The 67390-nt window shown below is 42.3% G+C and overlaps 2 protein-coding genes, 1 long non-coding RNA gene and 1 pseudogene across 3 annotated transcripts; 2 read left to right on the forward strand and 2 right to left on the reverse strand.

Annotated features, from left to right (window-relative positions):
• Nucleotides 1-11418: 11418 nt before the first annotated feature.
• LOC106608725 (uncharacterized) lies at nt 11419-23544 on the forward strand. Its single transcript, XR_001329570.3, has 4 exons — nt 11419-11630; nt 20286-21065; nt 21447-21792; nt 22062-23544. It is a non-coding gene; the product is annotated as an uncharacterized LOC106608725 (long non-coding RNA).
• Nucleotides 23545-24886: 1342 nt separating this feature from the next.
• LOC106608724 (claudin-7-A) lies at nt 24887-34162 on the reverse strand. Its single transcript, XM_014206825.3, has 4 exons — nt 33557-34162; nt 30974-31138; nt 26879-26963; nt 24887-25816 (listed from the first exon to the last, which is right to left on the reverse strand). The coding sequence occupies exons 1-4, from the start codon at nt 33777-33779 to the stop codon at nt 25642-25644; spliced, it is 648 nt and encodes a 215-aa protein (XP_014062300.1). The 5' UTR covers nt 33780-34162; the 3' UTR covers nt 24887-25641.
• A 22123-nt stretch (nt 34163-56285) lies between these two features.
• Nucleotides 56286-59036, reverse strand: LOC106608701 (acetylcholine receptor subunit beta-like; annotated as a pseudogene).
• A 448-nt stretch (nt 59037-59484) lies between these two features.
• Nucleotides 59485-62337, forward strand: LOC145879963 (uncharacterized). Its single transcript, XM_082977249.1, has 2 exons — nt 59485-59580; nt 60507-62337. Exon 2 carries the CDS (start codon nt 60587-60589, stop codon nt 61040-61042), a length of 456 nt encoding a protein of 151 aa, XP_082833375.1. The 5' UTR covers nt 59485-59580; nt 60507-60586; the 3' UTR covers nt 61043-62337.
• The last annotated feature ends 5053 nt before the right edge of the window (nt 62338-67390 follow it).

A 67390-nucleotide genomic window follows, 5' to 3' on the forward strand; every position in this document is an offset into this window, starting at 1 on the left:
TTGTTATGTTTTTTGTGAACGTTTATCGTGAGTAATTTAGTAAATTCACCGTAAGTTTGCGGGGGGTATGCTAGTTCTGAACGTCACATGCTAATGTAAAAAGCTGGTTTTTGATATAAATATGAACTTGATTGAACAAAACATGCATGTATTGTATAACATAATGTCCTAGGGTTGTCATCTGATGAAGATCATCAAAGGTTAGTGCTGCATTTAGCTGTGGTTTGGGTTTATGTGACATTATATGCTAGCTTGAAAAATGGGTGTCTGATTATTTCTGGCTGGGTACTCTGCTGACATAATCTAATGTTTTGCTTTCGTTGTAAAGCCTTTTTGAAATCGGACAGTGTGGTTAGATTAACGAGAGTCTTGTCTTTAAAATGGTGTAAAATAGTCATATGTTTGAGAAATTGAAGTAATAGCATTTCTAAGGTATTTGAATAACGCGCCACGGGATTCAACTGGCTGTTGAGTAGGTGGGACGATTTCGTCCCGCCGACCCTAGAGAGGTTAACTCCCGGAGAGGATAACTGATCCTAACTATCGGAGAGGATAACTGATCTTAACTACCGGAGAGGATAACTGATCTTAACTACCGGAGAGGATAACTGATCCTAACTGCCGGAGAGGATAACTGACCTTAACTACCGGAGAGGATAACTGATCCTAACTGCCGGAGAGGATAACTGATCCTAACTACCAGAGAGGATAACTGATCCTAACTGCCGGAGAGGATAACTGATCTTAACTACCGGAGAGGATAACTGATCCTAACTGCCGGAGAGGATAACTGATCCTAACTACCGGAGAGGATAACTGATCCTAACTGCCGGAGAGGATAACTGATCCTAACTGCCGGAGAGGATAATCGCTTCACAGTCACAGTGTACGACAAACATCTGATGCCCATGCAAGCTTGTTTGCAATATGTTGGCTTGTCCTCTGTGCAATGCAACAAACTTCACAAATCTTGCTAAACTAATTACCCATCTAGCGATAATCCACATTGTTATGTTACAAGAACCCTTGCAGTCACATTTTTTAAATTACAAGGATGACATGCTTGCTTCAAGCACAATACAAAGCATCATTGAAAAGTGTAACTCTATTCTTGACGACTCTAATGACCTTCAGTGCAGTGAAGCTGAAATGGTTTGGGGATCACACAGACTGGACAATTCAATCGCAGCTCACATATATGGGACAATTAAACAATGTTTTGTTCGGCATGGATTATCAGCACTGTCCACTCAGAAGAAAAGGGACAAATATTATGAGGCCCATTTTCAATTTTTTTGAAACCCGAACCCGGAAGACGCTGGGCCAAATGTGCGTCGCCCTATGGGACTCCCAATCACGGTCAGTTGTGATACGGCCTGGAATCGAACCAGGGTCTGTAGTGACACCTCTAGCACTGAGATGCAGTGCCTTAGACCGCTGCGCCTCTCGGGAGCCCCATAAACCATTGTATTTAACAAGTAAAAAGAAAACTAGAAAGGCGAAGCCTCGATCCATCCCATTCTAAGCCAATGACCAGTCATTTGTCAACATTCTAACAGTTTAATAAATACTTTTCATATATGGTATCGCAAAACTAATCCTTTGGTTGAGTTTATGAAGGTCTTAGTTAACATTAGAATATATATTTTTTTAATCGAAGACTACGATAGAATTTTCATTTCTTTATGTTGCTGTAGGCCATGTGTAAAAATGGAAAACCACAAAGAATTCAAGTGTTAAATCCTTCACAAAGAAATCCATTATAATTTTGTTTTGGCAGGTCTTAAGAAAAATTATTGAACTAAGAAAATGTATTTCAAAAGAACAGAATAGCATATTTTAAGTTTTATTATGTTGCTAGTATGTGCTTATAGCCTAGGCTACACTGCCGCATGCTGAAGTGTGGAGTGCATAGAACAGCGGTTATTCTTGGAAAAAGTTATATTTTGAAGTAGAGCTCATCCACTCAATTTGTAGTGTTATTTTGCAAATATATGTGTTTTAGAAACTTTAGAATATGCTATTTCTGATAGGTAAATCAAAACGTCTGTCCTGCATGAACCTCTGAAAGATGATTTGGTAAGCTCCATTCCTTCTTTGTCAATTACACTGTTCGTCAGTCCCTTCATTCACAATTTGACAACTGATATATATATAATGTTGTCACCCATCAGACTATTGTCAATGTAGTCTTGTCTTCAGGCTACATTATTATTACATGTGTGAAATTAGTTTCGATATAGTTTAGGGGTAGGCCTAGTTTCAATGGAGCATTATCAGATTGGCAGTCAACTGTCACGTGAAGGAAGGGCAGTAGTCCAGGGGGGTCGGTCAGGCTCAACTGGGGTGACGATGTCTCATAGGGATTTTCGTGAAGGTCTATGTTCATTGTGTGGAAACATGTGTGATAGCAGTGCAGCAATGTGCGCTTTCTCTGTGTTATCGCGCTCTCTTTTGTCCCTCCATCTCAGTCATTTTCTCATAGGAATTTTACCCATGACAAACAATGTCAGTATACAACAAGTTATCTTTAAAGATTAGATTCACAGCTATACATAAGACACATTTTCAGGGAATGTTCAGGTCAACAGAAGTTTGAACTTTGACCTCTATGGAACATTTCAGGATTATATGTATAAATTGCTTAACTGTTGGGGCTCGGGGGCAGTATTGAGAAATTTTGAAAAAAATATGTGCCCATTTTTAACTGCCTCCTACACCAACTCAGAAGCTAGGATATGCATATTATTAACACATTCGGATAGAAAACACTCTGAATTTTCTAAAACAGTTTGAATGGTGTCTGTAAGTATAACAAAACTCATATTGCAGGCAAAAACCTGTGAAAAATAGATCAACAAAAAAAAGTGAATTTTGTGACTGTACTATTTAGTGTCATTGTTTTATAGATACCATAGTGAGAAAGGATTCATTTCGCAACACCTACGGCTTCCACTAGATGTCAACGATCTTTATAAAGTTGTTTGAAGCGTCTATGATAAACAGAGAGCAAATTAGAATGCAAGGAAGTTGACATGTCATCACTTCATTTTTTTGCGCCTGCGCATAAATCTGAGAAGCGTGAGTTTGTCATTATTGTTTATCTAGACATAGGATAGGTTGTGTGAAAATATTACTGATGTTTAACGTTAAAAATGGACCAAAAGATTAATGTTAAACAACGTTTGACATGTTTGAACGAACGTAAATAGATTATTTACTAGGTTTTTTTAGCTTTTCGGCGTGATTTTACAACCCCCCACCACGTTTTGTGGGAGCATAATGAATGCTAACTACTTGGTGTTATTTGGACATAAATTATGAACTTTGTCAAAAGAAACCACATTTGTTCCGGACCTGGGATTCCTGGCAGTGCCTTCTGATGGAGATAATCAAAGGTAAGGGGATATTTACAATGTGATTATCGATATTAGATGATGCTAACTGTATAGCATAGTTTATTGTTCTTAGCATAGCACCCCGTTTATTGCAAAATGTGATTTCCCAGTAAAGTTATTTTGAGATCTGGCCATTCGGTAGCAATTACGAGATGATAATATATTATTCTTTGAATGACAATATTATAATTGACCAATGTTTTCGAATAGTAATTTTGTTATGTTCACCGGAAGCATTTCAGAGAAGAAAAAAATCTGAATTTCACGCTACTGTAAAATGCTGTTTTTGGATATAAATATGAACTTGATGGAACAAAAAATGCATGTATTGTATAACATAATGTCCTAGGAGTGTCATCTGATGGAGATTGACAAAGGTTAGTGCATAATTCTAGCTGGTTTCTGCTTTTGGTGACGCCTGACCTTGAATTGAAAATGGATGTTTGTACTTTTGTGGCTATGTACTGTCCTAACATAATCTAACTCTATGCTTTTGCCGTGAAGCCGCTTTGAAAATCGAACAATGTGGTTAGATTAAGGAGATGTTTATCTTTTAAATTGTGTAAAATAGTTGATTGTTTGAGAAATTGAAATTATTAGATTTTTGATGTTTTGAATTTCCAGCCTTGTTAGCAATCCCGACTCGGGGTTCATTGCTAACCTGTAGCCCCAACAGGTTAAAAAGGAAATCCTAATACATTTTAAACTTTGTTTGACAAGTGATTTGGAAAGGTCTTGAAATGATATAATATAACCAACTTTGAAAGCATTAGCTATAGCTATGGCTTATAGCCATACAATTCCGTGTAGTTGGGCAGCTATGTTTTTGGATTGTAACTTTGGTGATAGAGGCACCAAATGTTACATACACAGCTAGAACAGGGTGTTAAAAAGATTTGTATATTTCAGGGCCATCACAGGATTCACACATTAAGCCCACAGAAGCCTTTTTTTCAATATGGCCGTGTCATATTTGTGTATGTTGGTGGCTGGGAAGTCAGGCGCAGGAGAAACCAAATTGGTTATTCTGGAGTATTTAATAAAAAATAAAAAAACTCCACAACCAAAGTACAAAATAACATGGGTAACATAATACCCGTCACACACCGATACAAAACACACTTAACATAACAAAAACAATCACCGACAAGGACATGAGGGGAAACAGATGGTTAAATACACAACGTGTAATTAATGGGATTGGAAACAGGTGTGTAGGAAAACAAGACAAGACCAATGGAAAATGAGAAACTGATCAATGATGGCTAGAAGGCCGGTGACGTCGACCGCCGAGCACCACCCGAGCAAGGAGGGGCATCGACTTTAGCAGAAGTCGTGACAGGCCGCCAAACAACCCAATTGGGTCTTATTGCATACATTTCGCATGACCATACCTGTATGAAATAGAATTGTAGAATATGCTCAATAATATCTAAAAATGTTCATAGTGATGTAGAATACACAACCAAATAAGCCAGGTGTGCCAGATATATAAAGACGTTAAATTATTCACAGAATTGTGGTACCCAGAAAGCTGAAATATTGCAACTATTGTCATAAGCGTCGTTGTAGGGAGCGGACCAAACTGCAGCAGGTATAGTGAACATCTTCTTTTTATTAGAAGGGAAAAACCAAAATACACTTACACAAAACAAACAACGAAAACAGTCCTGTAAGGTGCTCAGACTATACACGGAAACAAACACAAGAGAAAATTAACCCACTTAAATATGGCCTCCAATTAGAGGCAACGACAACCAGCTGCTTCTAATTGGAGGTCGTTCCAAAACTCCAACATAGAAATAGAAAACCCAGATAAACACATAGAAATAGAAAATATAGAACATACACCAAAAACCCCGAAACACACAAAACAAACACCCTCTGCCACGCCCTGACCACACTACAATAACAAACAACCCCTTTTACTGGTCAGGACGTGACAACTATTGATCTTAACATCTTCAGAAATCAGCTATTCGGACAGTTTTTTGCATCTTAGGCGTCTCGGGCACCGCTCCAGAATCTTCCATTAGTGTTCAATTAGGTTGAGATCTGGTGACTGATACGCACACACACAAACACACACCCTTTAGACCCCCTATGCTCCTTTGAGACCCCTCTTTCAAAGTCACTGAGATCTCTTCTTCTAGCCATGGTAGCCAAAATAATGGGCAACTGGGCATTTTTATACATGACCCTAAGCATTTGAGGTTAATTTCTTAATTAACTTTTGGCAGTTACCTTTATCTGGAAGCATTGAAGATAGGATCCCCCTGTATGTTAGCAACCAAGATTCTGCAAAAAAGCTTGAAGTGCTGCTATTTCTCTAGAATAACCTAAAACAATGTATTATATGCAGACATATCAGTGACAATTAAAATATCAATGACGTGTGAAACACAGAAACAAAAGACGGCCTTTACAACTCCAGTTAATCCCCTCTGATTATTTTCAGGTTCCTTGGAACTTGTTTGGCATGGTTTTGGAATGTTAATAAGGCCCTGAGTCAGTTCCTAGAAGGTTGAATGTCATCTGTTTGGTGGTTGAAGGAGGCCATCGAAACCTCATAAACCATGAAGAGAATAGAATACCGACTGACTGCATTCCACCTCATTCCACCCAAAGTGATAGTAAAAGAGGCCAAGACAATAACAATTGAGAGAGTTCTTGTTGTCGTGTTAGCTTTGGTACTAACTGCAATTTGTGCATGTTGTGTAGAGAAGCAGCAGTGGAAATGCCACTCTGTGTATTTATCAAGACTGGACAGGCTAGTTGCCATTGTCAAGATGATTGACACTAAACTATTTTAAAGCTGAGTCACACACCCACCTTCACTGAGTATCACTCATCATTCCTCTCCTCTCTCATTTCTTCTTTCGCCATTCTCTAAACTCTTGCCTTTTTTCAAGTTTTCCTTGTATAATTGCACCTTGTTCGCCGCTCTGCTAACAACATCACCATTTGCTCTCTACTATCTTCCTTTTTTAAATGAATTATCAGAGGAGACCACAACAAACTTAATTTACAAAAGTATATGAATATTTTTGAACAAGCTGCTTTGTTCATTCTTCATGCAATAGTTTGGCTTGCATGATGCATCAGAAGCTGGAGAGGTGAGGAAGGGATCAGGGAGAGGAAGGACAGAGCCTGCATGTGGTGAAAAGCCCTGAGGGTGTAGTCAGTAGTCAGTGTCAATGATGTCATGGGTTTGTCTCTTGGTGCTATAATATGAAGTTGCCTCAGGAAGAGACTGAACCAATGGCATTTTTCCATTGCTATCTCCAAACTTTATCAAGTGCACCCCCTGCAAGGAGGTGAGAGCGGTGTATCTGGTGGAGAGGTGGGTAGAGGTAAAGGTGGAGGAGGAGGAGAGAGAGGGATCAATAGAGAGCGAGAGAGAGAGAGAGAGAGAGAGGGGGGTAGAGAGAGAGGGGGGGAGTGAGGGAGAGACAGAAGGAGAGGGAGAGAGACGAGTGAGTGAGTGAGTGAGTGAGTGAGTGAGTGAGTGAGTGAGTGAGTGAGTGAGTGAGTGAGTGAGTGAGTGAGTGAGTGAGTGAGTGAGTGAGTGAGTGAGTGAGTGAGTGAGTGAGTGAGTGAGTGAGGAGGAGCGAGCGAGCGAGCAAGTGGGTAGCAGAGAGCTCAAACTGTGTAGGTGGTTATAAACTAACAATAAACAAGGTGTTCACTGAATATCTCTGTGTTGCAGTACTTGATACCACATAAACAATTCACATGCAAAGGAGTGTTCAAACAGGTGCTGGATCAGCTATTAGTCTTCGACACCTGTCCATGTTGCTTCATTTTCTTTTCTTAATCATTAGAGATTGATAGTGAGTCTGACAAGTGCATTGACCAATAGCCTCTGTTTTTGTGTGGAAGAGCTCTCTCTAGAGACATAGATGGTGTACAGCAGTGCCGTCAAAAACTCGACTTTTAAACTGATATTTCCACACCATAAGGTCGAAATAATACTCTGAAATTGTGAAAATTATGGTAATGTCCTTTTTGTGAAAGAGGAAGCAATTGTTATTTTCATGAAATAAACAGTGATTTATTAGGCATACAGTGATGATTTAAAATACAATCAAAAAGTTTGCATGGTGGCTTTAATGTCTTACAGGTACTGGAACATTGACGCCCTGTTTTTCAACTACTTGGAACTAACTACCTTTTAATCTGTGGTTTTGATTTGCTCTGTTGCAGATGCTGGTGAAAGGTGAATGCATCGTACCAGTGTGTATGGAAAGATAGAAGCAGAATGTGAGGGTAACACAGATGTGAGCATTTATCTGTGTGCCTAACCAGAAGAAGAACACACTACAAAATGGTTTGCACCAAAATGTATGTTGCAATGGTTTTAATTGATCTACAAGCTACTTTATGAAAGCAGTGAATTTAAAGATATTTTTAATACATGACAAGAAAATCAGATGCTCGTCCGTCAGATACTAACTGCACATACTGCTTAGCAGAAGGTATGTTATCTATAGCTCACATACTGCAGTAGCAGCAACAGCCCACTCTATCTCAGTGGGCCAAAACCATTCGATTTCTATGGCCTGACTCCAACAACTGGTCCCAGCCCACTGCCCATCAGTTCCTCTCTTATCTCGATTCTCTCGTCTTCCTCTGTAACAGGGATTTTCAGTTCTGTTCTTTTGGTTCATACATGCCCCTTGGCCCAGGCAAGCTCTTTTTGCTGTGTTGTGTTGCCCAAATTTGCCTACCGCCAACCGCACTGTCAGTGACTGAAACTGTGTGAGCTGATGACCTTCAGTTTCAGAGGCCCTGGAGACAAACATGCGCCTTGTCAGGGTGTTGTGTTGACAAACAATACCTACTAGCTACTTGCATCTGTGCACAGTGTCCAGATGCATGCTCATTACACTGTCATTACATTATCATGGTGACCTGGCAGGATATATATTCATATTAGAATAATAATATAATAATATACCATCCTAATAGTAATATATCAATAAAGCAATTGCTAAATGAAAGGGCAATTCCACCCGAAAAAAAAAATATGAAGTTTAAAAGTTCTACACGATGACGTCGTCATAAGTTACATTTTAAAAACAGTGATTTTCAAGCACTATGAAATTCGCGGTGATGTGGGGACCAAGAAAATACCCTCTCTCCGGCTAGAAACTCGTTGCAGGTTTTGAAAATCACCGTTTTTCTTCATTTTAAGCCTACCCTGTCATGTCAAAGAGAAGCATTTTTTAGGACCTTGTCATCTTTTTAACCATATATCATAGAAACTTGCTGTCACGTCCTGGCCAGTATAAGGGTTAATTGTCATTTTAGTTTGGTCAGGACGTGGCAGAGGGTATTTGTTTTATGTGGTTCAGGGTGGTGTGTTAGTCAGGAGGGCGTTTGATTTATTATTTCCGCGTTTTGAGTTATGGTCTATGTTGATGTATTTCTATGTGTAGTCTGGTTGATCTGTTTCTATGTTGAGTTAATTGGGGTGGACTTCCAATTGAAGGCAGCTGTGTGGTGTTGCCTTTGATTGGAAGTCCTATATTAGTTGGGTGTGTTTGTCTGTGTATTGGTGGGAGATTGTTCCGTGTTTAGTGTGTATAAACATAACAGAACTGTCAGTGTATCGTGCGTTCGTTTTTGTTATTTTGTATGTTCGTTTTGGAATTTATTAAAAGTTCAAAATGAACCATCTCAACTCTGCTGCATATTGGTCCTCATTTTCCGATGATGATTTCGCCATATCGTCCTCCGATGAAGAAATCCCTGACACTTGCTGTTTTCATATACAGTATGTAGACACTGGTATGGTGCTGGAGATAATGAACATGAGGTTGAAAAGTGGTGGAATTGCCCTTTAATGTATGACCATTAATCAATTAAGGAGGCCCTTAGTTTACCCTTACCTCTATGCAATATTGTTTCCTGACAGACACTCTCATGGCCAGCGAGGCAGGGGGCACACAACACATCCCCCAAAGCACAAACAACCCTGGGTCGCTTGTCTTTTCAGTTCGCTGCAGCTAGCAATTGGAACGAGCTGCAACAAACACTCAAACTGGACAGTTTTATCTCAATCTCTTCATTCAAAGACTCAATCATGGACACTCTTACTGACAGTTGTGGCCGCTTTGCATGATGTATTGTTGTCTCTACCTTCTTGCCCTTTGTGCTGTTGTCCGTGTCCAATAATGTTTGTACCATGTTGTGCTGCTACCATGTTGTTATGTTATGTTGCTACCATACTGTGTTGTCATGTGTTGCTGACATGCTATGTTGTTGTCTTAGGTCTCTCTTTATGTAGTGTTGTCTCTCTTGTCGTGATGTGTGTTTATTTGTATTTTTAATCCCAGCCCCCTTCCCCGCAGGAGGACTTTTGCATTTTGGTAGGCCGTCATTGTAAATAAGAAGTTGTTCTTAAGTTCTTAACTGACTTGCCTAGTTAAATAACGGTTAAATAAAATAAATAAATAAAACATATCTGATAGAGTCCAGCAGGGGAAGACAGGGGCAAACCCCCCCCCCCCCCACCACACTGGTTGTCTTACACAGGCAGACACTACAGGGCACAGCAACTGGGAGACAGACATTCACATATGTATGTATGTACGCACGCACATACACACAAACACACACGTTCTTGTTTTGGTTTACGACCAGTAGTTTTCCATCAGTTAAAGAAATGACACAGGACAAATTCCATTGGTGAATCTTTCACTTGAGTTGACCCAGCCTAAATACACTATATGTCAATGTCTCAGAGTCTATCGCTGACCAGTGGAGAATGAGTCATACAGTTACAGATGTCTTTAAAATGAGTTCAATTCATTGGAATATGACTGTATGTGTTGCTTACTGTCTTGAAGCTTGTTGCCAAGTCAGACTCACAGACAGGGGTGTTGATGGCTAGTTCCTGATGTGAAGACTGGGTTCCCGTACAGGAGTCTCCTGATCAGTGTTCACCCGTATCTCAGTACTCTCAGATTACAGTCCGTGCTATCATGTTTTACCTCTCTGTTCCTCATCCTTACCAGGGGTTTATAGTGTAAACAGACAGAAACCACATGGAGTAAACAGCAGTGGACTCACGTTCCCACGGAAGCTTACAAGGATGTGCTGACCTGACTGTAGTTTGTATAGCATTTCCTTTCAATTGCTGATATTTTATGCCAAAGACTTTGACATAAAGTAGGACGTTGGCTTAAAGTAAAACTAAAAACCAGATTGAGGTTGAGATCTCCATGATCAATAAAACAACTGAACATCCATTACAGTACTGCGCCATCACTTTAAAACTGTGATTTCACGTTGTTGGTTGATGCTATAACTGATGCCAAAGCCCAGCAGTGTGTGTGTGTGATCTGTCATTGAGATTTCCTCATGACTCTTAAGTCAGCGTTAGATGATAGAGATAGAGTGCAGGTTATTTTGCAGCAAAGGCATTTCATCAACTTCTGCCTCTCCGCGTCAGTTTTGGGAAAGAGTGGTTGACGTCAGATTTCTCTCCCAGCGGGAAGAACTGAAGAGAGAGAGAATGAGATCCACTGTGCCATTCAATTACACATGCGTATGTCTTTAAACACATGACAGATTCATCATAGTTATGCTATGTTTGGATGTTGACGATGACCTTTCCCAGGCCTGTAGGACACTTTGTACAGAAATAAGTTGGAGTTGGAGTTCCAGTTCAAGTTTAAGTTTAACTGGGCAGTGGTGTTACCTTACAGCAACTGCTTTATAGTCAACAAATACAATGAATATGGCTTCATTGGCATTTATAATTTACAGCACTTACTAAATAGGCATGCTCACCTTTGCACCGACACTTACGGACCATGTCCCTCACAGACCATTTGGCAGAAGAGACTATACACAGAACGGAGACGAGTTAACTTAATCATTGTTCCCATTTTGTCATAAATGTTGAAATGCTGCAACAATGCGTTACTGATCAACCCCTGAGAACGCAACAGTCCATTCAAAAGGTGTGAAGTACATTCACTGTTTAACATCGGTTAGTCATTGACCTTGTGATGTTCAGGTGTCATAAATCTACAGAACTGACAACATGCAGGTGTGAATGACTTACCTATGTAATGCAGAAAGTGTATTGTAAACTCACATATAATATACTGCATACTGTCTTGTACCTGTGCTGTCGCATCAAATGGAGACCATGACGACCAGAAGGAGAGACACAGATGATCTTGGACATGATGATGGCAGCCGTGGACACTGGACAAAGTGAGTCTTTACTCTTGGTCTCAGTAGTGTTTCAGTGAAATAGTACATTTCATCCTAAGACCTCCTTTATATAATATTTGGCAATAATCACCAACCCTTTGCCTCTCTGTCAACTCTCCATGGGTCTTATTTGTGTTCTTGCCAGGCAGAGAAAGAGATAGGTCTGCACAGGCTGTCGGGGCTTTTTGTTTTCGTCTGCCACAGGCCTGCCTTCCCAACTGATATGTGAAGATGAAGGGGCAAGAAAAGGCAGGAAAACAGGATGTGAAACACAAAAACCCATGAAGACCCATCTATGGCCAGCCTCAATGCTACAAGAGCTGTTGTGGTGGTGGTGGTTGAGACTGATTGGGGCTGTGTTTATATTAATCTGGTAAATATTCAATCCACTAGGAATCTGTAACTAGGGCTACAATATGCAAGGTGGGTGATCATTGCCCAACCATTAGTTGTTGCATTTTTACCAATGGTTTTCCAATCTGTAACTATTCAAAGAAAAGCCTCCAGATGGAAAATTAACATTTCTTTCTCTGATTATATCTGTTTACCTGGAATTTATCAGTCATTGTGTGTGCTCTCTGCAATCATATCACATTATTCATGATTTATAAACTATTTTTAAAATAAAATGTTAACATTTACGACATAGTCCTACAGACCCTTCACAAACCCTTTACAGAAGGTAAAGGGCTACCATTAAATTCTGCAAAAAAATACACAAAAAGAACTGAAGTTGGCACAAGATGGAGGGAAAGTTGGAACATAACTAACAAAATTACAGTTAACAAAAATGTACTGTATAAACTAATGTATAGAATTTATTATACAAGAGACAAAATTCACAAATTCTACAGCACAACGCCAGAGTCATGTCTTAAGTTTAAACTAATAATGACTCAACAATCCATGCTATCTGGTAAAGCTAGAAAGTCTGGAGGTTGTGGGCGGAGATAGAAAGTTGGTTGTCAGAAGTATTTCAATGTAAACTTACTTTTAATCCATCTGTCTACATATTTCAAGCATGGCATATGGGGGTGTAGTGAGATACTCAATGGGCTGGCGATTCTCTTTTCATCACTTATCTTGAAAAAATGTATACTAAAAACTTGGAAATCAATCTGTCATCATTAACACAGTGGAAAAATCTATGATTTACAGTGCCTTGCAAAAGTATTCATCCCCTTGGCGTTTTTTCTATTTTGATGCATTACAACCTGTAATTTAAATCGATTTTTATTTGGATTTCATGTAATGGACATACACAAAATAGTCCAAATTGGTGAAGTGAAATGAAAAAAAAATACTTGTTTCAAAAAATAAAAATAAAAAACTAACTGAAAAGTGGTGCGTGCATATGTATTCACCCCCTTTGCTATGAAGCCCCTAAATAAGATCTAGTGCAACCAATTACCTTCAGAAGTCACATAATTAGTTAAATAAAGTCCATCTGTGTGCAATCTAAGTGCCACATGATCTGTCATATGATCTCAGTATATACACTGCTCAAAAAAATAAAGGGAACACTTAAACAATACAATGTAACTCCAAGTCAATCACACTTCTGTGAAATCAAACTGTCCACTTAGGAAGCAACACTGATTGACAATACATTTCACATGCTGTTGTGCAAATGGAATAGACAACGGGTGGAAATTATAGGCAATTAGCAAGACACCCCCAATAAAGGAGTGGTTCTGCAGGTGGGGACCACAGACCACTTCTCAGTTCCTATGCTTCCTGGCTGATGTTTTGGTCACTTTTGAATGCTGGCGGTGCTTTCACTCTAGTGGTAGCATGAGACGGAGTCTACAACCCACACAAGTGGCTCAGGTAGTGCAGCTCATCCAGGATGGCACATCAATGCAAGCTGTGGCAAGAAGGTTTGCTGTGTCTGTCAGCGTAGTGTCCAGAGCATGGAGGCGCTACCAGGAGACAGGCCAGTACATCAGGAGACGTGGAGGAGGCCGTAGGAGGGCAACAACCCAGCAGCAGGACCGCTACCTCCGCCTTTGTGCAAGGAGGAGCAGGAGAAGCACTGCCAGAGCCCTGCAAAATGACCTCCAGCAGGCCACAAATGTGCATGTGTCTGCTCAAACGGTCAGAAACAGAGTCCATGAGGGTGGTATGAGAGCCCGACGTCCACAGGTGGGGGTTGTGCTTACAGCCCAACACCGTGCAGGACGTTTGGCATTTGCCAGAGAACACCAAGATTGGCAAATTCGCCACTGGCGCCCTGTGCTCTTCTCAGATGAAAGCAGGTTCACACTGAGCATGTGACAGACGTGACAGAGTCTGGAGACGCCATGGAGAACGTTCTGCTGCCTGCAACATCCTCCAGCATGACCGGTTTGGTGGTGGGTCAGTCATGGTGTGGGGTGGCATTTCTTTGGGGGGCCGCACAGCCTTCCATGTGCTCGCCAGAGGTAGCCTGACTGCCATTAGGTACCGAGATTAGATCCTCAGACCCCTTGTGAGACCATATGCTGGTGCGGTTGGCACTGGGTTCCTCCTAATGCAAGACAATGCTAGACCTCATGTGGCTGGAGTGTGTCAGCAGTTCCTGCAAGAGGAAGGCATTGATGCTATGGACTGCCCCGCCCATTCCCCAGACCTGAATCCAATTGAGCACATCTGGGACATCATGTCTCGCTCCATCCACCAACGCCACATTGCACCACAGACTGTCCAGGAGTTGGCGGATGCTGTAGTCCAGGTCTGGGAGGAGATCCCTCAGGAGACCATCCGCCACCTCATCAGGAGCATTCCCAGGCGTTGTAGGGAAGTCATACAGGCACGTGGAGGCCACACACACTACTGAGCCTCATTTTGACTTGTTTTAAGGACATTACATCAAAGTTGGATCAGCCTGTAGTGTGGTTTTCCACTTTAATTTTGAGTGTGACTCTAAATCCAGACCTCCATGGGTTGATAAATTGGAATTCCATTGATTATTTTTGTGTGATTTTGTTGTCAGCACATTCAACTTTGTAAAGAAAAAAGTATTTAATAAGATTATTTCTTTCATTCAGATCTAGGATGTGTTGTTTAAGTGTTCCCTTTATTTTTTTGAGCAGTATATATACCTGTTCTGAAAGGCCCCAGAGTCTGCAACACCACTAAGCAAGCAGCACCATGAAGACCAAGGAGCTCTCCAAACAGGTCAGGGACAAAGTTGTGGAGAAGTACAGATCAGGGTTCGGTTATAAAAAAATATCTGAAACTTTGAACATCCCACAGAGCTCCATTAAATCCATTATTAAAAAATGGAAAGAATATGGCACCACAACAAACCTGCCAAGAGAGGGCGGCCCACCAAAACTCACAGACCAGGCAAGGAGGGCATTAATCAGAGAGGCAACAAAGAGACCAAAGATAACCTTGAAGGAGCTGCAAAGCTCCACAGCAGAGATCGGAGTATCTGTCCATAGGACCACCTTAAGCCATACACTCCACAGAGCTGGGCTTTACAGAAGAGTGGCCAGAAAAATCCATTGCTTAAAAAAAAAAATGGTGTTCGCCAAAAGGCATGTGGGATACTCCCCAAACATATGGAAGAAGGTACTCTGGTCAGATGAGACTACAATTTAGTTTTTTGGCCATCAAGGAAAACGCTATGTCTGGCGCAAACCCAACATCTCCCATCACCCCGAGAACACCATCCCCACAGTGAAGCATGGTGGTGGCAGCATCATGCTGTGTGGATGTTTTTCATTAGCAGGGACTGGGAAACTGGTCAGAATTTAAGGAATGATGGATGGCACTAAATACAGGGAAATTCTTGAGGGAAACCTTTTTCAGTCTTCCAGAGGTTTGAGACTGGGACGGAGGTTCACCTTCCAGCAGGACCCTAAGCATACTGCTAAAGCAACATTCGAGTGGTTTAACGGGAAACATTTAAATGTCTTGGAATGGCCTAGTCAAAGCTCAGACCTCAATCCAATTGAGAATCTGTGGTATGACTTAAAGATTGCTGTACACCAGCGGAGCTGGAGGAGCTAGAGCTGGAGCAGTCTTGCCTTGAAGAATGGTCAAAAATCCCAGTGGCTAGATGTGCCAAGCTTATAGAGACATACCCCATGAAACTTGCAGCTGTAATTGCTGCAAAAGGTGGCTATACAAAGTATTGACTTTGGGGGGTGAATAGTTATGCATGCTCAAGATTTCAGTTTTTTGGTTTTATTCCTTGTTTGTTTCACAGTAAAAAAATATTTTACATCTTCAAAGTGATAGGCATGTTGTGTAAATCAAATGATACAAACCCCCCAAAAATCTATTTTAATTCCAGGTTGTAAGGCAACAAAATAGGAAAAATGCCAAGGGGGGGTGAATACTTTTGCAAGCCACTGTAATATTGAAATATTGAAATAGCATGGGTGACCGAGAAAAACTAATTGGTACAATTTAAGACTAAGTGGCAAACAACAACACAGGCACTAGGGATAGGGGTGTGAGCGTGCGGGGGTAGATGACATGTAGTCATTGTTTGTGTGTGTCTCTGTACGTTTTTGTTCGTGTAAATGTGTATCTGGAGTAGGTGGAAAAAAATGAACAAAAAATTGGGAAAAATATATTATATACAGTACCAGTCACACTAACTCATTCCAGGGTTTTTCTTAATTTTGACTATTTTCTATATTGTAGAATAATAGCTAAGAAATCCAAACTATGAAATAGCACATATTTATTTAACTAGGCAAATCAGTTAAGAACAACTTCTTATTTACAATGTCGGCCTACCGGGGAACAGTGGGTTAACTGGCAAAAGGCCTCCTGCGGGGATGGGGGCTGGGATTCCAAATATTAAAAAGAATATATATATATACTGTATAGGACAAAACACACGTGACAAGAGAGACAACACAACACTACATAAAGAGAGACCTAAGACAACAACATAGCAACAGATGACAACACAGAATGGTAGCAGCACAACATGGTAGCAGAATAAAACATGGTACAAAGATTATTGGGCACAGACAACAGCACAAAGGGCAAGAAAGTAGAGACAACAATACATCACACAAAGCAGCCATAACTGTGAGGAAGAGTGTCCATGATTGAGTCTTCGAATGAAGAGATTGAGATAAAACTGTCCAGTTTGAGTGTTTGTTGCAGCTCGTTCCAGTCGCTAGCTGCAGCGAACTGAAAAGACGAGCAACCCAGGGATGTGTGTGCTTTGTTTTTTTTTTTATAGAATGTGACTGGCAAAACGGGTGTTGTATGTGGAGGATGGGCTGCAGTAGATATCTCAGATAGGAGGGAGTGAGGGTTTTATAAATAAGCATCAACCAGTGGGTCTTGCGATGGGTATACAGAGTTGACCAGTTTACAGAAGAGTATAGAGTGCAGTGATGTGTCCTATAAGGAGCATTGGTGGCACCCTTACCTGCCGATCTATAAATTACGTCTCCGTAATCTAGCAGGGGTAGGATGGTCATCTGAACCAGGTTTAGTTTGGTAGCTGGGGTGAATAAGGAGCGATTACGATAGAAGAAACCAAGTCTAGATTTAACTTTAGCCTACAGCATTGATATGTGCTGAGAGAAGGACGGTGTACCGTCTAGCCATACTCCCATGTACTTGTATGAGGTGACTACCTCTAGCTTTGAACCCTCAGAGGTAGTAATCACACCTGTAGGGAGAAGGGAATTCTTCTTACCAAACCACATGACCTTTGTTTTGGAGGTGTTCAGAACAAGGTTAAGGGTAGAGAAAGCTTGTTTGGCACTAAGAAAGCTTTGTTGTAGAGCGTTTAACACAAAATCTTGGGAAGGGCCAGCTGAGTATAAGACTGTATCATCTGCATATAAATGAATAAGAGAGCTTCCTACTGCCTGAGCTACGTTGTTTATGTAAATTGAGAAGAGCGTGGGGCCAAGGATCGAGCCTTGGGATACTCCCTTGGTGACATGCAGTGGCTGAGACAGCAGATGGTCTGACTTTATACACTGCACTCTTTAAGAGAGGTAGTTAGCAAACCAGGTCAAAGACCCCTCAGAGACACCAATACTCCTTAGCCGGCCCACAAGAACGGAATGGTCTACCGTATCAAAAGCTTTGGCTGAGTCAATAAAAATAACAGCACAACATTGCTTAGAATCAAGGGAAATGGTGACATCATTGAGGACCTTTAAGGTTGCAGTGACACATCCATAACCTGAGCAGAAACCAGATTGCATACCAGAGAGAATACTATAGACATCAAGAAAGCCAGTCATTTGATTATTGAGAAGTTTTTCCAACACTTTTGATAAACAGGGCAAAATAGAAATAGGCAGTTAAGATCAGCTTGATCTCCCCCTTTAAATAAATGATTAACCGTGGCTGCCTTTGAAGCAATGGGAACCTCCCCAGAGAGGAGAGACAGGTTAAAAAGGTCAGAGAAAGGCTTGGCAATGATAGGGGAAGCAACCTTAAAGAACCAAGGGTCTAAACCATCTGATGGTTTTTGGGGGTTAAGTTTAAGGAGCTCTTTTAGCACCTCAGACTCAGTAACCGCCAGCAGGGAGAAATTTTGTAGCGGGGCAGGGGAAAAAGAGGGAGAAGCGTCGGGGCTAGTTGCGTTAGAAGGGGTGGGAGATGAGGAAATGTTGGACAGGCAAGGAGGCATGGCTGAGTCAAATAGGATTCCTGACTTAATGAAGTGGTGATTAAAGAGCTCAGCCATGTGCTTCTCATCAGTAACAACCACATCATCAACATTAAGGGACATGGGCAGCTGTGAGGAGGAGGGTTTATTCTCCAGGTCTTTAACCGTTATTCAGAACTTCTTGGGGTTAGACCCACAGAGAGAGAGAACTGCTTCTTAAAGTAACTAACTTTGGCCTTCCGGATAGCCTGAGTGCACTTATTTCTCATTTGCCTGAACAAGAGCCAGTCAGCCTGAGTATGCTGGTGCCGAGCTTTTCGCCAAATGGAATTCTTGAGGTGGAGCAACTCTGCAAATCACGGTAGAACCAGGGTCTGAACCTGTTTTTAATTCTCATTTTCTTTATGGGGGCGTGTTTGTTAACAATACCACTGAAAATATCAAAAAAGAAGGCCCAAGCGCCTTTGACAGAGGGGATCAAGCTGATTCTATACCATTTTACAGAGGCCAGTTCATGAAGGAAGGCTTGCTCATTAAAGCTTTTTTAGCAAGCGTCTATGAAAAATCAGGACAGGTTGTTTCACTGAGCAGCCATTATGAACACAGGCTGTAAAACAGTGATCACTAAGGTCATTACAGAAAACATCAGGATTATTTGTGAGGATAACATCAAGGAGAGTAGCCTTTTCTGGGTGTTTGGAGTCATACCTTGTGGGATTGGTAATAATCTGAGAAAGATTTAGGGAGTCCCATTGCTTTAGGAGTCCCAGTTTAGGTCACCTAGCAGGACAAATTCAGACTTAGTGTAAGGGGCCAGGAGAGAGCTCAGGGCAGGTAGGGTACAGGCCGGTGCAGATGGAGGACGATAGCACAAAGCAACAGTCAACAAAGAGCTATTTGAAAGTTTAATGCTTAAAACCAGAAAATCAAATTGTTTGAGGACAGACTTGGTGGAGACAACCGAGCACTGAAGGTGTTCCTTGGTAAAGATTTCCACTACCCCACCTTTGGAAGATCTGTCTTGCCGAAAAAGGTTATAATCAGAAAGGTTAACTCCAGTATTCACAACACTCTTGGAATCATGTAGTAACCAAAAATGTTAAAGAAATCAAAATACATTTTACATTTGAGATTCTTCCAAGTAGCCACCCTTTGCATTGATGACAGCTTTGCACACTCTTGGCATTCTCTCATCCAGCTTTATAAGGTAGTCACCTGGGATGCATTTCAATGAACAGGTGTGCCTCGTTTAAAGTTAATTTGTTGAATTTCCTTCCTTCCTTGTGTTGTGACAAGGTAGGGGTGGTACACAGAAGATAGCCCTATTTGGTAAAAGACTAAGTCCATATTATGTCAAGAACAGCTCAAATAAGCAGAGAGAAACAACAGTCCATCATTACATTAAGACATGAAGGTCAGTCAATATGGAACATTTAAAGAACTTTGAAAGTTTCTTCAAGTGCAGTCGCAAAAACTATCAAGCGCTATGATGAAATTGGCTCTCATGAGGACCGCCACAGGAAAGGAAGACCCAGAGTTACCTCTGCTGCAGAGGACAAGTTCAGTATAGTTAACTGCACCTCAGATTGCAGCACAAATAAATGCTTCACAGAGTTTAAGTAACAGATACATCTCAACATCAACTGTTCAGAGGAGACTGCGTGAATCAGGCCTTCGTGGTTGAATTGCTGCAAAGAAACCACTACTAAAGGACACCAATAATAAGAAGAGACTTGCTTGGGCCAAGAAACACGAGAAATTAACATTAGACCGGTGAAAATCTGTCCTTTGGTCATGATGTGTCCAAATTTGAGATTTTTGATTGCAACCGCCATGTCTTTGTGAGACGCAGAGTAGGTGAACAGATGATCTCTGCACGTGTGGTTCCCACTATGAGGCTTGGAGGAGGAGGTGTGATGGTGTGGGGGTGCTTTTCTGGTGAAACTGTCTGTAATTTATTTAGACTTCAAGGCACACTTAACTAGCATGCCTACCACAGCATTCTGCAGTGATACGCCATTCCATCTGGTTTGTGCTTAGTGGGAATATCATTTGTTTTTCAACAGGAATATGACCCAAAACACACCTCCAGGCTGTGTAAGGGCTATTTAACCAAGAAGGAGAGTGATGAAGTGCTGCATCAGATGACCTGGCCTCAACCCAATTGAAATGGTTTGGGATGAGTTGGACTGCAGAGTGAAGGAAAAGTAGCCAACAAGTGCTCAGCATATGTTGGAACTCCTTCAAGAATGTTGGAAAAGCATTCCTCATAAAGCTGCTTGAGAGAATGCCAAAAGTGTGCAAAGGTGGCTACTTTGAAGAATCTAAAATCTAAAATCTATTTTGATTTGTTTAACACTTTTTTTGGCTACTACATGTTTCCATGTGTTTTGTCATAGCTTTGATGTCTTCATTATTATTCTAGAAAATAGTAAAAATAAAGAAAACCCTTTAATGAGTAGGTGTGTCCAAACTTTTTTATCTGCCATTTGACCTCAATGCATCTGGAAGAAACCAGCTACTGCAGATGCGTCACCTATTTTGTGTGGTTGGTGCGTTATAGGTTATGTATATATTGCGTGGATGGCGCGGGTAGGTTCTATTACACCCACGTTTCAATACAGTCCCTCGCAGTGACGTAGAAAGAGCAATGTGTGTGAGTCAGAACAACTAGGAAATCCCCCAGTGAGAGTTACGATAGAAGGTGCTGTTCCTTTAAGCGGAGACTTCCTAAAACAAGCACGACACGAAAGGAGCAAATAAACAACAACTGCCGGGGGTAGAATAACATCGAATATACCGTTTACCGGGATTAATCTTGTTCATACAAACGACGGATCTTTAAGGTAAGAGTGTTGTTTATAGTTAGACTATTATACACAAAACGTCTGTTATTTATTAGTTATAAGGAAAAGGGTACATGTTACGCTTTCTTATAGCCCAGGCCGGCTTGGCAAATATGGACATTGACATGACACACACCACACTTTACACTTAAGTCCAGAAATGAAACCATATTGTATAGGCTATTGGAACACAATGTTTATGTGTACAGGTAGGCCACTATATAATTCATAGGCTCAATGCTGTGAGTAATTATGTAGCTAAGAGACTTAATTCGTCAATATTGTTTCATCGGCAAACGAGATTCTCCCGTTATGCGCACTTTATTTGGTTAATACTCAGGAACGCAACTAATTTCATGGAAACTATTTCCCCATCCGTAGGTGTGTCAAAGCACTATTTCTGCTGATTTCGCTTATCAAAAATCCCAGAACACTGTTGAAAGCCATTGCGGAAGTAAACCCAACCTCGACGTGAGAAGAGAGAATAGGAGGACACCAAGTGGACTCAACGGAGAAATACTGCGCGCGACCTTCTGTATGGGAGAGATGTACGGATCGTCAGGAATGCCAGATCTGATTCCATCGAATGGCCCGCGACAGCCCGGTCCGGCCGGCCAGTTCAACCCGGGACATAGGCCGGTAGCACAGAATGGGCATGAGAGGCCCAACCCCCAGAGACTAGGGCAGCGGGCGCCCAAGCTCGGACAAATTGGTCGTTCCAAGAAAGGTGAGTAAAGTGGAAATATTCCTCTCCCTATACACCCACATATTTTGAGAAAGAGATGTATGCCTACTGTATTGTGATTTTGTGGTTATGTCAGGATTTATGAGTATAGACCAAGATAGGGAGACATTTAAAACCAGAATCTGTCATCTTTCCAGCTTCCCCACCACTATATAATCGTATCAAAATAGGAATAAAATATGATTATTCTCAACCTTATTGACACTTGTATGAGTAGATATTCAACTAATTGTTACCTTTACCTTTTCCAGTGGACCTAGGGGATGAGGACGTGGATGACATCATGAATAATAATGGCCAATAATAATATTCTGTGTCTCTCACCCATCTCCTAAACCACACCACATGTGCCAATGAAGATCTTTGAAGCCAAACTCAACTGAATCAATTTGACCTTGATCAATCAACTTTACAAGTGACCTCCCCTGAAGCTTGGCCTAGAATATCATAGCTGAAAAGCTCATCGTGGCACATTGAGGGACAGTTCTATTGCCGGAATTCTAGACATTAGTTCTAGACATTAATTTTAGGATTCTATAGACCTTTGCATCAAAAGCTTGTATATTGCGGTTAACTTGTCTGTTGTTATACTGTGAATGAATTGTACTGAAACTTGTTCTACTCGTATTACCTCTGTAGTGGACTATCTGCACTTGGGAAAGTACAGTGTGGCTCGTCTTTAAAGCTTCTAAAGGGCTACATTTGAAAAAAAGTTGCACTCTTTAAATGATAATGTAAAATGAAATGGAGTAGGAGTGCTGATCTAGGATCAGGTCCCCACTTGTCTATAGAATCTTATTTAATATCATCTAAAAGGCATGTCTGATCTTAGATCAGCACACAGAGGCTATGAATACAGTTTTCTTCTTGGTTACTGATTTTACAAGGTGGATGTTGTGTAGAAGAAGGCAGGACGGAAGCCTGTTAACATGTAACGTACAGGTGGAACATTGAGCTACTGTCCGTTGTGATTTAACCTAAATCTGTGGTTCTCTCACCTTGTGGAGTATCAGGTTACTGCTGAATAATCACTGTTTTGGAAAGCAGGGACAGTTGGAAAAGGTCACTCTGATCATTTCTATTTACAAAAAAAACATTTTTGGTTTATTACCTTGTTTTAAATCAATTATGGATGGCTATTATTTCCCCGCACATTTCTTTTAAAGAGTTGATATAATATATGGTTTATGTTGTTTTTTCTTATGTTATTGCGTAATGGTGCACTTTGTGGGAATGACTGTTAAATATGTGACGATGAAACTTTACATATTTCTATGCACGGATTCTAATTTAAGCATCAAGTCAGGGCATAATTCCTGTCCAGAAGGGCTACTTTCTTCTTCGTTGTTTAAAGGTTTTTTTTTTTTTTTTTACCATAAAGTGTGAGTCCCAAACGGGACCCTATTCCCTACATAGGTCCTATGGGCCATAGTCAAAAGTAGTGCACTATATAGGGAATAGGGTGCCGTTTGGGACACATCCGATATTTCGTGTGGACTATAAGGACAATGTTGACCTAACTAATGCCTGTAACTTTCTTGTACACTGGTCACTACTTTCATTGAAACATTGCATTTCACAGCATAGCTAATAGTGGCGCTGTCATGATCACATGGCTTAAATGGATGGACTATTTATGTGCATTGGGAATGTTTGCATGAAAATGTGATGATTTTTGCATAATAATTCATGATTGGTAATAAAGGAGGGAAGAGCTTTTCTTTTTTAATGGAACATTTATTATATCATTATGATTGAAATGCAACCTCCAGAATTACACTCGCCCATGTCGTACTTCTAAACAGCCAAATACGAGCCCCCATGTCGAACCAAATACGACAAAGAACACAAATCACCCGTTGTATAATATTCCTGTTGTGTATTTTATTATCAGAGATGTTCCATATTGGGATATTGATAGTTATAATATTGCATTTTAACTGTTGTTATGAGAAAACAAGAACCATTGGATCAACTTTCAATAAAAGAAAGACGGGCTAGATATACAAATTGTACAAGAACATGTATTATATTGTAAGCTACATGGCCATTTATTAAAATAAAAATTTCTAGAAACCTTTTGGACATCTTACAACCATAGAAATATAATTACTATTTAGTAATCTAGTTACCATTACAATCTAATAATTGTATTTCTATGCTTACAACATCACCTAATACAAAAGCACCCAGGGTTAAAATTCTGCTGAGCATCTTTTCAGTCAAAGGCAGGATGGTTGAGCTTTCTCGGTGATCACAAATATCAAACATAAAATATGATTTATGCCATCTAAAGCTAAAAGCAAAAACACAAGACTGAACTGGAGACACAAGACTACACTAGCACTTGGGAATGGTACTACCATATTCTGCTACATTTAAAACACAAACAGAGGCTACAATCAGAACTCAACTCTAGCATACTATATAGAATGCATTCCAAACATATTGCTCCGTCCTAGGTAGACTGCTAGTGTGGACATCAGAACAGAGCAAGACTTCATACAGAGTAATTAACAAATGGTCAAACACATAAATAAAAACCTGTTTGATGATGATAATAATATATATAGTGTATTACAATAATAAAAACAAACTCCTTAGTAATAGTGAAGGCACCTGTTAAGAATGACTGTGGTGAAAGATATTTTATAATGGGATAGAGTATATTGCAGGCCTGTGTGAAAAGCCCTCTCCCTTTTGGAGTGCAGTAGTGAATTGCTTGGGGATTCACCATAGTGTATGCAGTCACTCACAACTAGTGTGAAGTCAACACTTGGCTTGAACGCCATTGGAGACAGTCATGTCTACAGAAAACTCCATTGTAAAAGAACTGGTGGCGCGCTAGTCCCTTTTGCTATTATACATACATAGCCATCCCCTGAGTATGCCAAAAGTATGCCCTTAGCACCACACCGAGTTTAATTTATTACCTTCAATTACAATGGAAATGCTAAATTAAATACACAGTGTTTCTTACAGGGGGGTGAGAGTGTTTGCCATGATGCTGCATCTTGGCTGTAATACGAGAAGGTGTGTGTGTGTGTGTGTGTGTGTGTGTGTGTGTGTGTGTGTGTGTGTGTGTGTGTGTGTGTGTGTGTGTGTGTGTGTGTGTGTGTGTGTGTGTGTGTGTGTGTGTGTGTGTGTGTGTGTGTGTGTGCGTGTGTGTGTGTGTGTGTGTAATACGAGAACATACACCCTAAGACACGGTCTGTTAATATAAGGCGCATCCAATAACCAATTACAGTGTATTTGTGAGGCCCACTCATAAATTCAGAAACATTTGTGGAATGTTGGGAGGGGGTGAGAGACGTCACTCAAAAACAAACTACTGCATGATAGTCTTGTTGGGGTGGGGGGTCGGGCTGTCTACTCTGTAAAACTATATTCACATCCAGTAATTCTTTCTTTTTTTGTCATCCTGTCATGCTATCCCGATATGCCCCCCAAATGCAAACTTCATGGGCAACATTTACGCTGTCCAAAAGAGCACAGATCTGTGCAAAAAAAAAAAAAAAAAATGTAAATCTCATTGTAATCTGGCAGCTGGTTTAATTTGAAACTCATGCGTTACTCTTTATGCATTGCTCAGTTTACTAAACTCTAGTTAAATAACCGCATCCTTACTACACATTGTTGAAGAAAAGATTCAGATTAAATCACGGTGCCAGAATATAATGAAGTTTACGGTATTTCTTATACATATCTGTGCTCTTTTGCGCGACAAACATTTCGCCCCATAAGTACAACAGACTAGTCACGTTCGACTCCATGTACAAACTCTTTCATGTTCAAGCTTCTGTTATTCCGGTTATCGGCAGTAGAGGGCACTCACACATACTCCTTGGTGCTGCTGGGGGGTGAGCGGGCGCTCACGCCACTCATGGCGGGGTATTTGGGCACCGGCTTTTTACTCCTGGGGCAGGAAGATGCCAGCATGGCTCCCCCCAGCACGTCCAGGAAAGAACCTCCCCAGGCAATGAAGATGGCTGCTCCAAACTCAAACCTGTGAGTGTGGAGAGGGAGAGAAGAGTAAGACAGGGTTTTAGAGCAGTGTTCTTACATTCTTCGGTAACACATTACCTTAAGTTGCCCCTATAGCCTTACAATAATAAAACATAGTTTTGTCCATTATCGCCCTTACGAAAAAAGATTGCAGTCATAGTGCAGTATAACTGCAGTACAATGCAGTATAACTGCAGTTAAAGTGCAGTTTAACTGCAGTATGCTGCAATTACTGCGTCCGAAATACCAGTCGACTGCAGTTACTTTACTGCAGTTTAAAAACTGCAATCTTTTTTTGTAAGGCCGCAAACAGGTTAATGTAGCCCTAAAAAAATATTCAGGAATTGTGTAGGCAGCCAGAGCTGTCTCAGCCTCCAGTATTTATGCTGCAATAGTTTATGTGTCGGAGGGCTAGGGTCAGTCTGTTATATCTGGAGTATTTCTCCTGTCTTATCCAGTGTCCTGTGTGAATTTAACTATGCTCTCTCTAATTCTCTTTCTTTTGGAGGAGGACCTGAGCCCTAGGACCATGCCTCAGGACTACCTGGCCTGATGACTCCTTGCTGTCCCCAGTCCACCTGGTTGTGCTGCTGTTTCCAGTTTCAACTGTTCTGCCTGCGGCTATGGAACCCTGACCTGTTCACCAGACGTGCTACCTTGTCCCAGACCTGTTGTTTTCAACTCTCTAGAGACAGCAAGAGCGGTAGAGATATTCTGAATGATCAGCTATGAAAAGCCAACTGACATTTACTCCTGAGTTACTGACCTGTTGCACCCTCTACAACCACTGTGATTATTATTATTTGTATGAACATTTGAACATCTTGGCCTTGTTCTGTTATAATCCTCCACCCGGCACAGCCAGAAGAGGACTGGCCACCCCTCATAGCCTGGTTCCTCTCTAGGTTTCTTCCTAGGTTCCGGCCTTTCTAGGGAGTTTTTCCTAGCCACCGTGCTTCTACATCTGCATTGCTTGCTGTTTGGGGTTTTAGGCTGGGTTTCTGTACAGCACTTTGTGACATCATCTGATGTAAGAAGGGTTTTATAAATACATTTGACTTACTTGGTGTTGACAGGAGTATAAGGGTTATAGAAGGCCCGGATGACATTGTGAGCGAACCATGAACAGGCCACTACTGCACACAGAGCTGAATGAGAAAGAAAAAACATTCACGTACAAAAAAAGAGGGATCAGATGGATCAGCATTGTTTTACGTCAGATGGTGTCAGTCCTAAGCGACGCTCATCCCTCAACCGATCAGTTTTGTAGGATGTGTAACTCATATTAACATTTTAATATTCCAGAGCATCCGCCATTCAAATATGAAAACATATTTCCTAATTTATGATGTCACTGCGCTTTCATTGATCCCCTATGAAATAGGCAGAATAGATAGCTAAATTATCAATTGCAATGGGAGAAAATAAAAACAAAATGGTCGCGTCCTCCTAGTAAAATGATGTGCAAGCACATTAGACGCAAGTGACTTGATCAGCTGCTTAACGTTAGCTAACTTGTAGGTAGTTTACTGACATAGCTACCTAGCTGACTCTACCTTACTGACAATCGGATTGCTTGGCTTGTTTAATTGCCCTCAAGTTGTAGACATGCTGCCCCAAAAGTAAGAGGGAATGTTATCTGATTCTGGGCACAGACAGAACAGGCAGCGCATCTTCTTCATGAAAACAGCTAGCTTTTGGTGGAAGCATTCAGCATTGCGTGTGCAGCACAAGGTAGCTGGTTGGTTAGCAGCATCCCATTATTCGTTTTATATGAAGTGACTGGCTCAGCTAGCAAGCTAATGTTGGACAAATTTAAGCTAGCTTTCGTGCACATTGTCAATTTCAGAAATACTGCTTGTGAAAGCACAAACTCCTTTGCTAGATGTAAAATGGTGCGACTAAGACTTCCTCACCAAAAAACGTAAAAATAATTGACTAGGGCTGTTATGGTGGCCGTATTACCACCACACCGGCAGGAATGACCGTAGTTAAATTCCATGTGAACGTTTACTCACGGTAACTAGGCTTCTCCAAGCTCTGATGCTGCTGCTGGTCATTAGTAGCCTACCAAACTTGCTAACTGCCTGGTACTCAGCACTCTATTGTCCATCTAATCTCTCTAACATCAATGCAAATGTATCGAAAATCTAATTAAAACACTTCATGAGAGCCCATCAGCTCATGTGACGAAATATTTCAATAGGCTATGCAATTGCGTGAGAAACCAGAGTTTTGATGGCCTATATTAAAAAGAGGAGGAGCCCATCAGCTTTCTTCTATAGGCTAGGCCAACTATATTTATATTTACTCAACTTTCCTAATATTAAGCACATTGCTTATCTTTACGACAGGTGTAGCCTACCTGGCTGGTATGAAAATGAACCACAGGAAAAGCATCCCCCATTTGCTATTTAAGTGCATAGATGACATTTATTTTTCCCCCTGCACCTGTTCCGAGACAGGTGCATGATAACGGTCCATGCGTAATCGCACTTGCGGTCAATTTTGAGAAGAGTGTTTTCCCGCTAATTGATTGCATTTTGGAACATTTGCGTGTGTGCATTGCTGCGCTTATAATGTGAAGAAATAGCCTAATAGTTTATCAACATTTTAAGCTCAACGTTCTGATCTGTTGCGTCAGACTCATTGCTTTTAAAAGGTTTTTGATGCGAGTGGTTGTATTAATTTGGGATCTATTGCATCCCACAACTGTCCAAGAGTATGTTTTGGAATATTAATTTCTCATACAGAACCAACAGAATAGGTCAACTTTTGTACTGTGGGGGATAGTAGATTGACATAGGTTAGTGCTTTTGCTGTTCGTTAGGCCTACTCATCTTGTTGGCTGATGAAAAGTAAATTTGGACAGTTCTTCTAACATCTTGAATATGCTCCTTGGAATGAGATAAGAAGGACACGCGCAGTTATATCCCTGATGTGTCTGTCTCCACTTGTACCCTACTTCGAAGCTAAGATGCCTGTGAGATGGACCCGATCACGTGACGGGCATTGGCTAATAAGAATTGAGATCTCTGAGAGACCCATGTGAGTGAGAGGTGCTTAGGAGCACAGCGATTAGCAGCCGGGAGAAGGGAATTATAATTATTATATTCAGCCCAAGGGCAAAACGGCCACACAAGGAGGATGCCGCCGGGAAATTTGAGGCTTGGTGAGAATATTATCAAGTGCTTGTCAAATTGTGAATGAGAGACTGATGAAGTGTGTGCAGCCTGTGCAAGAAACACAGCAGAGCTCATGCTTTTCATGAGACTTTTTTCAAATCATCATTAGAGTCACATCATGCAGCCTTGGAATGTATTAAAAATCAAAACATAGAGCCCAACGTTTGTATCACAATTAAAGGTGCATAATAACTCGAAATTAAGTATTTGGAGAACCTGTTTCTTTGTTACCTGCTCAATAAAGAATAGCCACATGTGCGCACTCCCTCTGAAATCATTTGGAGAAAATATCCTTTCTATTTTATTCAGCTATTTTCAATTGTATTCTTCATACTATATTGCCACGGAATTCTCTGCCAATCTTGTCTGCTAAATGAACTAGTGTAGCCCACAGCCATATGGCATAGCCAGATCAGGGCCGAACATAACGTCGGGGCATGCTATTCTGTTCTTCTGAAATAGACTACATTTTCTTCATATCATGTTTCTTTAGACCTGTCTGAAATAAATAATGGTTTTATTGTGATGGTGTAGGCTATATTAAATGTATGTATTATACTTAATGTTAATGTAGACATTCCAAAGGTCTGCATCAGTGGTTTATAGGCTATGCGTGGAAGCCAGCAGATGCTAAACGTGTTTATGTTAATTAACAGGCAATTACCATGAGACCGGCAGTTATTTGCTTGACAATCAACGGCTGACAAAATGTCATGACCGCCACAGCCCTATTACTGACAGATTTATTGTTTTAGCTTAGATTAATTGAGATGGTTTTAAGGCATAAATGGGGTTCGGCAGACAATGTTACCTAGGTAATGTTATGATAGCACATTGTAGCCAGACTACTTTCGAGCTATCCCATTACGAGACAGATCAGTGCAGGCGGAATTGAAGCATTATCTGACGTAAGACAATGGCAGATCAGTACATCCAGGCATCATCAATAGGTATTTGAGAGAGGGGAGCCAAACACTTCTCAAGAAGTCAATGGGTGGCTAGCTATTAAACCCCCCCCCCCCCCTCCCCCCCAAACCATACTGCCATTGTCCTATAAGAGTTTTCACATGATCCAAGATTGCATGCTGGTTCGTTCATTATAATCTAAAAGGCAAAACTGATCCTAGATCAGCACTCCTACTCTGAGACACTTTAGACCTGTAACATTGCAGGTAGTCTAGTGGTTAAGAGCACTGGGCCAGTAACCGGAACGTAGCTGGTTCAAATCCCTGAGATGACTAGTTGAAAAACCTGTCAATGTGCCCTTGAGCAAGGCACTTAACCCTAATTGCTCTGGATCAGAGTGTCTACTAAAATTAAAAACAACACATTTCAGTGCACCTATCTGGTGTATGTGCCAATAAAACATACATATTGTTTTCTACTCTGAGACCCATTAGCTTTTTACTGGCATTGTTCTATGAGAGTTTCTAATGACCTCTTATATAACAGTAACAAGCTGTGTCCCAAATGACACCCTATTCCCTATATAGTGCCCTACATTTGACCACCAGTGACATTTGACTAGTGAAAAGTAGCGCACTAAATAGGGAATAGTGTCAGAATAATAGCCACAGTCAGTAAAACGTGCCCATTCTCTCCCTCTGTGATCTCCAGGGGAACCTGGGTAGAAGAGTGGGACTTTTATTGTGCAACATTTCGACCCGAAGGCCTTCGCCAGGTTTAGATGAGTGGGAGAGCAGCTGGTAGCCAGACAGAGGAACAAACCCCTCATTTATAATGGTGACCAACTGACTGTGGTGATTCTCTTGATCTCTTTCTATAGCTCCTGGTATGGACCAGAATGACCAAGTCATCTAATGAGCATGGATCTCAGACCAGCTTAGAAAATAATGTTACAAAAGTAGGGCCCTGAGATTTTCATGACCAAGTCATTTAATCATGTAGGGAAAACTCTGGACCCTAAGAAAATACATGTGTTTGTGGGGATTCTCCTGATCTCCCTCTCTCACCTCCAATCAGTAGGATGATGCCTCCAGTCATGGCGGTCCGAGACTTGCGCACTTTGTTGTTCCCTCCGCAGGTGGTACACTTCATGCCCATGGTGGCCACGCCCAGCCCAGCGATGGATACGATGATGCCAACGATCATCAGGGCACGGGTGGCCTGGAGAGCACCTGAGACACACACACACACACACACACACACACACACACACACACACACACACACACACACACACACACACACACACACCACACACACACACACACACACACACACCAAGGAGGGGAGCGAGAGCGGGATAAGGGAGAGGAGGGAAAGGAGTAGCAAGATAGTGAGAGAATGAGGGAGGGTGTGTGTGAGAGAGAGAGATAGATAGATATGGTACAGTTATAGAAGGATATTGTATAGAAAGCTTTCATTTATAGGCATGTGGGATATATTGCAAAAGTCAATTAATAAACGTTCGTTTTTTATCAGCAAGTAAGCAAAAGGTGTGAACAAATATAAAATATGCATTATCAACACAATCCAACCCCAACAGTGGATCATATACAGTATGGTGTTCACAAAGTATTGGATTTCAAAAAGTGACTGTATGAACACAGCTCTATGTATCACTGGGGTTTAATGTGCGCTGACAGGATACTTTAATGTGTGTTTTTCCTGGATGAGAAACCCTGAGATACACCCTCCCTCTCCCTCCCCCTCTCTCTCCCTTTCTCTCTCTGTCTCGCTCTCTCTCTTTCACGCTCTCTCTCTTCCATCTGCTTTTGTTGAGAGGAAGGGGGCAGTGAAAGCTACTGTCAGGACACCCTAATCTGTCACCTCCCTCATAAAACTGACAGAGGGTGGGAGACAGAGAGGGAGAGTACCTCCTTGGTCCACCCTGAACCAGTCTGTGCCAGTCCAGGCCATCCCTGAGCTCACAAACACAACCCTCCATCCCTGAGAAAGGGAGGGAGGGAAGGAGAGGGGGGGAGAGTACCTTTCTTTTACTTTTAGATTGGTGTGTATTGATGTGAATTGTTAGATGCTACTGCACTGTTGGAGCTAGGAACACATGTGATCAATAAAATTTGATTTTTGGATGGGGGTGGGAGAGGGAGGAGAGGTGAAGAGGGTGAAGAGCGTGATAAGGAGGAGAGAGGAAGGAAGGAAGGAAGGAAGAAATACTAATCTTCTGCTGTACTTTAAACCCACAATGAGGGTCCTTTCACCAACATGCAAATTGGGGCTACCATGGAATATCACCCCATCACCTCTGTACCCCATCCCCCTGTACTCCACTGTAACACCCTGACCCCCCTTGTACCCTTCCAATAACCCCCAAACCTGCTCTCTGTCAGCAGGTGCAGTTACAACAAGTTAAAACTGGGACCCCCCCAAGTGTTCTGAATCTGAACAAGCCTCTCTGTTCAATGGAACCCCTCACACCAACAACTATGAACAGACAAACCAACAAGAGTAGATGGGGAGTTATATTAAATCACACCCTGGTTCTCCTCATCATGGTGCCCTAAGGGTTTGGGGCGAACCGAAGTGGGAGGAGGAGGTCAAATTCCTGTACAGGGTACTGTGCTGCTGTCGCCATGGCTACTCCTGTGTTCTGTATTCTTCTGGTTGTTTACCGTTAGGTCGTTAGGACCAAGTCGTCTCTGGCATCTGGAGCCCCAGCCAGCCCCCAGTCCCCTCTCTATGCCAGGGAACAGTTGGTGATGAATGGGCAGGGGCCTGCAAGTAGGGGCCTTACCACTTAGGGGGTGTAGCGGCCCAGCCATGTGAGAATATACAGCAGAGAGGGGTGGAGGAGGGTGGGGAGGTTGGTGAGAGGGTGCCAGAAGTTAACAATATCCCACTGTATGTTAACACGAAGGGTGCTACTAAAGGATAACCATGAGGGGCAATGACTGACTAACAGCTCTGAGCCTGTTAGTCAGTGGCACCAATGTGCTGTATTGAGGATGCACTGCTCCACAAAGGGGAGTGTGGGGAACCTCAGCCGACCATCTCAGGTGTCTGCTCACCTGTATCTCCCGTCAATCAATCCTATTTACTGGTACAACATGAGACTTCCTGACACAAGTGAAGTCACCATCTTCATGGAAATCCTCCTTTGATAATTAGATAATACTGGATATACAATAAAGTGCTGCACAGGATGCGCATATAGTCACAGACAGTGAAAGAAAAAATAAGCATGGCATAAATTAAATATTTTGCTTAAAGGGGCAATCTGCAGTTGCTACATCCCTTTTTGGAATGTATAAATTAATGATATATACCCATTGATTCTTGAAGAATATAACTTATAACTGCCTCATGAGCTTACTTCAACTGTCCTACCCCATCAGAACCCAAAATATAACAAAAGTAAACGTAAACAAACACTATATAACCTTGAAACATGGTTAAAACTATCATTTTCATATTATGGATGGTCAGTTCTTGTATCCATAGCTCTGTCTATACATTGAGCGTGGGTGTATTTCTCCAGACACAGCCATCACGTTTTTTTAACAAAACAGGGGCGGGGATCGCTTTCTTATTGTTTCAACTTCTGATTGCCGCTTTAAAGCATCTATACTTACTGTCGAGCTGCAGGATCGAGTCGTATATTTTACATTGGAGCTGCCCTGTGCTCTGAAAAGCGCATGACATCCATAATCCTTGGTACATGGCAACCGCCGTTATGATGTTGTCTCCTATGTACGCAGACATCTTCCACTGTGGCAGAATGGTCCCCACAATGAGTGCAATAACACCGACGAGTGACAGGGCGAATCCTAAAAGTTGAATTCCCGAGTTTGCCATCTTGAAAAAAAAAGATTTCGTAGATTATTTGGATTCCTAAATAAATACGTTTCTGTTGACGAAAAAACGAAGAATCCTTTGGGTGCGTGTGTCCAAAGGCTAAGGTTCTCTTGCAGCCTCCCCTTTCTCACTACACCTGCTGTAGTTATCCTTCCAATTAGGTCTATCTACCTATGTTCCTTTTACGCGGCAGAATAGCGGAGTCAGTAAACACAATCTCTGAGTTGTGAAAAAGTTTTGCTTGTCTATCTCCTTTCCACCTGTTGTCTGTTATAGTTCGAGCCGCGCCTTGAATACTGTAGTAGTGAGAGTGCGGACGGAATATTTCAATTCTGGATGGTGTGCGCGCGAGAGGTGTCCGGTGCCCGGTGATGCGTAGGTCTCTTCTCTCATCCCCTCCTCCCGTGGCAGTTACCGTTATGTCACGCCCATTGATTTGGCTACTCCTGCATTCCGAGGAAGAGGTTGTTGCTCTAGCTCTAGTGGGTCGGTAGTCGGTACTGTAAAAACCACGGTACAGTTCATATCGGGCTGACCCCGATATGAAAAGCAAGCAATTACTAAATGTACTGAATAACAACCACATTCCTTTCAATCTTTTACCCAGATTTTAGCAGCGATACAGATAAGCATTTTTAGTTTCTTATAAAAAATGACCTCCAGTCAGGAGGAAACAGACAGATCAAGAGGTATGCTTACATATGCAGAAAAATACTTGGTTTAAATGTAATCTGGTACCTTATGATAATATCCTGATATTTGTGTATTAATTATAATGCCAGGATATGTGCCTGTATTGATGATGCTGTGTGTTATGATCCCATGTGCTGTGTTATAAATTGGATGTAATATCCTAAGCATGTTAGTGCAGTGCATTGAGATGTGTGATTACAACAGTCAGAATGACACCCTCATTAAAATGACAATTGGACAGGTAAAGTGGTATGCTTAGATGACCTAAGCAGACAAATGGACATATTTTTTTTACACAGAATTAGGCATAATGATTATGCTCTAGATTGCAGGACAAAGCTGTTTCAGGTATTTGAAAAAGGCTAAATTCCAGTCAATTCAGTACACTGAAATTACACAATTCGAATTCTCTTCAATGAGGAACATTTGGAATTGGGTTTACTTTCTGAATTGACTGCAACTGAAATGGAAGCGACTCCAACCCCGGTAGGGCCAGTTGGAATCTGATGGTTTTCAGCATTTTTTCTAAAGGAATCATTTCATCTTTTGCGGCCAAATTAGTCTTGATTTGAATCAATTGCAAACACATTTGAGTTCATATTTTATATATTTTGTCATGGGCTACAGTAAAGGAATCATTGCCAATTCTGTTTGGCACTACTTGTTAGAGTAGGCCTATAGTTGAATCAACTGACCCCGAATCTGATCCCTTACCCATCTAGTCCGCATATAATGATCTCCCTACAGTATTTAATATGCATAATTCAGCAGACACTCTTGTCCAGAGCAAGTTACAATTGTGAGTGCATACATTTTCATACTAGTTCCCCATGGGAATCGAATCCACAACCCTGGCAGTGCAAGTGCCATGCTCTACCAACTGAGCTACACGGGACTACTCCCAGAGCTGTCATGCTGGCTGAATCAATCAATCATCCAATGAGCACTTCACTTCACTTCCTGGTTGTGATTGGGCTGTAATCGTAAAACAATGACCGCCATTGTCCCGAGAGCAACATGACTGGCGCCACAGTGTGTGTGACTTCACACAGCTAGGAAACGCCGATCCACAGCCAGACACTGGGAGGAAGCTATGATCATAGACGCTCGGGAGGAAATCATATCTGCAGTGCCAGAAAACTGGGATTTTTGCAAGCTACCAGCAGATTAAAGGTAAAATAATACATAGTTAGAGCTTGATGGGTGTTTCTCACAGAGCATGGTAGGCTACAGGATGTCCCAAGGGCAGGGCTGAGCCCCCTCCTCAATCCCCCCTCCTCCATCCCTTGAATCTCCGCCCTCCCCTGCTCCACCAGCACCCTTCATCTCCCCACCCTGCAGCCAGTAGCCCTGTTTATACCTGATTCTAACATGCATCCGTTGTCCTGATCTTCTCCACATTCTGATTGTTTTCAGACAGGTGTAGACAACAAAAGATGCATTGTGATCTGCTTGTGATCAGATCTTCCCGACCACCTCCTAAGCTAGTAGGCACCCCTTGTGTCTGGATATCTTACAAGTGCAGAGAGATATGGACAGTGAAACCATTAAATCATCATTATCCCATCTTCTTAAATCATTGACAGGTTACACCATTGACTTATGTCATCACCATTTGACTTAAAATGAATAAATAAATATTATAGCTGTCAAAACATTTGCCTAGCCTACAGGGAGTCACAAGGAAAACTGGTCACAATGCAGACACAGTGGACAGATATGAGACACATCTTAATACCATGTGTTGACATATTTCCTAAAATGTGGGCACAATCAGAATGTGGACAAGATCAGGACAAAGGACCCATGTTAGCGCCACGTATAAACGAGGCTAGTGTTCAGCCTCTTCCTAGCTAGGCCCGGAGCCTCGATGCTGGGCTCAGAGGACCAACAAATGGCCCATTGTCGCTGGGGAGAAGGTCCATGTAACTTAAGGAATGTCCTCTAGTCCTATAGCTTGACTCTGAGAAAACACGGAGGTAGAGGAGGAGAGTGGGGTAAAGGAGAGGGGGTATGTAACTTCTCCTCAGGGTAACCCCTATAGCTATCTCAGTGCTGATCACCGTGCCGTTGCTCCTGGTTACAGCATGTGATTTATCTATCGTCCTATTGGCCGGTATTGGAACCAGGGCACCAGAGTCGCCAGGACACACAAAAGAAACTGTTGTCTCCCTCCGACTCTCCTTTCCGTTCTCTTTTACCACCTTTACCACCTTTCCCCCCCGGAAAACTCACATTTGTCTTTTTTTTTGCCGTTTCACTGCTCGATGGGAGAGCAAAAACAGCTAAATCAGCCCTTAAGAAGGGCAAGGCTAACATCTCTGCCTTTCTCCTGTGGGCCCCCTGCCCTCCTTTGCTGTTGGAGAAAGTGGAGCCCAGTGAAAAGCAGTGATTTAAGTCCTGCAAGCTCCCTTGGAAGCCACTGAACCGTTAACAATAAAACATGCTGGGTCCTACGGCTTTCCCTGAAAAGCCAACAGTCCACAACAGGGTAATGGGAAAGACTGACTCCCTCCTCCACTTTTCTTTTCTCCCTCTCTCTTTCTATCACCCTAATTTCTCTCTGTATTGCTCAGTTACATTCTCTCTCTATTTCTCCCTTAGTCTTCTTATGCAACAAGGTAAGCCTTTACTCCATAGATAGCAGGATAGTCCAGGGGACATTGTCTTGATCTTTTGGGTTCATTTCTCATGTCAAACTACATTAAGAGAGGTAATGTTCTTTCCATTTAGTATGTGTGTACTCAACTTTATGGCCAATTGACCATCTAACCTGTATGGGAGTGAAAACATGTTTTGATGACTGGTTAAACAGAAGAATACAGTATGTAGCGAATGTCATCGTAGTTTGTACTCATACCTCAGTTGGTGGTTTGTATTGAACCTTTCCTTTACCAGGTTGTCCCATTGAGATCAAAACACCTCTCTTTCAAAGGAGACCTGGCAATGAAAAAACATTACCACCAATTGATCTACATCACCCGGTGTCAAGGACCTTATTAATGTTTACGTAATGTTTTTCCCACTTCATATGTACAGTTGAAGTCGGAAGTTTACATAGACTTAGGTTGGAGTCATTAAAACTCGTTTTTCAACCACTCCACAAATGTCTTGTTAACAAACTATAGTTTGGACAAGTCGGTTACGACATCTACTTTGTGCATGACACAAGTCATTTTTCCAACAATTGTTTATAGACATAATCTTTTACTTATAATTCACTGTATCACAATTCCAGCGGGTCAGAAGTTTACATAACCTAAGTTAAACAGCTTGGAAAATGTCAGAAAAATGTCATGGCTTTAGAAGCTTCTGATAGCCTAATTGACATTATTTGAGTCCATTGGAGGTGTACCTGTGGATATATTTCAAGGCCTACCTTCAAACTCAGTGCCTCTTTGCTTGACATCATGGGAAAATCAAAAGAAATCAGCCAATACCTCAGAAAACAAATTGTAGACCTCCACAAGTCTGGTTCATCCATGGGAGCAATTTCCAAACGCCTGAAGGTACCACGTTCATCTGTACAAACAATAGTACGCAAGTATAAACACCATGGGACCACGCAGCCGTCATACCGCTCAGGAAGGAGATGCGTTCTGTCTCCTAGAGATGAACGTACTTTGGTGCGAAAAGTGCAAATCAATCCCAGAACAACAGCAAAGGACCTTGTGAAGATGCTGGAGGAAACAGGTACAAAAGTATCTATATCCACAGTAAAACAAGTCCTATATCGACATAACCTGAAAGGCTGCTCAGCAAGGAAGAAGCCACTGCTCCTAAACCACCAGACTACGGTTTGCAACAAAGATCGTACTTTTTGGAGAAATGTCCTCTGGTCTGATGAAACAAAAATAGATCTGTTTGGCCATAATGACCATTGTTATGTTTGGAGGAAAAAGGGGGAGGCTTGCAAGCTGAAGAACACCATCCCAACCGTGAAACACGGGGGTGGCAGCATCATGTTGTGGGGGTGCTTTGCTGCAGGAGGGACAGGTGCACTTCACAAAATAGATGGCATCATGAGGGAGGAAAAGTACGTGGATATATTGAAGCAACATCTCAAGACATCAGTCAGGAAGTTAAAGCTTGGTCGCAAATGGGTCTTCCAAATGGACAATGACCCCAAGCATACTTCCAAAGTTGTGGCAAAATGGCTTAAGGACAACAAAGGCAAGGTATTGGAGTGGCCATCACAAAGCCCTGACCTCAATCCTATAGAAAAGTTGTGGGCAGAACTGAAAAAGTGTGTGTGAGCAAGGAAGCCTACAAACCTGACTCAGTTACACCAGCTCTGTCAGGAGGAATGGGCCCAAATTCACCCAACTTATTGTGAGAAGCTTGTAGAAGGCTACCCGAAACATTTGACCCAAGTTAAACAATTTAAAGGCAATGCTACCAAATACTAATTGAGTGTATGTAAACTTCTGAACCACTGGGAATGTGATGAAAGAAATTAAAGCTGAAATAAATCATTCTCTGTACTATTATTCTGACATTTCACATTCTTAAAATAAAGTGGTGATCCTAACTGACCTAAAACAGGGATTTTTTACTAGGATTAAACATCAGGAATTGTGAAAAACTGAGTTTAAATGTATTTGGCTAAGGTGTATGTAAACTTCCAACTTCAACTGTAAGTGAATAGCCTGTTTACAACTCTAAGCATTTACCTGCTGCCGCCCCCAAGGTTACATAGCACATAGTGTAGTCCTGTGTTTGCTAGGTAGCTGTGCACTTCGAAGTAATCAAGGGGCAGGGTTAGAGATGAGGAGAAGGAGGAAAGAAGGGGGAGCGTTCAATTAGAAGACAATGTTATGTAACAGTTTGAGAGTGTTGTTGAGGACAGTTATCTTTCAACATGGACAACTCTTTTGGAATTCTTAACAATAGGTTGAAGATTATATGTGAAAATGAAACAAAGAAATCCTACATAAATAGTTGAAGTGTGAACCATAGAAGTAGTTCATAAATAATCTATTAATTTACAGTATCTCTAGAGCAGGCATATTTAACCATTATCATTGTGAAAAGAAAACAAACAGTACCAGTAAAAAGTTTGGACACACCTACTCATTCAATGTTTTTTCATTATTTTTTACTATTTTCTACATTGTAGAATAATAGTGAAAACATCACAACTATGAACTAACACATATGGAATCATGTAGTAACCAAAAAAGTGTTAAACAAATCAAAATAGATTTTATATTTGAGATTCTTCAAAGTAGCGACCATTTGCCTTGATGACAGCTTTGCACACTCTTGGCATTCTATCAACCAGCTTCACCTGGAATGCTTTTCCAACAGTCTTGAAAGAGTTCCCACATATGCTGAGCACTTGTTGGCTGCTTTTCCTTCACTCTGCGGTCCAACTCATCTCAAACCATCTAAATTGGGTTGAGGTCGGGTGATTGTGGAGGCCAGGTCATCTGATGCAGCACTCCATCACTCTCCTTCTTGGTCAAATAGCCCTTACACAGCCTGGAGGTGTGTTGGGTCGTTGAAAGAATGCTGTGGTAGCCATGCTGGTTAAGTGTGCCTTGAATTCTAAATAAATCACTGACCGTGTCACCAGCAAAGCGCCCCCACACCATCACACCTCCTCCTCCATGCTTCATGGTGGGAACCACACATGCAGAGATCATCCGTTCACTTACTCTGTGTCTCACAAAGACACAGCGGTTGGAAACCAAAATCTCAAATTCGGACTAGGTTAGGGTTAGACTTGGACTTTTACCAAGTAGGGCTATCTTCTGTATACCACCCCTACCTTGTCACAACACAACTGATTGGCTCAAACGCATTAAGAAGGAAAGAAATTCCACAAATAAACTTTATCAAGGCACACCTGTAAACTGAAATGCATTCCAGGTGACTACCTCATGAAGCTATTTGAGAGAATGCCAAGGGTGTGCAAAGCTGTCATCAAGGCAAATGGTCGCTACTTTGAAGAATCTCAAATATAAAATCTATTTTGATTTGTTTAACCTCTATGGGACCGGCGGGACGAATTCGTCCCACCTACGTAACAGCCACTGCCAGCCTGTGGCGCGATTTTCAAAATCTTCAAAATCCTATTACTTCAATTTCTCAAACATATGACTATTTTACAGCCATTTAAAGATAAGACTCTCGTTAATCTAACCACACTGTCCGATTTCAAAAAGGCTTTACAACGAAAGCAAAACATTAGATTATGTCAGCAGAGTACCAAGCCAGAAATAATCAGACACCCATTTTTCAAGCCAGCATATAATGTCACCAAAACCCAGAAGACAGCTAAATGCAGCACTCACCTTTGATGATCTTCATCAGATGACAACCCTAGGACATTATGTTATACAATACATGCATGTTTTGTTCAATCAAGTTCATATTTATATCAAAAACCAGCTTTTTACATTAGCATGTGACGTTCAGAACTAGCATACCCCCCGCAAACTTACGGGGAATTCGCTAACATTTTACTAAATTACTCACGATAAACGTTCACAAAAAGCATAACAATTATTTTAAGAATTATAGATACAGACCTCCTCTATGCACTCGATATGTCCGATTTTAAAATAGCTTTTTGGTGAAAGCACATTTTGCAATATTCTAAGTACATAGCCCAGGCATCACGGGCTCGCTATTTAGACACCCGGCAAGTTTAGCACTCACCATAATCATATTTACTATTATAAAAATGTCATTACCTTTTGTTGTCTTCGTCAGAATGCACACCCAGGACGTCTACTTCAATAACAAATGTTGGTTTGGTCCAAAATAATCCATCGTTATATCCGAATAGCGGCGTTTTGTTCGTGCGTTCCAGACACTATCCGAAATAGTAAAGAAGTGTCGCGCGCTTGGCGCAATTCCTGACAATAAAATTCAAAGTATTCCATTGCCGTGCATCGAAGCATGTCAACCGCTGTTTAAAATCAATTTTTACGTCATTTTTCTCGTAGAAAAGCGATAATATTCCGACAGGGAATCTCCTTTTCGGCAAACAGAGGAAAAAATCCCAAAGGCGGGGGCGGTCGGGGTCATGCGCATAAGCTAGTGTCTCTTGATGGGCCACTTGAGAAAGGCGATAATGTGTTTCAGCCTGGGGCTGGAATGACGACATTCTCTTTTTTCCCGGGCTCTGAGAGCCTATGGAAGACGTGGGAAGTGTCACGTTAGAGCAGAGATCCTTAGTAAATGATAGAGATGGCAAAGAAGTTCCAGAAATGGTCAGACAGGCCACTTCCTGTAAAGGAATCTCTCAGGTTTTGACCTGCCATTTGAGTTCTGTTATACTCACAGACACCATTCAAACAGTTTTAGAAAATTTAGGGTGTTTTCTATCCATATGTAATAAGTATATGCATATTCTAGTTACTGAGTAGGAGTGGTAACCAGATTAAATCGGGTATGTTTTTTATCCAGCCGTGTCAATGCTGCCCCCTAGCCCTAACAGGTTAACACTTTTTTGGTTACTACATGATTCCATATGTGTTAGTTCATAGTTGTGATGTTTTCACTATTATTCTACAATGTTGAAAATAGTAAAAATAAAGAAAAACCCTTGAATGAGTTGGTGTGTCCAAACTTTTGACTGGTACTGTACATATTACATGATGTAAGTAATTACCTGGGATAGGATAAAGTAATCCTTCTAACCCCCCCCCTTAAAAGATTTAGATGCACTATTGTAAAGTGGTTGTTCCACTGGATATTATAAGCTGAATGCACCAATTTGTAAGTCGCTCTGGATAAGAGCGTCTGCTAAATGACTAAAATGTAATGTAAATGTAATAAAGAAAAATGTGTTCTACAAAAACTCCTGTTGTGAGGTGTTGTGTATCTACTCAAGACTGGAAATAGCTCAAACTCAAAGTGAAAGCAACAGTAATGCAGTCACGTGCTCACAGACCCAGCAGAGTGGAGCTAATAACAGTAGCAGGTGAATATACAGTGCAGTCTGCTGCCCCCCTCTGTCTAAATGACCAACTGCAGGCGATGAGAGGTTAATCACCATTATTTCGCACTCCCAAAACATCAGTTACTTTTTCATTTCAACCTCTATAAATCATTCTAGGGATGCACCCTAAACAGAACCCTATTCCCTACATAGTGCACTACTTTTGTCCACAGGCTTATCACTATATACTGAATAAGGTGTTTTTATTGATGCAGACTGTTTGAATGGGTCATTAGTATAGCTTGGTATAAGAGGATGTTGAGTTTAATAATGAGGCCAACAATTGAGGAAAGTAATGAGGCCAACAATTGAGTCAATCTGCCAATACAAGCATGGGACCTTTACACTCAGACTAGACAAACAACTATACCCTTCTACTATAGCCTGGTCCCAGATCTGTTTGTGATCTTGCCAACTCCCTTTCTGTCATTGCCGAGCCAAACATGGCACAAAAATTCCATAAGGAGTAAGCAAGAGAGCAGATACAGACTGGCACCAAGCAGACTGGCACCCAGGCTAACCTCTCTACAGAGAATAATTATTCGACAATGGTTGGTACATCGATTCAGTCTTTAAATATCACAAGAGGTCAAACCATAGATTAAATATATTACATTCATAACTTATATAAATAGTATATTTGTACTATATAAATAGATGTTAATCTATAAACCGTATATATTAGATTAGAATTGGAGAAGGGGACTATTCATATAAAAGTACATGGTACCGTGTCATCCCAAACAATGCAACAGTGACAATTCTACATTGGGCCCTGAGTTTTACCAGGGAATACCTCTGGCCCTATTCATACAAAACAAGTTGGCACTCAGTTATGAAATTATGGGAAGTGTAGTTCTTGTAATCCCTTGTGGGCAACAGAGTGGGTGTACTGGGGTGTGTGAATGGACTACAGCCCCAGGGGGAAGGGTTCTTCTGGGGTGTAGTTGAGTCTGGCGTACATAAACATGATTCCCCAGAGTAGAGATGATGACAAACAGCCACAGGAACAGCCTGTCCACCACAATGGCTATGTTCTGCCAGTCCTGTCTCCTGTAGGGGAAACACACGCAGGCACACACACAAAGAGGAGGAGACATACAGTGTCTTCGGAAAGTATTCAGATCCCTTGACTTTTCCCCAATTTCTTTTAGGGTACAACATTATTCTAAAATGGATTAAATTGTTTTTTTCCTCATCAATCTACACACAATAGCCCATAATGACAAAGCAAATACTGATCTTTAGAAATGCAAATGTATATATATATATATATATATATATATATATATATATATATATATATAAACTGAAATAGCACATTTACATAAGTATTCAGACCCTTTACTCAGTACTTTGTTGAAGCACCTTTGGCAGTGATTACAGCCTTGAGTGTTATTGGGTATGACGCTACAAGCTTGGCACACTTGTATTTGGGAAGTTTCTCCCATTTTTCTCAGCAGATCCTTTCATGCTCTGTCAGGTTGGATGTGTAGTGTTGCTGCACAGCTATTTTCAGGTCTCTCCAGAGATGTTCGATCGGGTTCAAGTTCGGGCTCTGGATGGGCCACTCAAGGACATTCAGAGACTTGTCCCGAAGCCACTCCTGCATTGTCTTGGCTGTGTGCTAAGGGTCGTTGTCCTGTTGTTCTCTTGTTCTCCCATCTCCACGGGGGAAGTCTGGAGCTCTGTCAGAGTGACCATCGGGTTTTTGGTCACCTCCGTGACCATGGCCCTTCTCACCTGATTGCTCAGTTTGGCCGGGCAGACAGCTCTAGGAAGAGTCTTGGTGGTTCCAAACTTCTTCCATTTAAGAATGATGGAGCCCACTGTGTTCTTGGGGACCATCAATGCTGCAGAAATGTTTTAGTACCCTTCCCCAGATCTGTGCCTCGACACAATCCTGTCTCGGAGCTCTATGGACAATTCCTTTGACCACATTGCTTAGTTTTTGTTCTGACATGCACTGTCAACTGTGGGACCTTATATAGACAGGTGTGTGCCTTTCCAAATCATGAACAATCAATTGAATTTACCACAGGTGGACTCCAATAAAGTTGTAGAAACATCTCAAGGATGATCAATGGAAACAGGATTCACCTGAGCTCAATTTTGAGTCTCACAGCAAAGGGTCTGAATACTTATGTTAATAAGGTATTTCTGTTTTTTATCTTTAAAACATTTGCAAAAATTTCTAAAAACCTTTTTCCAGCTTTGGCATTATGGGGTATTTTGTGTAGATTGCTGAGGAAATTGTTTTATTTAATCCATTTTAGAATAAGGCTGTAACGTAACAAAATGTAGAAAAAGTCAAGGGGTCTGAATACTTTCTGAAGGCACTGTACGTAAGCATGTAAGCATTGAAGAATGAAGTGCAGTATGTCTGCAGTGACACATGGACATCACCAGAGCATGCTAGGAACACTGACTGTGCTCTGGGCCTAGAGAATGGAGATGAATGTAATGAGAAGCGAGGGGGAGGTGGTGTGTGTGTGTGTGTGTGTGGTGCCCATCGAGGCGGTGCCATCCTGCTTCTTCAGCTGCTCAGCCATGTATGTGACGGCAGCGATGGCTGACTTGAGGTCCGGGGGGAGGATCAGACAGTAGTTGTCACTGTCAAAGAACCTCTGGAGCTGCACTGTACTCTCACTCCTGAGAGGGGGGGAGAGAGAGAGAGAGAGAGAGAGAGAGAGAGAGAGAGAGAGAGAGAGAGAGAGAGAGAGAGAGAGAGAGAGAGAGAGAGAGAGAGAGAGAGAGAGAGAGAGAGGGGTGGGGGGGGGGTGTGTATGGAAAGGAGGAGAGAGAGAGCAACAGCATATGAACACACAAACAAACAAATGCACACACAAGTATTACGTATTTAGGTCCCCCCGCCCATCCCCGGTCCGGAGTGACACACTCCGGACACAGAGGTAACATTGGGACAACCATGGAGCAAAGTATTGTGGTGCTGGTATGACTTCTGACCCCTATAGGTATTCCTGCCTCACACAGCTGTTCCATAGCAGCAGTGTTGTCAGAGAATCCATCCCGAACACTACTTTACGCTACGATATATCTTTATGTGAGAGCTCGACAAAGGCACTGACTATCACTGTGTGTAACGTGGGGAACTACTGTGCATCTAAGTTGACTATTATGTACTCATATAGCATTTAAGTGATCAGTATTTTATATAAACTCTACACTGCGTTGTCCAATAGCACAAAGTGTACAAACCACACCAGAATATCCACTAATTCACATAGAGAACAGCCAATGAATGTGACATTTCTTTTATAGCTCATATGAAACTACTCAGCCTGGTCTCATAAAATAGACGTAAGATAGTAAATGTAAATCCGGGACACTCAAATTAGTTTGATATGTTACGTTTGGTATGGTTACATAAGACAGAAGGTTACTTAATAAGGCAAATATGAAAGTAGGGTAGTTGGTCGGAGTGGATGGGTGGGCGTATAGTGCAAACATCTAGCAACCCGAAGGTTGCGCATTTGAATCGCATCACAGACAACTATACCATTTTAGCTAATTATCAACTTTGCAACTACTTAACATGTTAGCTAAACCTTCGTCTAACCCTAAACTTAACCCTTTAACCTAACTCCTAACCCTTTACCTTAGAATTTAACAGTAACCCTAACCTCTAACCCAGCTAACGTTAGCCACCTAGCTAGTGTTAGTGTTAGCCACCGTTAGCCACCGCAACAAATTCGTAGCGTTTAGCAAATTTGTAAGATATTGTACGTATTGCAATATGTAAGATGTCGTACGAATTGTAAATTGTAGCGTATCATACGAAATGGATAATGGATATCCACAAATTAATACATACCCTACGAAACGTAACATTTCATACTAATTGGAGTGACACAGATTTACATTTACTATGTTACGTCTACCCCCGAGTCCTTGTTGAACTATTGTATATCCCTTGGTTAACAAAGGACCGTAAAACAGTCACCACTAGCTGGCATCCGCCCAGTACTCTGCCCTGAACCTTAGTCACTGTTACTAGCCAGCTACCACCCGTTACTCTACCCTGCACCTTAGAGACTGCTTTGAACCTTGGTCACTTTACTAATGTTAACGTACTGTTTTACCCACTATATATGTATATACTGTATTCTAGTCAAGACTCATCCAATTTAACCTGTTAGGGCTAGGGGGCAGTATTGACACGGCTGGATAAAAAACATACCCGATTTAATCTGGTTACCACTCCTACCCAGTAACTAGAATATGCATATACTTATTACATATGGATAGAAAACACCCTACATTTTCTAAAACTGTTTGAATGGTGTCTGTGAGTATAACAGAACTCAAATGGCAGGTCAAAACCTGAGAGATTCCTTTACAGGAAGTGGCCTGTCTGACCATTTCTTGAACTTCTTTTCCATCTCTATCATTTACTAAGGATCTCTGCTCTAACGTGACACTTCCCACGTCGTCCATAGGCGCTCAGAGCCCGGGAAAAAACAGAATTTCGTCATTCCAGCCCCAGGCTGAAACACATTATCGCCTTTCTCAAGTGGCCGATCAAGGGACACTGGCCTTATGCGCGTGACCCCGACCGCCCCCGCCTTTGGGATTTTTTCCTCTGTTTGCCGAAAAGGAGATTCCCTGTCGGAATATTATCGCTTTTCTACGAGAAAAGTGTCGTAAAAATTGATTTTAAACAGCGGTTGACATGCTTCGATGTACGGTAATGGAATATTTAGAATTTTATTGTCACGAATTGCGCCATGCGCGCGACACTTCTTTACTATTTCGGATAGTGTCTGGAACGCACGAACAAAACGCCGCTATTCGGATATAACGATGGATTATTTTGGACCAAACCAACATTTGTTATTGAAGTAGCAGTCCTGGGTGTGCATTCTGACGAAGACAACAAAAGGTAATCAAACTTTTATAATAGTAAATATGATTATGGTGAGTGCTAAACTTGCCGGGTGTCTAAATAGCGAGCCCGTGATGCCTGGGCTATGTACTTAGAATATTGCAAAATGTGCTTTCACCAAAAAGCTATTTTAAAATCGGACATATCGAGTGCATAGAGGAGGTCTGTATCTATAATTCTTAAAATAATTGTTATGCTTTTTGTGAACGTTTATCGTGAGTAATTTAGTAAAATGTTAGCGAATTCCCCGGAAGTGCGGGGGATGCTAGTTCTGAACGTCACATGCTAATGTAAAAAGCTGGTTTTTGATATAAATATGAACTTGATTGAACAAAACATGCATGTATTGTATAACATAATGTCCTAGGGTTGTCATCTGATGAAGATCATCAAAGGTGAGTGCTGCATTTAGCTGTCTTCTGGGTTTTGGTGACATTATATGCTGGCTTGAAAAATGGGTGTCTGATTATTTCTGGCTTGGTACTCTGCTGACATAATCTAATGATTTGCTTTCGTTGTAAAGCCTTTTTGAAATCGGACAGTGTGGTTAGATTAACGAGAGTCTTGTCTTTAAATGGCTGTAAAATAGTCATATGTTTGAGAAATTGAAGTAATAGGATTTTTAAGGTTTTGAAAATCGCGCCACAGGCTGGCAGTGGCTGTTACGTAGGTGGGACGAATTCGTCCCACCTAGCCCATAGAGGATAACTACAGCTGTACACACCTTTTTTCTATTCATCAAATCAAATCAAATTTAATTGGTCACATACACATGGATAGCAGATGTTATTGCAAGTGTAGCGAAATGCTTATGCTTCCAGATCCGACAGTGCAGCAGTACTCATATACTGTCCATAATGTCTATACACACCATCACATACAGTTGAAGTTGGAAGTTTACATACACTTAGGTTGGAGCCATTAAAACTCGTTTTTCAACCACTCCACAAATTTCTTGTTAACAAACTATAGTTTTGGCAAGTCAGTTAGGACATCTACTTTGTGCATGACACAAGACATTTTTCCAACAATTGTTTACAGACAGATTATTTTACTTATAATTCACTGTATCACAATTCCACTGGGTCAGAAGTTTATATACACTAAGTTGACTGTGCCTTTAAACAGCTTGGAAAATTCCAGAAAATGATGTCATGGCTTTAGAAGCTTCTGATCGCCTAATTGACATAATTTGAGTCAATTGAAGGTGTACCTGTGGATGTATTTCAAAGCCTAACTTCAAACTCAGTGCCTCTTTGCTTGACATCATGGGAAAATCAAAAGAAATCCGCCAAGACCTCAGAAAAAAATGTGTATACCTCCACAAGTCTGGTTCATCCTTGGGAGCAATTTCCAAATGCCTGAAAGTACCACGTTCATCTGTACAAACAACAGTACGCAAGTATAAACACCATGGGATCACGCAACCGTCATACCGCTCAGGAAGGAGACGCGTTCTGTCTCCTAGAGATGAACATACTTTGGTGCGAAAAGTGCAAATGAATCCCAGAACAACAGCAAAGGACCTTGTGAAGATGCTGGAGGAAACAGGTACAAAAGTATCTATATCCACAGTAAAATGAGTCCTATATCGACATAACCTGAAAGGCAGCTCAGCAAGGAAGAAGCCACTGCTCCAAAACCGCCATAAAAAAGATAGACTACGGTTTGCAACAAAGATCGTACTTTTTGGAGAAATGTCCTCTGGTCTGATGAACCAAAAATAGAACTGTTTGGCCATAATGACCATTGTTATGCTTGGAGGAAAAAGGGGGATGCTTGCAAGCTGAAGAACACCATCCCATCCGTGAAGCACAGGGGTGGCAGCATCATGTTTTGGGGGTACTTTGCTGCAGGAGGGACTGGTGCACTTCACAAAATAGATGGCATCATGAGGGAGGAAATGTATGTGGATTTATTGAAGCAACATCTGAAGACAGCAGTCAGGAAGTTAAAGCTTGGTCACAAATGGGTCTTCCAAATGGACAATGACCCCAAGCATACTTCCAAAGTTGTGGCAAAATGGCCAAAGGACAACAAAGTTAAGGTATTGGAGTGGCCATCACAAAGCCCTGACCTCAATCCTATAGAAAATTTGTGGCCAGAACTGAAAAAGCGTGTGCGAGCAAGGATGCCTACAAACCTGACTCAGTTACACCAGCTCTGTCAGGAGGAATGGGCCAATATTCACCCAACTTATTGTGGGAAGCTTGTAGAAGGCTACCCGAAACATTTGACCCAAGTTAAACAATTTAAAGGCAATGCTACCAAATACTAATTGAGTGTATGTAAACTTCTGACCCACTGGGAATGTGATGAAAGAAATTAAAGCTGAAATAAATCATTCTCTGTACTATTATTCTGACATTTCACATTCTTAAAATAAAGTGGTGATCCTAACTGACCTAAGACAGGGAATTTTTACTAGGCTTAAATGTCAGGAATTGTGAAAAACTGAGTTTAAATGTATTTGGCTAAGGTGTATGTAAACTTCCGACTTCAACTGTACATATACTGTATATTTATATTCCGGACTCTGACATGGATCATTCTGATATTTCAAAAGGTCTTTGTTTTAACTTTTTTGATTATGTGCGTATTTGTTTTGTATTGCTAGGTATTATTACTGCACTGTTGGAGACAGAAACACAAGCATCCTACTGCACCTGCGATAACATCTGTAAATCTGTGTATGCGACCAATAAACTTAGATTTTATTTTGATTTGATGTGAGCAATTGTTTGATTGATCTGGAAACATAGACCATCTCTCTTTCAAGGACGTTTGTTTCCTATCAGGATCATTGCAGTGACCTGACCTTTCACACATCCGGGCCCAACACTCTGGCCCAGGCATCAACATAGCAGAAGTAATATAATATATACCCATTATACTGTGCATATTTTATATACTGTAGCTCACCTCACACACAGCCATACATACTGTAGAACCCTACAGACCTGCCTCCCTGTGGTAGTAGCACAACTATGTTGGGTCAACCTGCTCCACAAACGTGGCTTTAACAGGTGCCTGCCACGCACCCCTGTTCTCTGTCCCCTCAATATGCCTGAAACACCCAGGTACAGTAACAGGGTTGTCTATCAATATATAACTATATCAATCTGTCACTATATCAATCTATCACTATATCAATATCAATCTATCACTATATTAATCTATCACTACATCAATATCAGTCTATCACTACATCAGTCTATCACTATATAAATATCAATATATCACTCTATCACTATATCAATCTATCACTATATCATTAGCATTGTATCACTATATCAATCTTTCACTATAACAATAGCAATATATCATGATATCAATAGCAATCACTATATCAATCTATCACTATATCAATATCAATCTATCACTATATCAATCTATTACTATATCAATGTCCATCTATCACATCAATATCAATCTATCACTATATCAATCTATCACTACATCAATCTATCACCATATCAATATCAATCTATCACTATATCAATCTATCACCATAGAAATATAAATCTATCACTATATCATTAGCAATATATCAATCTATCACTATATCATTAGCACTATATTACTTTATCAATCTATCATTATAGCAATAACAATATATCACTATATCAATATATAATTCGCAATATATCACTATATCAATAGCAATATATCACTATATCAATAGCAATATATCATTATATCAATAGCAGTCACTATATCAATCTGTCACTATATCAATATCAATCTGTCACTATATCAATATTATTCTCTCACTATATCAATATCAATACATCACTATATCAATCTATCACTATATCAATATATCACTATATCAATCGATCACTACATCAATCTATCACTATATCATTAGTATTATATCACTATATCAATCTATCACTAGCAATAGCAATATAACACTATATCAATATATCATTAGCAATATATAAATAGCAATATATCACTATATCACTAGGAATATATCACTAGCAATACATCAATATATCACTATATCATTAGCAATGTATCACCATATAACTATATCAAAAGCAATATATCACTAAATCATTAGCAATATTTCACTATATTATTAACAATATATCAATATATCACTATATCAATAGCAATATATCACTATATCAACCGCAATATATCACTATATCAATAGGAATATATCACTATATCATTAGCAATGTATCACCATATCAATATATCATTAGCAATATATCACTATCTCAAATGCTATACATCACTATATCACTATCAATATATCACTATATCATTAGCAATACATCACTATATCAATAGCAATATATCACTATATCAATCACTATATCAATATATCCCTAGCACTATATCACTGTATCATTAGCAATATATCAATATATCAATAGCAATATTGATATATTCAATCCAAAATGGCGTTTGTTTTTGTCCCGTTTTTGTCCGTGTAAATATTACGTTTTTTGTATACATTTCATTATATTTCAATCTCTTTTTTCCATTTTTGAATTAAATATACCTTCCTGCAACCCGCCTCATCCAATGTGTTATGGATCTGCTATTTTTTAGACCCTATAACTGGAACCTCCATCAGCAGCTAGCCAACTAATTATCTACTAGCTATTTAGTCATTGTTAGCCACTGCTAGCGGTTTTTATCTACAGCTCAGACACCAGCCGCTTTAGCCCGGATAGCCCGGATAATACCTGCCAGTCTGCACTGCGCGATATTACCCTGAGCATATCCAACTGATTTTCTCTCCGACTACATCACCTGATTCCTGTCGCAAGCTCTGGACCATTACACCGGATCATCGCAGCTAGCTAGCTGCTACCGAGTGGCTATTGTCCAGAAGCATGCACCAGTTAGCCGAGCTAGGCCCGTCTCCCGGCAAGAAAACGAAGTACTCCAACTACAATATCTCTCTTGCCAATTGGCCTGGACCCTTTGTCGACACGGAGCCCCACCGATCCATCACGACTGGTCTGCTGACGTAATTCGGCCGATGTGCTCTCAACCGGCCTCTGCATCGTAGATGTTGGTGAAGATCTATCTGCCTTCCCCGGCCCGCTACCTTCCTGAACGCCATGTCTCCCGCTCGCCTAGCGTAGAAATCGACTACCGAACGGCTCCCTGTTTCATCTATTGCTGCTCATTGAACTCTATGATCACTTGGCTACGCAGCTGATGCCTGCTGGACTGTTCATTAACACAGTACTTAATTTAGTTTATCCGTCGGCCCCAGCCTCGAACTCAGGCCCTGTGTGTAGCTAACTGACCCTCTCTGCCCATTCATCGCCATTTACTCATTGTTGTCTTAGCTGTTTACCCGTTGTTGTCTCACCCGTTGTTGTCTTAGCTCTCCCAATCAACACCTGTGATTGCATTATGCCCCTCTCTAATTTCAATATGCTTTGTATACTGTTGTTTAGGGCAGCTTTCATTGTTTTATTTTACTGCGGAGCCCCTAGTCCCGCTCAACATTCCTCAGATGGCCCCTTTGTCCCACCCCCCACACATGCGGAAACCGCACCTAGCTTAATTGGCGCCTCCAGAGATGAAACCTCTCATTGTCACTCAATGCCTAGGTTTACCTCCACTGTACTCGAACCCTACCATACCCGTGTCTGTACACTATGCCCTGAATCTATCCTACCACGCCCAGAAATCTGTTCCTTATATTCTCTGTTCCCAAAGCACTAGACGACCAGTTCTTATAGCCTTTAGCCGTACCCTCATCCTACTCCTCCTCTGTTCTTCTGGTGATGTAGAGGTTAACCCAGGCCCTTTGTGTCCCCAGGCGCTCTCATTTGTCGATTTCTGTAACTATAAAAGCCTTGCGTTTATGCATGTTAACATCAGAAGCCTCCTCCCTAAAGACTCTTTTCTCTGTATATATCAATGATGTTGGTCTTGCTGCGGGTGATTCTTTGATCCACCTCTACGGAGACAACACCATTCTGTATACATCTGGCCTTTCTTTGGACACTGTGTTAACAAACCTCCAAACGAGCTTCAATGCCATACAACACTCCAACCGTGACTTCAAACTGCTCTTAAATACTAGTAAAACGAAATGCATGCTCTTCAACCGATTGCTGTCCGCACCCACCCGCCCAACTAGCATCACTACTCTGGACGGTTCTGACTTAGAATATGTGGACAACTATAAATAGACTGTAAACTCTCCTTCCAGACTCACATTAAGCATCTCCAATCCAAAATTAAATCTAGAATCGGCTTCCTATTTCGCAACAAAGCCTCCTTCACTCATACTGCCAAACATACCCTCGTAAAACTGACTATCCTACCGATCCTTGACTTTGGCGATGTCATTTTTCAAAATAGCCCCCAACACTCTACTCAGCAAACGAGATGTAGTCTATCACAGTGCCATCCGTTTTGTCACCGAAGCCCCATATACTACCCACCACTGCAACCTGTATGCTCTCGTTGGCTGGTCCTCGCTACATATTCATTGCCATACCCACTGGCTCCAGGTCATCTATAAGTCTTTGCTAGGTAATGCCCCGCCTTATCTCAGCTCACTGGTCACCATAGCAACACCCACCCATAGCATGCGCTCCAGCAGGTATATTTCACTGGTCATCCCCAAAGCCAATACCTACCTTGGGCCGCCTTTCCTTCCAGTTCTCTGCTGCCAATGACTGGAACAAATTGCAAAAATCACTGAAGTTGGAGACTTATATCTCCCTCTCTAACTTTAAGCATCAGCTGTCGGAGCAGCTTACCGACCGCTGCAGCTGTACACAGCCCATCTGTAAATAACTACCTACCTCATCCCCATATTTTTTAAAGTTTTTCTGCTCTTTTGCACACCAGTATTTCTACTTGCACATCCTCATCTGCACATATATCACTCCAGTGTAAAATGCTATATTGTAGTTACTCCGCCACTATGGCCTATTTATTGCCTTAACTCCTTACTTCATTTGCACACACTGTGTACACATTTGTTTATTCCATGTGTAACTCTGTGTTGTTGTTTTTGTTGCACTGCTTTGCTTTATCTTGGCCAGGTCGAGGTTGTAATTGAGAACTTGTTCTCAACTGGCCTACCTTGTTAAATGAAGGTGCAAAAAAAAAATATCAATATATCAGTATATCAATATTGATGCTCACCGAATTTTTTGAATATTTATTACACCATACATGCACAGTTGGTTTTATGGAGATACATGTAGAAATATTTCAAATGATGTTCTTTCTTTGGCACTGTTTTATAGTCACACAGCCGATGAGAGATGTGTGTGTTCATTAGCCAGGCCCAGGGCCATTGAGTATTTATCAGCCATCACCTCTTTAGGGAGGCCAGACTGGCACCAGAGCCCACCTATTAGTCATCACCTCCACCATCATGTGGGCATCACAACCTCCTGGCAACACAAAGGCTAAGGGAGTGTGTGTGTGAGCTAGGGTGTCACTGAGGGGAGCATGATGTCACCAGGGACACAGGGCGACACCAGATATCTCCCCTTAGACTGGGGAAGTAGGAAACCAGACCAGTTCCGGTAAAGAAAGGGGGATTAAGTGTGTGTATGTACGTATGTGTGTGTGGTATAAAGGGTATAGAGATAGGAGGAATAGAACTGCAATGCCAGACTCATATTTTATGGGGGCTGTATATCCCTGAGATGAGACATCAATTGGTCTAGTGACGATTATACTACTGCCAAGAATGGACACACAGAGGACCTAACTGTAACAGCAAGGGTGGCACTGGAGAAAAAAGGCTAAATAAAGTAGCTGTGATCTACTGGTGTGTCTCTGTTCTGTCTGTTCTGTCTGTTCTGTCTGGTGTGTCGGTGTGTCAGTGTGTCTGTGTGAGAGGGTGTGCGAGTTCATGAGTATGTGTGCCTCTATTTGTTTACTCTCTAAGTGTGGGTGTCTGTGTGTGTTTGTAAACTATATCTGTCTGTTTATGTGACTGTGTATGAGAAAGAATGAGTGACGGAGCGAGGCAGGCTCCATCTGTCTGTGGTAATGAATAGAAGCCCTGGAAAGCTGCTGTCACGCAGTAGGCAGGACGGAGCATAACTGGGCCCTGAGGTGGAAAGATCTCGCACGCACACGCACACACACACACACACACACACACACACACACAGGCACTCGTTTAATGTGAGCGAGACGCAATCTGAGGGCTACCAATCCCATCTTTGAGCAGTCCCAGACATCCTGTTTGATTTTATGCCTCCCGAGTGGAGTTATGGTCTAAGGCACTGCATTGCAGTGCTTGAGGCATCACTACCGACCCAGGTCCGATCCCGTGTTGTGTTACAGCTGGACGTTACCAGGAGACCCATGAGGCGGCTCACAATTGGCCCAGCGCCGTCCGGGGTAGGGGACGGTTTGGCCGGTCAGGTTGTCCTTGTCCCATCGTGCTCTAGCAACTCCTTGTGGCAGGCAGGGTGCCTGCAAGTTGACTTTGGTCAGTAAAAGTTAAAAAAAAAAGAAAACAACTTTTGATTTTTACAGCACAAAGTCTGCAATGCTCTTGTAGTGTAAGACGTGCAACATCAAGTTTTGAGAACAGTTATCAGCAGTAGCCAATGAGATCTCGCCAGAGAAGAAGCCAGTGAGATGAGGATGTTGTTTCGCGTCACCCAAGATGTGTAGACTCTCGAGCAGGAGCGATGACTACAACTAAATTAGTATGCGTTTGTACCTGCCTTTAACCAAAGCCAAAGTTCACCACCAATGTTATTCAATTCAAAATGATGGCTAGACATTTGAACTCTGTATGGCAAGAGTGAATTTCTGACTGAAAACGTTTATGAGCCCGCTTTGAGGCCCAGCTCATTCTAGCTACATTAACATTCGAATCACATCATTGCATAATTGTTTTCGCGAGACAGCATGGTATCGGGAATCCTCACGACCAAGTGCAGAATCTTGTAGTGTGACCACCGTGTGGGCACCGATACGTTGGCTAGACAAACAACTACAGGAAAGATGGTCGTTTAATGTGAGAGGCTAAGCAACTAGGATTTTGAACATCGTGCATTAGACTGTTGTCCTATGTACACACTGACTGAACACTGGTCACTTGTTCCAGTACCCTGCCCTTAACCTAAGCAGAAGCAGAGGAAGCAGAAAAAGAAGAAGCAGCAGCAGAAGAAGAAGCAGAAGAAAGAAAAAGCTGAATCCTAGAGTCTAAATCTCATACAGACTCCAAAGCGCCGACATGTAGGCTACAGCTCACCTTGTGCGTGGAGGGGGGGACCAGTGGTGCAGGTTGAGGACCACCACACTGAGGATGACTGAGAAGGTGACCACAATCATGGTGAACATGACATAGTTAACTACAAGAGGGATAGCCAGGGATGTCTCAGGGACCTTGTCAGTCAGCAGCTGCATGGACACAGTGTCAGCGATGAGGACAGTGATGGTCAGGGTCATCTTCTCAGCTAAGAGAGAAAGGGAAACACAGGGTTAAAACATGGCGACTATTGATCTACTGTTGTCTGGCAAGTGATAAAGACTGGGCTTAAACAGTATGAACCAGCTAAAGACATAACCATCTTCCTCAGAGAACAACATATATTGTTAATGATACTTCCTTGCTTTGCAATAAATAATGGCAAACTACGAATGCTTTGTGGCAAGTGTGCCCTGTATCCATCTCTATGCAATTTACTCATGCCAATGAGACAATGTGCATGTGTGGCATGGTGTGCCTGCATGGGACGGACATGCATCAGGTGGTAGATAGAAGACGAAGATGCCCAGGACCATGGTGAGGATGTAGGGCACGATGATGAGGGGGGAGTGTGAAGTTAAAGAGGAAGGAGAAGGTGACAGGGAACAGGGGCGTAAAAAAGGGCATTGTGGTGCTAGAAGAGGAAAGCAGAGCCGAGAAGAGCGAGATTAGACAAGACACTAACCAATGAAGGCGTTCTCATCTATCTCCTGTATCTCCTCTCCATTGTCATCCAGGGCATAATGGAGGTCCACCTCTGATGAGTTGTAGGTGTAGGAGCGAAACACCACAATGCAGCTTTGCCAGTCAAATGGGAAGTACGCCACCTACAGGCAAGGAGGAGTTATTACAGAACCCCCTCACCCATCTGGCACTCCAGGCAGGCTACTGCAAACGTACAAAGTATATGGGCCTCCCAAGTGTTGCAGGGCCAAACGATTTTTTCCTGACCATGTGGACTTCAAAATTCAACTGAGTGGCTGCGGATCCGACTTCTCTGGACCCCTCTTCCAAAGCTTCTACGCATGTGCAGGATTTTCTACTTCAGTCTCTGCTCTACTTGTTCAGCTGCTCAGAGAACAGGCCACTGAAGAAATTAAAGAGATGGAGGGGGGTGAATACCTGCCTGTAATTGATTTACGTTTTTATTGTAATACTGTGAAACTTGTAGTAGTCTTAAACTTGAAAATGCATTGAAATACTGATTGGTCATTGGCATGCCACTTTTGATGTGTATATCGAATGACCAAAACGGGGATGGAAATATTTAAGATGATGATGAATATTCAGTTGAGTGATTGATACAATTTTTAGCATATTTATATGTTTTCCCTTTCTGTAGTGCACATGATTTCCAGTGCTCCATTTGTGTACGGGTTGATGGTCACTATACTTGTTACTGAATGTTATGGATTGTTCTCATATCGTTTGATAGTGCTTGAGGCCATAAGCTACTGAAGGCACAAGGACTGAGGACACACTGACTATCATTGTATTGATGACATTATGAACACTTTGATTCTGTAGCAGCTGGCAAAGTCGCAATCTTTTATTTTGACTAGAAAGGGCCTGTCTCCAAGAGGCCTGTTAGACATTTTCTTTGCTTCTGTTCAGGAGGTGTTCTCCCTGAATTATTGTAATAGACCGGATAGATTTTTTTTATTGATATCAACAACTGCTCTCCTTTTGGTTCACCTGAAAATTCTCTTTACACCAGGATTACTCATAACAATTGAGAGGCAGAGGCTATGCGAAGTGTTCAAATGATCACAGTATTACGTGGATTGCTAGATTTTTCTTGTCATTGTAAAACAATTCTTAATTTTGAATTGAGTCAAAGGCAGCCCTGTCACTTGGTTTGCAATTAAGCTGAGGGATGGGGCTGAAGGAATTCAATCATATCAGGAATAGCGGAAAAATCTGAGATCAAAATAGATTGTAAATAGAATGATCAGACAATGGAGTGTTAATGACCTTTAAATGTTTACATTTGAAAAAAATCTATTTAACCAGCAAACCATGTATATCGCTCTCAATCGCTCTCCCCCATCCCAGCTAGCACATTTGGTTCCTTGGAAGTTGTGGGAACATACGTTTTTGGTTTCCCATTGGTTCTGGGAACAGGTAAACTGGTAAAACTGAACATTTGTCTCCCAGCTAGCACATAACATTCTGAGAACCAGATGTTTCTTAGAGCTTGGTGAAAGCGTGGTTGTCCTATGGCTATTTTGGATAAAACCTTCCCACAACTTGCTGGGAATGGTGCAGGATAGTTGATTGGCTTTTGAACATTCTAAGGAACTTGACAAAATATATATTTTTTTCATTACTTTAATAAAAATGTTGGTAATGTTCTAGGAATGTTCTCCAACTGGTTTGACATAGGGAATGTTCTGAAATAGTTCAGAGCACATTAAGAAACAAAGTTCTTCTGTTGTAATTTCAGTACTACAGCATAATGTTTCCTACAGGGGTACTCATGGTTCTATTTAAAGTCATGTTCTCAAATTGCTCCAAGAATGTTAGGAAACAACGTTCTTCTGTTGGAATTTCAGTATTTCCACAGAACCTTCCACACAAGTTCCCATGTGATTCTATTTAATTGTCATATTTGTACTACATTCTGGGAATGTTGCTGTGACTTAAGCGATGTTCTCAGAATGTTCAGAGAACATATGGTTCTCTTTTATGTCAGTTCTTGGCAATATTCTGGGAATGTTCAAAAAATATATATTGTACACGTTAACACCAATAAGCTCTAAATTCTGCTCTAAGTAAATGAAGAAAACGTTAAAAAAAAAAAAAAGAAAATATATACATTCTGTTCTCAGCATCAACAAAACTCTCTATCCTCTATCAAGTTAAGTGTGTTAAGGTGTGTTGGTCGTGCCCACTAATTAGCGACACCTGATCTTAATGAGTGCTTGTTTCCTTTGAAATGGGGCATGCTAGCTCCATCCTGGTGGCACAGTGGAATTTTGGTTCCTATATCGTTTGATAGTGATTGATGCCAGAACTACTGAAGGTACAAGGACACACTGATTACTTAGCATTGTATTGATGACATTATGAACACTGTGATTTTGTATCCTTCATACAAGCTTCTAGGGCTGATGTTTAGAAAACATTTGGTACTGTCTGATTAGAATATTAAGGGCCCGTTAGACATGTTCTTTGCCTCTGCTCTGAAGGTGTTCTCCCTGACTTCTTGTAATATACCAGATTTTCTTATTGATAAACTGCTCTTCTTTTGGTTCACCTGAAAATACTGTCTACACCAGGATTACCCACAACAATTGAGAGGTATAGCCTAAATGTGAAGTGTTCAGATGATCACAGTCTTACAAGGATCAATAGCTTTTTTCATGTTGTTGTGAAACAATTCTTAATTTGAAATAAAGTCAAAGGCAGCCCAGTCACTTGGTTTGCAGGTAAGCTGAGGGATGGGGCTGAAGGAATCCAATCATGCTCAAATTCATAGTGGAGCTCTGGATGTAAGGACAAGCAGTCCGTGAGATCAGCATGATAGTTTTTGACGCTTTGACGATTCCCGTTACTGTATGTGGAACATATCTGGGTTAGGCAATTGCATCATCTCAGAATGCATGCATTTCCTCCAACACTGGAAAACGTGTTTTCTATAGCTGAAAATATAGTCATTGGATTGCTATACCCGGAAATGTTAGCCTTTGACTAGCTTCAGCCTGTCACTAGTTAAATGTATGAGGCTACTGTATTTAACACTTGGTTTGTGGAATCCAAACTAAGGGATACTAAATCCATTGAAAGGAAGAGTTGAAGTGTTTTTTTATTTTTGACTTCCCTAAGGTCTTGTTTCTGTATACGTGTCACAAGAGGCCAGGCAATACTGATAACACTAGAAAAAACATCTCCTGCTTGTTAGAAGCTCTCTGTAGAGTACTGCTAACTGTTCCACTCTCTCTTCAACAGATTCTTCTGGTGACATCGATCTGAACGTACAGACTCATTATATCAAGTCTGGGCTTAGTCTTAAAGGCAAAAGCTTCAGCATGCTGGCCATCATTGAGTCCTGGGAAGAGGACGGGAGCTGCCACGAGGACAACACCAGCCAGTTTCTGTTAATCTTCCTGTTAAATGTGGGCCTGGACTGCCTGGTCCTGTCCATGTGTCTGCAGATGGACAGAACCATGCGTCTGCACACCTTCATGGGCGTCTGTGGCCTCTCAGTATTCCTGGTCGATGTGGTGTTGGCGTGCACCGTGTCGACTGTGTGGTTCCTCGGACCCGCCCGCTCCCCATTGTCCATGTGCTTCCTCTTGGCGCATGCCTCGGCCGTCTTCAACACGCTGCCTCTGCCCGTGCTAGGCCTGGGGCTGCTGGACTACGCCTCCAAGCCACACCACCACCTGCAGGGCCCTGTGGAACTGCACCCTGATGCTGCTGGTATGGGTGCTGGCCGGCGTACACTCCTGCTACTCAGCTGTCACCAATCTCATAGAGGTTGAATACGAGCGAGGGAGGAATGCTTTAGGGTGCGCGGTGCAGGAGTCTGTGTTTATGGTACATTTCTCAGTGGGGATCTGCGTAGCCATCGCCTGTGTGCTGCTGCCCCACTACAAACAACTGTCCTCGTGGCTGAAGGAGGCTAACAGGCTGTCAGAGCAGAGGGACGACGTCAACCCAACGGTGCAGAGCGACTTGAGCTTCAGGTATGCCAAGTTGGGGCAGCTAGGGGCTGACGAGGTGAAAGCACTGTCAGTGGAGGCCGAATGGCAGAAGCCCCCCCTTTACCTCAGCCTGACTTTGAGCTTCAGCACAACGTGGGCGTCTTACCTGGTCATGTGTATTGCCTGTGAGCTCTTAAACCCTGGGATCCCCGCATACATCGGCATCAACCTCCTGTGCTTTGAGTGCGCAAACAGCTTATTGGTGGGGCTGGTGTTCTGGCTCAAGAGCGATTGGCTGGGGCCGTACAGCGATCTCCCTGATGAAATCTGCCAGTGGCAGGTTTACTGGCACTTAAGTAGAGGAGACGTTACAGACTCTGAGAAACATCCCAAGGCTGTGTTCAGCCTGTCAGGCAGGGACAGAAACCCACTCCTGCATGTCTGAATCAGGCCAAATGACAAGCGGACGTGACTCATGGGAGATAAGGCAATTATGCTGTTAGACAACCTAGTTAGCAGGCCAGCCTCTGATTGCCAATAGTTCTTGCCCTTGACATAGCCCTTAGTTTAGGCTACCTCATTATAACCACACACGCAAGGACATGGGCATAAAAAGGACCTGCAACAGTTTATGTAGTCTACTTTTTACGCTTCCAAGTTTGATCAATAAACTCTGACACTCACTACTCGAGTTTCATGTTTCTGTGCAACAGTAGGTAGGTCCAGGGTTAGGTTTCTGTGCAACAGTAGGTAGGTCCAGGGTTAGGTTTCTGTGCAACAGTAGGTAGGTCCAGGGTTAGGTTTCTGTGCAACAGTAGGTAGGTCCAGGGTTAGGTTTCTGTGCAACAGTAGGTAGGTACACACAACACATGGTTTTTCAATATGCTTTAGGAAAAACTAGAGTACTGATGGATTTTTTTACCTTTTGCGATGTACACTGACTCGCACTGAATACACCTGAAATGTTATGCAAATGAAATGGTACATGACCGTTAACGCTATGCTACGTCAACTTGAATCTTTCTATAGAGATTAAGCCTATTGCGTGGGAATAAGATGAACTCTGCTATAGCCACAATCATGGCCGCGGGAAGATGTGGTGGGGGTGCTGTCGACGGGGGTATTCACTGCTAACTCACGAGTAATTCGGTGGGATTTCTTATGTCAAATTACTCAAGCTGACTTTGTTCACAAATACAGCTTCATCTTTTTTACTGAATCCTAATGTATGTGGAATAAATGTTTTATGGCCTTGTCATCTAGACTGTGCCTGTTGCCAAGTGTCTAACCGTCACCTGAACTGGCCAATCCTGTTGGTGTAGGCTACATTCTAAATCAACCAATGAGGGGAGACCACTGGTACATCACTCTGGCTTGTAAAATCATTGTGATTTTAACTGACCACGAGAAAAGACAGCTACTGTACGACAGAGTGAATTGAGCCCCTAGTGTAGGCATACACTGCCCTACACACAATTATAAATCAACTTTGTCATCAAATGTGATGGCAGCCCTTTTGCTGCCAACTATGCTGCCTGTGTGTGTCACACTGCCCAAACCAAATTCACAATAAAAGTTAAGACTCCACCTGCTAGTAATGTCAAACGGGGAATATCCTAATCATAGATGGGTTAGCTGAGAACATCACGAAAACGATGTGCGCGCTTCAGTGGGGCAGAAGTCCGTGTGGTGTCCGAAAGATAGCAACAATGACAAACTGCCATGTGGGAATCATAAGTGTCTCGTTTCAGAAGGTTTTACCTTGTTCTTGATACCGTGTCCTGTTTTGACTGATGTCACGTACATGCTAATATACAGTTGAAGTCAGAAGTTTACATACACTTAGCTTGGAGTCAATAAAACGTGTTTTTCAACCACTCCACAAATTTCTCGTTAAGAAATATAATTCACGATTGACAGTGAGAAATGTGAAGGGAGGGTTGAAGTAGATGTACAGAAACACATGCGCGGAACGTGATTTGAATCCTCAGCACTGAGGGAAAGGGGATAAGGTTGAACGGGACAGGGCGGTTACCTCCCGTTCCGCAAGGCCCCAGTTTTAGGGACATCTAAGGAGTGCAGAGTTTTTCCAGTTCAGTGTCACATAGTCAGGAAAAACTGTTGGTCGTGGAACAGGGATGGCGTTCTATGCTATTCTAAACTCTTGGTCGTGTTCTATGCTGTTCTATTTCGGAGCGGGACAGGAGTCTGCCACACCTTGTTGGGAGGAATCCTGAGGACTTCTATATTATTCTAATCTTCTGGATCCCATGATAGCCTGTAGTCTGTCCACGCCTAGAGAAAGAGGGATGGAGGGGGGAGAGAGAGCGATTATGTCGCGAAACGAGGAGATAAAAGAGGAAGGACAGAATGGGAACAGACAGATGAAATCATTATTACAGTTCTCTGATGTTGCTGTCATTTCTAACGCTGCTGTGGCGGTCTCATTTACAAAGACACTGCACTGTCACACACACTCGGGCCTTCTCCAATAACAATTTGCACTGCAGACCAAGGGAAGAAAAGCCGGGCGAAACGTGAGAAGAGCGAGGCTACACGCGAGAGAGATCCAGAAATAAATCATTTCATTTTGAAAAGAGATAGGGGGAACGTGGAGATGAGAAGAGAGGGAAGCTTAGAGGAGAGGTGATGAGGATAAATGTTTGACGCTCACCATATTCATGAGCACCGTTGGTTGTCATCGCCTCGTTCTTCTCATTCTGCCCAGAGAGATAGACATTAGACTGGGGGCGAGTCTCATTCTGCCCAGAGAGATAGACATTAGACTGGGGGCGAGTCTCATTCAGCCAAGAGATAGACATTAGACTGGGGGCGAGTCTCATTCAGCCCAGAGATAGACAGACTGAGGTTGGGGGTGAATCTTCTTGTATATGGCAGCCTGCTATACTCAATCCTGTCCTAGGAAAGCTTAATTAGCCATGCATGATTGGAGGCTCGAAGTCGCTGAGACAAGGCTGGCTGGCAGTGCCAAGGGAAGGAGGCAGTGGGTGTGTTAATATATGCGTGCGCGAGTGTGTGTGTTTATGAGTGCTTTGCCGTGTGTATGTTTATACACTGAGTATACCAAACATTAGGAACACCTTCCTAATATTGAGTTGACCCCCCCCCCATTCACCCTCTGAATGGCACACATACACAATCTATGTCTCAAGGCTTAAGAATCCTTCTTTAACTTGTCTCCTCCCCTTCATCTACACTGATTGTCCCGCGTGGCTCAGTTGGTAGAGCATGGTGTTTGCAACGCCAGGGTTGTGGGTTCGATTCCCACGGGGGACCAGTATGGAGAAAAGAAATGTATGGAATGTATGCATTCACTACTGTAAGTCGCTCTGGATAAGAGCGTCTGCTAAAATGTAAAAATGATTGAAGTGGATTTAACAAGTGACATCAATAAGGGATCATAGCTTTCACCTGGATTAATCTGGTCCGAGCAGGTGTTCTTAATGTTTTGTGTACTCAGCGTATGTGTGTGTTGTACCAGGCTGACAAGCCGGGAGAGGGCCAACATCGCTCGGACCTGGACTTTCTTCTCCCAGTGTTTGGCTGGCTGGACCTTCAGGTTGTAGTTATGGAAGATCTTCTGGTGAAATTACAGTCACGTCTGGCCGCTTCTCTCCTTCACTCCATTTACCTCTCTGTGTCCCCCTTTCTACTGCTCCCTTTCCCTCTCTCCCTTTCTCACTTCTCTCCTCCCACCTCTCTTTAGAGGAAATCATAAACCATACCTGTCCTGCCTGGTTTTCCTCCCCAAAGAAAGAGGACAGACAATGACACTACACCACCGCTGTAGGCACCTAATGGCCCAGAGGACACTAAACCACCACTGTAGGCACCTAATGGCCCAGAGGACACTACACCACCGCTGTAGGCACCTAATGGCCCAGAGGACACTACACCACCGCTGTAGGCACCTAATGGCCCAGAGGACACTATACCACCGCTGTAGACACCTAATGGCCCAGAGGTCACTACACCACCGCTGTAGGCACCTAATGGCCCAGAGGACACTACACCACCGCTGTAGACACCTAATGGCCCAGAGGTCACTAAACCACCACTGTAGGCACCTAATGGCCCAGAGGACACTACACCACCGCTGTAGGCACCTAATGGCCCAGAGGACACTACACCACCTCTGTAGGCACCTAATGGCCCAGAGGTCACTAAACCACCACTGTAGGCACCTAATGGCCCAGAGGTCACTACACCACCACTGTAGGCACCTAATGGCCCAGAGGTCACTACACCACCACTGTAGGCACCTAATGGCCCAGAGGTCACTACACCACCACTGTAGGCACCTAATGGCCCAGAGGACACTACACCACCGCTGTAGGCACCTAATGGCCCAGAGGACACTACACCACCGCTGTAGGCACCTAATGGCCCAGAGGACACTACACCACCTCTGTAGGCACCTAATGGCCCAGAGGTCACTACACCACCACTGTAGGCACCTAATGGCCCAGAGGTCACTACACCACCGCTGTAGGCACCTAATGGCCCAGAGGACACTACACCACCGCTGTAGACACCTAATGGCCCAGAGGACACTACACCACCGCTGTAGACACCTAATGGCCCAGAGGACACTACACCACCGCTGTAGGCACCTAATGGCCCAGAGGTCACTACACCACCACTGTAGGCACCTAATGGCCCAGAGGTCACTACACCACCACTGTAGGCACCTAATGGCCCAGAGGTCACTACACCACCACTGTAGGCACCTAATGGCCCAGAGGACACTACACCACCACTGTAGGCACCTAATGGCCCAGAGGTCACTACACCACCACTGTAGGCACCTAATGGCCCAGAGGTCACTACACCACCACTGTAGGCACCTAATGGCCCAGAGGTCACTACACCACCGCTGTAGGCACCTAATGGCCCAGAGGACACTACACCACCACTGTAGGCACCTAATGGCCCAGAGGACACTACACCACCGCTGTAGGCACCTAATGGCCCAGAGGACACTACACCACCGCTGTAGGCACCTAATGGCCCAGAGGACACTACACCACCTCTGTAGGCACCCAATGGCCCAGAGGTCACTACACCACCACTGTAGGCACCTAATGGCCCAGAGGACACTACACCACCTCTGTAGGCACCCAATGGCCCAGAGGTCACCAGCTAGCATGGGGGGATGTTTGTTTTTCAACACCCCCACTGGGTCACAAGGTCAAATTCAAAGGCATTGTTGTTCAGGAACCTGGGTAGTAGGAACCCAACACGTCTCCGAAACCATTAACCCTCACACACACAGTCCAACTAACACACGCCTCCACACACACACCCAGGTCCAGAGAGTGAAACAGGCCAGCACAGCCGCTACACCACCGTATAGCTACACCAACCTGCTTGTGCGTGCAAAACGTTTTTCTCTCTCTCTCTGTCTCTCCTCTCTTTATAGGTGGGTGTCGTCCGCTTGGGGAAGCTCTCGCCTGATTGGCCAGCCGTGCTGGGATTGCCAGGCGGGAGGAATGGGTTTTGGCCTATGGAAGCCTCCGTAGTCAGATAGATACCTGTTGTTGAGGTTTGGTCGGGGTGAGGAGAGGGGAGGGAGAGAGGGGGGCATGACAATGGGGATATTTTTGGGGAGAACAAAGGGGGAGAGGTTCAGATGATCACTCCCTCCGTAGTAAGGAGGAAGGGGGGTGGGGGGGATACCTAAGACGCCACACATCAGGTCACACCATGCTTTTGGTGGAACCCTCATTGCATGCTACCCCCTAATGTCTCTCTCTTTCAATTTTCTGTCTGTCCATCTGTGTCCGTCTCTCTGTCTAGTTACACTATCCGTTGCTCTCACTCTACTACCCCCCCCCACACTCAGTTTCTCTCTCTCTCTTTCTCTTCTGTCCTTTGATGGGATGGCAGGCGTTCTCAGCTCTGCCTAGTGTGTGATATGCAGATCATTAGAATCCCTGGGGGAACTTCAGCACACACACCAACAAACCATAAAACACCACAGCAGTATTCAACACCTGGTCAACACACTCAAACATCATTATCAACAGAGGTAATCAGGCTAGAAGGCAGCCTCAAAGGCTAAATGCATGTGTAAATCGGAAAAACAGGGACAGGAGTTTTCATGCGTGACAACCCTACAGGAAAAACTCTGTGTATTGTTGTCGCCTATGGGTGTTTTCATAG

Source organism: Salmo salar, chromosome 07 (genome assembly GCF_965601325.2).
Source record: "Salmo salar chromosome 07, fSalSal1, whole genome shotgun sequence".
Lineage (NCBI taxonomy): Eukaryota > Metazoa > Chordata > Actinopteri > Salmoniformes > Salmonidae > Salmo > Salmo salar.

Coding starts and splice junctions, on each gene's coding strand:
- LOC145879963 (XM_082977249.1), top strand. CDS start 60,587: ATGCTGGCCATCATTGAGTCCTGGGAAGAGGACGGGAGCTGCCACGAG.
- LOC106608724 (XM_014206825.3), bottom strand. CDS start 33,779: ATGGCAAACTCGGGAATTCAACTTTTAGGATTCGCCCTGTCACTCGTC. Junction 31,139..33,556: donor CTCGATCCTGCAGCTCGACA/GTAAGTATAGAT, acceptor TGTGTGTCTCAG/GTGCTCTCCAGGCCACCCGT. Junction 26,964..30,973: donor CATCATCCTACTGATTGGAG/GTGAGAGAGGGA, acceptor TTTCTCATTCAG/CTCTGTGTGCAGTAGTGGCC.